The sequence below is a fragment of the Tamandua tetradactyla genome, chromosome X (genome assembly GCF_023851605.1).
Source record: "Tamandua tetradactyla isolate mTamTet1 chromosome X, mTamTet1.pri, whole genome shotgun sequence".
Classification (NCBI taxonomy): Eukaryota; Metazoa; Chordata; class Mammalia; order Pilosa; family Myrmecophagidae; genus Tamandua; species Tamandua tetradactyla.
Window position 1 is genome coordinate 102,928,983 of NC_135353.1, and position 72,089 is coordinate 103,001,071.

At 37.6% G+C, this 72,089-nt stretch overlaps 1 pseudogene; it reads left to right on the forward strand.

Annotated features, from left to right (window-relative positions):
- The first annotated feature begins 15,504 nt into the window (after positions 1–15,504).
- Positions 15,505–45,018, forward strand: LOC143671977 (5'-3' exoribonuclease 2-like; annotated as a pseudogene).
- Positions 45,019–72,089: the final 27,071 nt, after the last annotated feature.

The following is a 72,089-nucleotide window of genomic DNA, read 5'->3' on the forward strand; positions in this document are numbered from 1 at the left end:
TGGAGGCGAGAAGACAGTGGGATAATATATTTAAATTATTAAAAGAGAAAAACTCCCAACCAAGAATTCTATATCCAGCAAAACTGTCCTTCAAAAATGAGGGATAAATTAAAACATTTTCAGAGAAAAAATCACTGAGAGAATTTGTGACCAAGAGACCAGCTCTGCAAGAAATACTAAAGGGAATACTAGAGAAAGATACGAAGACAGAAGAGAGAGGTGTGGAGAAGAGTAAGGAAAACTATGAGTAAAGGTAAAAAGAAGGAAAATTAGATATGACATATAAAATCCAGAAGGCAAAATAGTAAAAGAAAGTACTACCCATGCAGTAATAACACTGAATATTAATGGATTAAACTCTCCAATCAAAAGACATAGTCTGGCAGAATAGATTAAAAAACAGGACCCATCTATATGCTGTCTCTACTCAAAGGACATGAGGCCAAGGACACAAATGGACATTTACACACCAATGTTTATAACAGCATTATTAACAATTACCAAAAGATGGAAACAGCCAAAATGTCCATCAACAGACGAGTGGCTAAACAAACTGTGGTATATACATATGATGGAATATTATGCAGCTCTAAGACAGAATAAACTTATGAAGTATGTAACAACATGGATGGACCTTGAGAACACTATGCTGAGTGAGACTAGCCAAAAGCTAAAGGACAAATACTGTATGGTCTCACTGATATGAACTGACATTAATGAATAAACTTGGAATATGTCGTTGATAACAGAGACCATCGGGAGATAGAAATAGGGTAAGATAGTGGGTAATTGGAGCTGAAGGGATACAGACTGTGCAGCAGGACTGGATACAAAAACTCAGAAATGGACAGCACAATACTACCTAACTGTAATGTAATTAAGTCAAAACACTGAATGAAGCTGCATGTGAGAATGATAGAGGGAGGAGGGCTGGGGACATAAATGAAATCAGAAAGAAAGATAGATGTTAAAGATCGAGATGGTATAATCTAGGAATGCCTAGAGTGTATAATAATAGTGAAATGTACAATGTACAAATTTTAAAAATGTTTTGGCATGAGGAAGAACAAAGGAACGTCATTATTGCAGGGTGCTGAAAATAGATGATAATTAATACTTTAAAATGTCACCTTGTGTGAGAGACTAAAGCAAAAAATGTTTATTTGTTAGAAAATTTAGATTTTAACTAGAGTATTTCCTAATATAACTCATGTAGATAGTTTGATTGAATGTCATAAGTACTTGGAGTCTCAGGTAGCACATGAGATTTTGTTGGTTTGTCCAGGGTGATTCCCCAATGAAACCCAGAATGATTTGATCAGTGACTGGAAAAGTATTTGCAAGCCCCTTTCGGTGAATGGTGAGAGTGGGGAGAAATTCAACTTCCCCAAGTTGAATTCTTGATATTCTCACAAGCAGTGTGGACAACCAAAGCTTTAGGCTGAGCCCCCAGTCTTGGGGTTTGTTCATATGAAACTTAACCCCACAAAAGATAGGTCAAGTCTACTTAAAATTTGGGCTTAAGAGTCACCCCAAGAGATCCTCTTTTGTTGCTCAGATGTGGCCTCTCTCTCCAGCCAATATGATGAGCAGTCTCACCACTCTTCCCCTTTTTGCATGGGACATGACTCCCAGGGTGTGGACCTTCCTGGCAATGTGGGACAAAGATCCTGGAATAAGCTGAGACCCAGCATCAAAGGCCTGAGAAAAACCCTAGAATGAGCTGAGAATTAACATCAAGAGACTGAGAGAAACTTCTCGACCAAAAAGGGGAAGAGTAAAATGAGGCAAAATGTCAATGGCTGAGAGATTCCAAACAGAGTCAAGAGGTTATCCTGGAGGTTATTCTTATGCATTGGGTCGATATCACCTTGTTGTTCAGGATGTAGTGGAGAAGCTGGAGGGAATTGCTTAAAAGTGTAGTGCTGTGTTCCAGTAGCCATGTTTCTTGATGATGATTGAACAATGATATAGCTTTCACAATGAGACTCTGTGAATGTGAAAACTTTATGTCTGATGCTCCTTTTAGCTACTATATCAACAGAAGAGTAGAACATATGGAATAATAATAAATAATAGGGGGAACAAATGTTAAAATAAATTCAGTTTGAAATAGTGGTAAATGAAAGCGAGGGGTAAGGAGTATGGTACGTATAGTTTTTTTCTCTATTATCATTTTATTTCTTTTTCTGTTGTCTTTTTATTTCCTTTTCTAAATCGATGCAAATGTTCTAAGAAATGATGAATATGCAACTATGTGATGATATTAAGAATTACTGATTGTATATGTATAATGGAATGATATCTTCATGTTTTGTTTGTTAATTTTTTTAATTAATAAAAAAAGTTAAAAAAAAAAAAAGAAGTGGTGGAATTCAACTTCGAACCTAGGCAATCTGACCTCAGAGTCCTTTCTCTTATCCACTACACTTGTAGTCATGACTGCTAATAGTTCTCTTTCCTATGTAAGATAATTGTCTTCATTTGGATAACTATGTTCAAGGGAGGAAGTAATAGGAGCCTAGATCCTCTGGGGACAAAGTCACTCCCAACTATTGGTTGGAAGTCTATTTCAATGGAGTGTGTGCATGTGTATGTATGTGTATATGTATGTGTATGGGTGTATGTATTAATGTGTATGTACATATTGATGCAAACTTGTTTATTTATCCCTGCATCATTCCAGAAAGTATTTCAGGTAACTATTAAAACCCCATTAAAAAATTGTGAAAGGAAATCATAATGTATTTACATTTTGTGTATGCTTACCACGTCCGATTCTGTAACAGTCCTTCTAATTCCATGTGGGTTGAACAGGACTTCTCATGCTACTGGGCCATCAGGCATAAAAGAGGGTCTTGGGTAAAGCTGGGGTAATAGAGCCTTACTCAAACCAGCTGCTCCACAATAACATCAGGAAGAGGTTTGATGGAGCCCAGGGGACTTCTTCATACCACCATATTTCCCTGACCAACATTATGGAAAACCAATGCAATCCCATATAAGCATGCCCACCAAGGATTTAGATGTCTCAGGGATGAAAATTTGACTTGTCTTACAGGCCCTGGTTGTAGCTCATGCAAAGAAGTCATGAAATGTTAATGAAATGGGAAAAAACTGTACAGTGGTTTCCTTTTGCCTGACTGGACTTTGTCTGATAATGCTGACCTTAAATGAGAGTAAACCCCAAGACTTTTTGTAATCTTGATGAAGAGAATCTAAAGAAATGTGATTGATTGATTCATATCTTCACCTAGAATGAGGTGTTGATATCCCATAGGTGGTATTATTTAAGACCTATGCTTCTGGAAATATGCCGATGTCATTCTATTGTTTGATTTTCTTCTTGGGGACTTAGGGCTAGACCATAACCGTATACCTGTGGGGACAGATGACCTTTTCCAAGAAGGTAATGTATATTCCCATTGTCACTCATTCTTGAAAGAGGTCATTTGTGGGGCAGAAAATGAAGACTTTGGAGTTGGGCCTTAAGAGTGGAGGATAACTTGCTCCCTTCTTGAATTACAGGTCAATTCATCTTTGCTTGATGGCATGGAGAATTTTCTGTGAAGGGAGAGAGCTTTCATGAATCATGTGGAAGAAAGGAGGAAGCAAGGCATTATCTGGCCCATATGGGTACTCCTAAGATTGCACTAGGCCTATTTAGTGGTTATAAGTTATTCTGATATTGTAAAGACTCCTTTCATTATCCCTGAACTTTCAGTTAAGTGTTGTTAAAGTTACAGCTTGGTTTGATAAGCATTGCTAATTGGTTTCCAAATATCCATTCACCTCTCTCATAAGAGAAAAAAAAATGTTTACCTAAGCGCATGGCTTTCCCCAACCTCTCTTCTGTTAGATATTGTCATGTGATTAAGTTATGGTCAAGCAGATATAATCAGGGTGTTGTGTGGGATTCCCAAGAATTTACATTAAATGGAGTTGGAGTTGTTCTCCTTCCATTCAATTGCTTAAAATTTGGGTAAGATAACTGGCACATCAGCAGCCAGCTTGGACCATGAGGATGAGGTCACATCCTATTATTGGCGGAGCAGAAAATGTGAGGACCCTGAAAAATGGATCAACCACACTGATTTGCCTGAGACAGGGGATACCCAGGATGTGGGACTATCAGTATTAAAACTGAGACATTAATAGGCAAGTCAGGAAGAGTTGGCCACCCTAGAGTCTGAGTCCTATATGGATATTTTTCATGAAAGAGAAATAAATTCTTATTTTTTTGTCACCCTTTTTCAAGTCTTTATTACTAACTGCCAAGACTAATCATAAATGATACACCTGGTCTCAGATATTTTGTGGGCAGTTAGAGAAAGGTCTGACTCATGCTTCAGGCAGAATGGCAAAAAAAGGAAAGCCATTTTCCTCTTCCACTGACAGAATGACAGTAGCTGCGGCAGTGACTAGCAAAGAGCTGCTGTGCCTAAAGGACCAACAGTTTTCTAAAGGTCAGTGGCAGCACCTTGGAAGGATGATGGAAAATCTAGAGCAAAATAATATGAGGGACTCTTCTTGAAGACACATGGAGCCTCAGACCTCTCAGAAACACCTTGGGGACATTTGAGATATGAAGGGAATGCTACTTTATGGCAATTGGGCCAGTGGCCTGATCTAGTGTAATTTGGGTAATAAAAGCAAATGTGATCTCACTTAGGGTCAAGGCTGATGAAGTTTGGGATATTTTTATTGCATACTAATGTGTCATCATATCAATAGTTCAAAGAGAAAAACCCATATAATTATCTGGTTAGATGTGAAAAATTCATGCAATCTATTCCTGTTCAGTTTTTCAGTTCAAGTTTTTTTTTTTTTAGTGTATTAGGGATATAAAATACTTCCTTAACATGATGGAAAATAAATGTAAGTATAATATGTCAAACCAACAATAAAATTCACACTTCATGGTGAGACATCAGAAGCATTTCCACTAAAGTCAGGAACCAGAAAAGGATAGCCACATACCCACCAATGTCACTGAACAATATTCAGTATGATTAAAGCAGATAAAAAATGATGAGTGAAATATTAAAAAAGAAAGAGGCTTAAATATAAACACTAGAAAATGATATGATTGTATACCTTGAAAACTGAAGTGAATAGACCATAAAAGCATCAAAAAGAGCAAGAGAGCTTATTAAAATGATGTTACAGAATAAATGCACAAAAATCAATAATTTCATAAATACAAACAATAAAGATTAGAAAATATAATGGTGAAAATGATGCAATTGTTAATAGCAATAGTAAGCATAGAAACCTAGGAATATAAATTTAACAAAAAAGTGCTGGTTTCATATGTAGAAAAGTATAAAATTCAGCAATACAAATGTAGGAAAATATGCAAGATTGTGTCTGATGCTCCTTTTATCTACCTTGTAAACAGATGAGTAGAACATATGGAATAAAAATAAATGATAGGGGGAACAAAAGTTAAAATAAATTTAGTTTGAAATGTTAGTGATCAATAAAAGGGAGGGGTAAGGAGTACGGTATGTAAAATTTTTTCTGTTTTTGTTTTATTTTTCTGTTGTCTTTTTATTTCTTTTTGTGAATTGATGAAAATGTTCTAAGAAATGATCATGATGATGAATATGCAACTATGTGATGATATTGTGAATTACTGATTATATATGTAGAATGGAATAATCATATGTTAAGAATGTTTGTGTTTCTTTCTTGTAATTTTTTTAAATTAAAAATTTAAAAAAGAACTAAAAAAAATATGCAAAATTCATATGAAGAAAAGAATAAAACACTTCTTAGGACCATAAAAGAAGACTGTAATAAATGGAGAGCTATACTTTCTTCTTAGAAAGGAAGACTGTTCCTTGTACAACTGCCTATTTTCCCATAGTCTATTTATAAATTCAACATACTCCCAATGAAAATTCCAGTAGTTTTGGAGGTTAGGTTTTCCCCCTGAATTCTACAAAATTACTCTGAAGTTTAGTTGGAAGAATAAATATTAAGGAATAGCAAGGAAATTCTGATAAAGAAAACTAGTAAGAGAGAATTTTCCATACCAGATATTAAAATTTATTTCAAATATACAGTAATAAAATACTGTGGCACTATCCCAGAAACAGAGGGATAGATCAATAGAATCAGAATGGAAAATCCAGAAATAGCCCTAAATACAGAATTGATTCTCTTATGAAAGAGTCATTGCAATTTATTGGAGAAAAGAAATATTCAATAAAAACTATTGGGACAACTAGCTAATCATTTAGAAAATAAATAAAGCTGAATCAATGCCTCACTCATTATACGGTACAAATTTTTGGCATAGGAATATTTAAATGAATCCATAAAACCATAAAAGGAAATATGAGTGAATATTTTTATAATCTCAGGCAAGCAGAGGCTTTTTCAAGCATGGTATGAAATGCACAAACCATAAGGGAAAGATTGACAGATTTGACTACATAAAAATGAAAATTTTCTGTACAGCAAAAAATGTCATAAACAAGATTGAAAGACTAATGACAAACAGGAAATGAGCATATATGACAAAGGTTAATTTCCTTCATCTTACCATCTATTAACAAAAAGATAAATACTTCAGTTGAAAAATTGGCAAAGGACGTGAACAGAAAAATCACGAAAGAAGAATATGCATGGACAATAAACCTATGAAAAACTGTTCAATATTACCTTTAATCAAGGAAATGCAGATAAGAACCACAATGAGATGGAATTTGTTACCTTTTGGCTTAGCAAATAATTTTAGGTACTTTATTTTTAGGAGAGTTTTAGATTTGTAGAGAGATTGAGTACATAGTACACAGATTTTTCTATACCCCACAATCAGTTGTCCTTATTATTAAGATCTTACTTTAGTGTGGTGCTTTGGTTACAATTAATGATACATAATTATTAACTAAAGTTTATACTTTATTCAGATTTCCTTAGATTTCATCTAATGTCCTTTTTCTGTTCCAGGATCCTATGTAGGATCTCACATTACTTTTAGTCATCATGTCCCATTGGCTCCTCTTGGCTGTGGCAATTTTTCAGATTTTCCTTGACATTTTGAGGAGTTCTGGTCAGATTTTTAAAAATGCATTGTGATAACATGTATATAACACAAAAATTTCCATTTTAACCATTTTAAGTGTACAATTCAGTGTCATTAATTGGTTTCTCCACTTGTAAAGCTACTCTTTTTCTCACTTGGAAGGAAGTCACTTGTGCAGCCCACATTTAAGGAGTGGGAGGTTATGATTCCACTCCTGGACGGCTGAGTATGTACATAAATTATTTGTAATTATCTTGCCAAGGAGATTTGTTTCTTCATCCTCACTTATTACTTTATTTATAGCAGGATGGATTTATGGATATTTATTTTATACTATGGGTTATAATCCAATACGTATCCTTTTTTTTTACTCAAATTTTTCTAGTTTTAGCCATTGTGAGCACTTTCAGATGGCTCCTGTGTTCCTTTGACATGCTCCCATTATCATGTGTGAGTGTTTGTGTATGTGTGTGTTTAGCTTTTCCTTACTTTCTAGCATTACAATATGCTCTAGGCTCTTGTGTATTTCCTGCCCTAGTCCTGTAATCTGCCATTTCTTCAAGAAGCCCTGATTCCTTTTATTTGAGAATGGTATTAGAAACCAAGATCTGGATATTAGATATGTTTATTCTCCTAGGGTGTTGTTTCTAGGTCCTCTCAGCTGACAGAGAAAATACAGGCATACCTCAGAGATATTGTGAGTTCAGTTCCATGCCATTGCAGTAAAGCAAATATCACAATTAAGTGAATCACAAGATTTTTTTTGGTTTCCCAGTGCATATAAAAATTATGTTTACACTATACTGTAGACTAGTAAGTGTACAGTAACATTATGTTTTAAAACAATGTACATACCTGAATTTAAAGATACTTTAGTGCTACAAGAGAATAAACTGAAGTAAGTGTCATCCCCGCAAAACACACACACAACATAAAAGATACTTTAGTGCTAAAAATGCTGACCATCATTTCAACCTTCTGTGAGTCTTAATCTTTTAGCTAGTCACGAGTCTTTCTTGATGTTGATGGATGCTGACAGCTTAGGGTAGTGGTTGCTGAAGGTTGGGATGTGTTTTAGTTCGTTAATCCTGCCAGAATACAATATACTAGAAATGGAATGGATTTTACCAAGGAAATTTATTAAGTTACAAGTTTACAGTTCTAAGGCCATAAAAATGTCCAAACTAAGGCATCCAGATAGATACCTTGACTCAAGAAGGGTTGATTTGGGGAGGCACATGGCTGGCATCTGCTGGTCCTTGTTCCCAGTTCCATTGCTTCCAACATCTGATTCCAGTGGCTTCCTCTCTAAATGTCTGTGGACCTTCACTTATCTCGTCCAAGACACAACTTGGGGTTCTGGCTTGCTTAGCATCTCGTGGGAAGGCACATGGCAGTCTCTGCTGGACTTTGCATCTCCAGATGTCCATGTCTATGTGTTTGCTTTCTATTGGTACTGCAAGCATCTCCAAATGTCTGTGTCTCTGTCAGCTCTGAAGCAGCTGTTCTTTAGGTGTCTTGATCTGAGGTTTCTCCAAAACGTTTCTCCTTTTAAAGGACTCTAGTAAACTAACTAAGATCCACCTTTAATGAGTGGAGTCACATCTCCATCTAATCAAAAGGCCACACCCACAGTTGAGTAGGTCAATCTCCATGGACACAATCTAGCCAAAGGGTTCCACCCTACAATATTGAATCTGGATTAAAGGACATTACTTTTCTGTGGTACACAATACTTTCAGACCAGCACAGGGTTGCTGTGAAAATTTCTTATAATAAGACAGCAATGAAGTTTGCTGCATCAGTGGCTCTTTTTGTGGAAGATTTCTTTGTAAGAAGCCATACTGTTTGATAGCATTTTACCCACAGTAGAACTTCTTTCAAAATTGGAATGAATCCTTTCAAACCATCTGCTGCTTTCTCAGCTATGTTTATGTAATATTCTAAATCCTTGTTGCCATTTCAACAGTGTTTACAGCATCTCACTGGGAATAGGTTCCATCTCAAGTAACCACTTTCATTGCTCATCTATAAGAAGCAGCTCCTCATCCATTAAAATTTTACCATGAGATTGCAACAATCCAGTAACATCTTCAGGCTCCACTTCCAATTCTAGTTCTCTCACTTTTCTACCACTTCTGCAGTTACTTCCTCCATTGAAGCCTTGAACCTCTCAAAATCATCCATGAGAGTTACAATTAACTTCTTCCAAACTCCTGTTAAATTTGATATTTTGACCTCTTCCCATGAATCAAGAATGTTTTTAATGAATCTGGAGTAGTGAATCTTTTACTGAAGGTTTTCAATTGACTTTGCCCAGATCCACCAGACAAATCACTATCCATGGCAGCTGTAATCTTATGAAATATATTTCCTAAATAATAAGACTTGAAAGTTGAAATGACTCCTTGATCCATGGGCCGCAGAATGGATGTTGTGTTAGCAGGCATGAAAACAACATCTCATTTTACATCACCATCAGAGCTCTTGAGTGACTAGGTGCATAGTCAATGAGCAGTTATATTTTGAAAGGAATCTTTCTTTTCTGAACAGTAGGTCTCAACAGTGGGCTTAAGCTATTCAGTAAACCATGTTGTAAACAGATGTGCTGTCAAACAGATGTGCTGTCATCTGTTGTTCTATTTATAGAGCACAGGCAGAGTAGATTTAGCATGATTCTTAAGGGCCCTAGGATTTTCTAATAGTAAATGAGCATTGGCTTCCACCTAAAGTCACCAGCTGCATTAGTTCCTAACAATAGTCAACTTCAAAGGACAATTTGAAGTTTTGAAGCCAGACATTGACTTCTTTCTGGCTTGTGAAAGTCCTAGATGGCATTTTCTTCTGATATAAGGCTCTTTTGTCTACATTGAAAATTTATTGTTTAGCATAGCCATCTTCACCGATTATCTTAGCTAGATCTTCTGGATAACTCGATGCTGTTTCTACATCAGCACTTGCTGCTTCACCTTGTACTTTTATGTTATATAGACTGCTTCTTTCCTTAGACCTCATGAATCATCCTCCACTAGCTTCAAACTTTTATTATGCAGCTTCCTCACCTCCCTCAGCCTTCCTAGAATTGAAGAGAGTCAGGGCCTTTCTCTGGATTAGGCTTTGGTTTAAAGGAATGTTGGACTGATTCTCCAAATCAGCAATAAGGATGTTTCACATTATTATCATTTGTGCATTTACTGGAGTAGCACTTTTAATTTCTTTCAGGAGATTTTCCTTTGCATTCACAACTTGGCTGACTGTCTGGCACAAGAAGTCTACTTTCAACCTGTCTTACCTTTTGACATGCCTTTCCCCATAAGCTTAACCTTTTCTAGCTTTTGATTTAAAGTGAGAAATATGTGACTCTTTCTTTTTCTTGTTAATTGGCCTAATTATCTCAGGGAATATGGAGGCTGGAGGAGAAGAAGAGTGACAGAAGAATAGCCAGACTGTGGAGCAGTCAGAACATGCATAACACTTATCAATTAAATTTGCCATCTCATATGAGTGCTGTTTGTGGCACCACAAAATGATTAAATAGTAACATCAAAGATCACTGATCACAAATCATCATAACAGATATATTAATAATTAAAAGTTTGAAATATTGCGAGAATTACCAAAATGTGACACAGAGACATGAAGTGAGCACATGTACTGTAAAAATGGTGCTGATGTCCTTGCTTGATGAAGTGTTGCCACAAACCTTCAATTTGTTAAAAAAAAAAAAAAGCAATATCTGTGAGGAGCAATAAAATGAGGTATGCTCATATATATTTTGTGGTGGTTTGAAGTCATATGTACCCCAGAAAAGCATTTTCTTAAATCTAATCCATTACTGTGGGTATGGACCCAATGTAAGTAGGATCTTTTGATGAGGCTACTTCAGTGAAGGTGTGACCCACCTCATTCAGGATGGGTTTAATGCTTTTACTGGGGTCCTTTGTAAACAGAATGAATACAGAGGGAGATGGAGAGAACCATGAAAGCAAGAAGCTAAAAGCAATGAAATCTGGAAAAGAAAGGAGAAATCAGCAGATGCTGCTATGTGCTTTGCCATGTGGCAGAGGAGCCAAGGACTGCTGGCAGCCAGTTTTGGGGAAGAAAGCATCACCTTGATGATAGCTTGATTTGGAAAATCTCACTGCCTCAAACTGTAAGCCAATAAATTCCTATTGCTTGAAACCAACCCATTTCATGGTATTTGCTTTGAGCAGCCTAGGAAACTAAAACATATATATATATTAATCTGTGAATATACACATTTCTGTAAATATTTTATATGTAGCCATCTGTATCTTTATTAAGCTAAACATGAGTTCATAGTGATGTCTCCAGCTCTAATTGTTAAAAATCATCCCTTTGATGCAAAAAAGTTTTTAAGTTTGATCAAATCCCATTTCTATACTTTTTATTTTGTTCCTTGTACTTTGGATGTAAAGGCTAAAAACCGTTGGTTGGCCAATGGTCAAAAGATCCTTCACTATGTTTTCTTCTGGAGTATTTTTTTTAACTTTTTTTATTGTGAAATATATCCTATATAAAAAAAGGTATAAACTTCCAAGCACATTTTGACAAGTAGTTATAGAACAGATTTTAAAGTTTGGTATTGTCATGGTCAGATTCATGTCAACTTGGCCAGGTGGTGGTACCTGTTTGTCTGGTTGGGCAAATGCTGGCCTGTCTGTTGTTATGAGGACATTTCATAGAATTAAATCATGATCATGCTGGCTGCATCCACAGCTGATTCCACTTGTAATCAGCCAAGGGGAGTGTCTTCTGCAATGACTGATGCTTAATCTAATCACTGGAAGCCTTTTAAGGAGGATTCAGAAGAGACAGGCTCTCTTCTCTTCCTGTTTTGGCTGGTAGCCTCTCCTGTGGAGTTCATCCAGACACTCCATCAGAGTTGTTAGATTCACAGCCTGCCCTACAGATTCTGGACTCTACATTCCCATGGTTATGTGAGACATTTTTATAAACTTTATATTTTCAGATATTTCCTGTTGGTTCTGTTTCTCTAGAGAACCCTAACTAATACAGCTTGGTACCAGGAGTGGTTCTTAAGAAAAAGAATCTTAAAAATTGATTTTTATGATTCGTTTCTACTCTGACTAGACTCAAAGGCACTAAAGACTCTGATTCCTATAATAAGAATGATACTGCCAATCCATGGGGTGAGCTGGCAAAAGAGATAGTCAAAATATCACCATCCGGTATTTCTAATGCTTCACTTGTATGAAGCCAGGCTCTGAGGGATAATGTTTTTGACACCTTTATGGAGTTTTGTGGAAAGTCATGGCCCCTAGTCAATTTCCAGACTTGAGATGGTTTACAGACCCAGAGCCCCAACCCTGTTACACTGCCACAAATTTATACGGTTAATCTTCCTCCAAGCTTTTGCCAAGGAGACCAACAGTTTTTTTACCAGGGTAACTGTGCATTACAGAAAAGGAAATTATCAGATATTTCGAGGAATATTAGACACTGGTTCAGAAGTGACATTAATTCCAGGGGACCCAAAACATCACTCTGGTCCACCAGCAAGAGTGGGGGCTTAGGGAGGTCAGGTGATTGATGAAGTTTTAGCTCAGGTCCACCTCACAGTGGGTCCAGTGGACCCCCGGACCCATTCTTTTGTTATTTCCCCAGTTCCAGACTGTATAATTGGAATAGACATACTGAACAACTGGCAGAATCCCCACATTCGCTCTCTAACTCATGGAGTGAGGGCTATTATGGTGGAAAAGGCTAAGTGGAAGCCACTAGAACTGCCCCTACCTGGCAAATAGTAAATCAGAAGCAATACCAGATTCCTGGAGGAATTGCAAAGATTGCTGCCACTCTTAAGGACTTGAAGGATGTAGGGGTGGTGATTCCTACCACATCCCCATTCAACTCTTCTATTTGACCTGTGCAGAAAACAGGTGGGTCTTGGAGGATGACAGTGGATTATCATAAACTCAACAAGGTGGTAACTCCAATTGCAGCTGCTGTTCCAGATGAGGTATCATTGCTTGAGCAAATTAATACATCCCCTGGTACCTCGTATGCAACTATTGATCTGGCAAATGCTTTATTCTCAATAGCTGTTAGTAAGGACCACCAGAAACAGTTTGCTTTCAGCTGGCAAGGTCAGCAATATACTTTCATTCTCCTACCTCAGGGGTATATAAACTCTCTAGCCCTATGTTATAATCTTGTCTGCAGGAAGCTTGATCATTTCTCCCTCCCACAAGACATCACACTGGTCCATTATATTGATGATATGTTGATTGGACCTAGTGAGCAGGAAGTAGCAACTACTCTATACTTATTGGTAAGGCATTGCGTGTCAGAGAATGGGAGATAAATCCACAAAAATACACTGGTCTTCCACTTCAGTGAAATTTCTAGGTGTCCAGTGGTATGGAGCACGTTGAGATATCCCTTCTAAGGTGAAGGATAAGTTGCTGCCTCTGGCACCTCCTATGACAAAAAAAGAGACACAATACCTAGTTGGTCTTTTTGGATTTTGGCAACAACATATTCCTCATTTGAGTGTGCTACCCCGGCCCATTTATTGAGTGACCAGATTAGCTGCTAATTTTGAGTGGGGACCTGAACAAAAGGAGGCTCTGCAACAGGTCCAGGCTGCTGCACAAGCTGCTCTGCCACTTGGACCATATGATCCAGCAGATCCAATGGTGCTGGAAGTGTCAGTGGCAAATAGAGTTGCTGTCTGGAGCCTTTGGCAGGCCCCTATAGGAGAATCACAATGCAGACCCTTAGGATTTTGGAGCAAACCCTTGCCATCTGCTGGAGATAACTACTCTCCTTTTGAGAAACAGCTTCTGGCTTGCTATTGGGCCTCAGTAGAGACTGAGCACTTAACCATGGGCCACCAAGTTACCATGAGACCTGAGTTGCTTATCATGAACTGGGTATTGTCTGACCCACCAAGCCATAAAGTTGGGTGTGTACAGCAGCACTCTATTGTAAAATGGAAATGGTATATACGAGATAGAGCCAGAGCAGGTCATGAAGGCACAAGTAAGTTACATGAGAAAGTGGCCCAATGCCCACTGTCTCCAATCCTGCCGCATTACCTTCTCTTTCCCAGATCAGAGCTATGGCCTCTTGGGGAGTTCCTTACAGTGAATTGACTGAGGAAGAGAAAACTCGGGCCTGGTTTACAGATGGTTCAGCATGATATGCAGGTACTACCCAAAAGTGAAAATCTGCAGCACTACAACCTCTTTCTGGGGTGTCCTTGAAAGACAGTGGTGAGGGGAAATCCTCCCAGAGGGCAGAACTTCGAGACGTGCACCTGGTTGCTCATTTTGATTGGAAGGAGAACTGTCCAGAGGTGCATTTGTATACTGACTCATGGGCTATTGCTAATGGTTTGGCTGGATGGTAAGGGACTTGGAAAGACCATAGTTGAAAAATTGGTAACAAAGAGGTCTGGGGAAGAGGTATGTGGATAGACCTTTCTGAATGGGCTAGAAACGTGAAGATATTTGCACCCCATGTGAATGCACACCAGAGGGTGACTTCAGCAGAGGAAGGTTTTAATAATCAAGTGGACAAGATGACCCGTTCTGTGGATACCAGCCAGCCTCTTTCCCCAGCAACTCCTGTTATTACACAATGGGCTTATGAACAAAGTGGTCATGGTGGTAGGGATGGAGGTTATGCATGGGCTCAGCAACATGGACTTCCACTTACCAAGGCTGACCTGGCTACAGCCACTGCTAAGTGCCCAATCTGCCAGCAGCAGAGACCCACACTCAATCTCCAATATGGCACCATTCCCTGTGGTGACCAGCTGGCTACATGGTGGAAGGACCATGGACCACTCCCTTCATGGAAGGGGCAGTGATTTGTTCTAACTGGAATAGACACATACTCTGGATATGGGTTTGCTTTCCCTGCACACAATACTTCTGCGAAAACTACCATCCCTGGGCTCACAGAATGCCTTATCCATCGTCATGGTATTCCACACACTATTGCTTCTGATCAAGAAGTACACTTCACAGCAAATGAAGTGCAGGAATGGGCAAATGATCATGGAATTGTCTGGTCTTACCATGTTCCCCATCATCCAGAAGCAGCTGGATTGATAGAATGTGGAATGGCCTTTTGAAAATTCAATTATGATACCAACTAAGTGGTGATACCTTGAAGGGCTGGGGTAATGTTCTCCAGGGAACTGAGTATGCTCTGAATCAGCATCTGCTGTATGGTTCTGTTTCTCTCATAGCCAGGATCCATGGGTTCAGGAACCAAGGGGTTTAAATGGGAGTGGTACCACTCACTATTACCCCTAGTTATCGACTAGGAAAATTTTTGCTTCCTATCCGTGCTTGAGCTCTGCTGGTCTGCAGGTTTTAGTTCCAAGAGGGGGAGTGTTTCCAGCAAGAGAAACTACAATGATTCCATTGAACTGGAATCTAAGACTGCCACCTGGTCACTTTGGGCTACTCATGCCCCTAGATCAACCAGCCAAGAAGGGGATTACATTACTGGCCAGGGTGATTGACCCCGACTATCGGGAGAAAGAAAACTGCAACTGCATAATAGAGGTAAAGAAGAGTTTTCCTGGAATATAGGAGATTCCTGGGTGTCTTTTAATACTACCATGCCTTGTGATTAAAAGCAATGGAAAACTGCAACAACCCAATCCAGGCAGGAATACCAATGACTCTGAAACTTCAGGAATGAAGGTTTGGGTCACCCCACCAGGCAAAGAACCAAGGCCAACTGAAGTGCTTGCTGAGGGTAAAGGAAACATGGAATGGGTAATGGAAGAAGGTAGCGATAAATATGAACTACGATCACGTGACCAGTTACAGAAATGAGGACTGTAATGCTGTTGTTCATGTTATGCTAAGTTGTAAGATATCAGGTTTAAGAATGGATATTATGCAAGTACTTGCACCCTCTTCTGGGGAGATTTAATGCTTTTCTGGTTATATGCTGGGCAGTTGAATATTGCTAGGTGAGAGGGAAAATGTGTCTTTTATTGTTTTCTATTTAGAAATCAGGTATGGTTTAAGGTGATGTGTATAGCTGCCAAGTTGACAAGGGGTAGACTGTCATGGTCAGGTTCATGTGTCAAATTGGCCAAGTTCATGTTTAGGTGGTGGTTCCTGTTTGTCTTGTTCAGCAAGTGCTGGCCTGTCTGTTACTATGAGGATATTTCCCAGAATTAATTCATGATCACATCAGCTGCATCCAAAGCTGATTCCATTTGTAATCAGCCAAGGGGAGTGTCTTCTTTAATGAGTGATGCTTAATCTAATCACTGGAAGCCTTTTTAAAGGAGGATTCAGAAGAGACAGGACCTTCCTGCTTCAGCCAATAAGCCTCTCCTGTGGAGTTCATCCAGACCCTCCATTGGAGTCATCAGCTTCACAGCCTGCCCTACAGATTTTGGACTCTACATTCCCACGGCTGTGTGAGGCACTTTTATAAATTTTATATTTATGGATATTTCCTGTTGATTCTGTTTCTCTAGAGAACCCTAACTAATACAGGTATGTTTACAGTTCCACGAATTTTTGTTTTTTCTTCTACCTGCTCCAAGACAGAAATATCAATAAAATGAAACAGTAGTCATACTCATTTGTTAAATTCTACCTTTTCTGTTATACTCCTGTTTAAATAACATATACTAAAAGCAATAAATTTCAAAGTACATTGAAACCAATTAGTTGTAGAACAGGTTTCAGAGTTTGGTATGGATTACAAATTCTACAGTTTTAGATTTTTATTTATAGCTGCTATAAGGTACTGGAGGCTTAAAATAAATATCAATATAGTGATTCAGCACACATACTCATTTGTTAAACCCAACATTCTCTGTATAATTCCACCATCACCTCTGCTTTCTCCTACTCTTTAGGGATATTTGGGCTATGCCCATTCTTATTTTTTCATGTTAATCCAATTCCTTTTTAATACTGGGAAGTAGTCCCTGGCATCAACATAATGCAGTTTGTTTGACTGTTTACCCACAGAAGGGCATTTGAGCAGATTCTCAGATTTTGGTTATTACAATAAAGCTGCTAGGAATGTTTGTGTACAAGTTCCGTCATGATAATAAGTCTTCATTTCTCTGGAATAAGTGCCCCAGAATGTAATTGCTGGGTCATATGGAAGCCTACTTCTAGTTGCTTTTTTTTTAAACTTTTTTTTGTATAGTACAACTTATATACAAAGCAAAGAAATAAAAGAGCAATAGTTTTCAAAACACTCTTCAAAAAGTGTTTACAGGACAGATCCCGAGAGTTTGTTGTGTGTTATTATATGAACCTCTCATATTTTTCCTTCTAGCTGCTCCAGAATATAGGAGGTCAGAGGGCTTAAATACTTTTTTATCATCACAATTGACTTTTTTACCCTTCTTTTTATTGTGAACATAACATATACACAAAAAAGCTATAAACTTCAAAGCACAGCACTACAATTAGTCGTAGAACATATTTCAGACTTTGACATGGGTTACAATTTCACAATTTTATATTTTTACTTCTAGTTGCTCTAAATTACTGGAGACTAAAAAAGATATCAATTTAATGATTCAGCATTCATATTCATTTGTTAAGTCCTATCTTATATGCATAATTCCACCATCACCTTTGATCTTTTCATCCCTCTCTTTGGGCTTGTTTGGGCTATAGCAATCCTAAATTTTTGATATTGGAAGGGTCTTTCATTAATATGGGGTGGGGAGACAGAACTATCTGAAGTTCTGGAGAGGCTGGGCTAGATGTCAGGACTTATCTGGACCAGGGATCCATCTGGAGGTTGTAGGTTTCTGGAAAGTTATTCTAGTGCCTGGAACCCTTGTGGAATCTTATATATTGCCCTAGGTGTTCTTTAGGATTGGCTGCAATGGTCCTGGTTGGTGGTTGGCAGGTTATGATAGGTATCAAAGTCCACCTGAAGCTTGCATAAGAGCCACCTCCAGAGTAGCCTCTTGACTCTATTTCCTTCTTTTCTTTGTGAACAATAATATATATACAAAAAAGCTATAAATTTCCAAGCACAGCACCACAATTTAGTTGTGGAACATATTTCATACTTTTACATGGGTTACAATTTCACAATTGTAGGTTTTTACTTCTAGCTGCTCTAAAATAGTGGAGACTAAAAGAGATATCAATTTAATGATTCAGCATTCACATTCATTTTTTAAGTCCTATCTTTTATGTATAATTCCACCATCACCTTTGATATTTCCATCCTCTTCTTTGAGGTTATTTGGGATATGGCAATTCTAAATTTTTGATATTGGAAGAGTCTGTCACTAAAATGGGGTAGGGAGATGGAACTATCTGATGTTCTGGAGAGTCTGGGCTAGGTAGGTGCCAGGATTTATCTGGACCAGGGACCCATCTGGAGGCTGTAGGTTTCTGGAAAGTTACTCTAGTGCCTGGAACCCTTGTGGAATCTTATAAATTGTTCTATGTGTTCTTTTGGATTGCCTGGAATGATTCTGGTTGGTGGTTGGCAGATTATGATAGGTAGCAAGGTCCACCTGAAGCTTGCATAAGAGCCACCTCCAGAGTAGGCTCTCGACTCTATTTGAACTCTCTCTGCCATTGATACTTTAATTACACTTTTCCCCCTTTTGGTCAGGATATAATTGTTGATCCCACGGTACCAGATCTGGATTCCTCCCTGGAAGTCATCTCCCACATTGCCATGGAGACTTTCACCCCTGGAAGTCATGTCCCATGTAAGGCGGGGGAGTGCAATGATTTAACTTGCAGAGTTGTGCTTAGAGGGATTGAGGCCTCATCTGAGCAACAAAAGAGGCCCTCCAAAAGTAACTCTTAGGCATGCCTATAGGTAGTCTAACCTTCTCCACTGCCTACACAAGCTTCACAAGATTAAGTCTCATGATTGATGGCATGGCCTATTGAATTGGATATCCCTAAAATTTGACACAGTATCAGGGGATTCCCTGATGGTAAGGTTTAATAGTTCCATATTCTTTCTCCTCTCCCTCAGGGGACTTTGCCCATACTTTTTGATTATCTGCTTAATATTCTTCTGGAGTTTAATAGCTTTGTTTCTTATATTAGGTATTTTATCCATTTTGAGATAATCTTTGTAGGTAGTGTGAGGTAAGAATTCACCTTCATTGTTTTGCTTATGTATGTCCAGATTTCTCAACATCATTTGTTGAAGAGCTATTCTATTTCTATGGCATGGACTTGGCACCATTGTCAAAAATCAATTGGCCATAGTTGTAATAGTTTCTTTCTTAATTCTTAATTCCTGTCCATTGGAATATATGTCTTCCCTTGTGTGTACCATGCTGCTTCATTACTATACCTTTGAAGTAAGTTTTAAAATAGGGAAGTGTGAGACCTCCAATTTGTTCTTCTTTTTTGTAATGTTTTTGGCTATTCAGGGCCTTTTACCTTTCCATATAAATTTGATGATTGGCTTTTCTATTTCTGCAAAGAAAACGGTTGGAATTTTAATTGGGAATGATTAAATTGGTTGGCATAGAATTGGCATCTTAACAATATTTCATTTTCTAATCTTTGAACAGAGAATGTCCCAACATTTATGTAGGTCTTCTTTGATTTTTTTTAGCAATGTTTCATACCCTTCTGTTTACAAGTCTTTTACATTCTTGGTTAAATTTATTCCTAGATATTTGATTATTTTAGCAAAAGGAATGTTTTCCTATATTTCCATTTCACATTGTTTGTTATTATACACTAGTAATGAACGGTACTGATTTTTGCAGGTTGATCTTGTACCTTTCCAGTTTGCTGAATTCATTTATTAGCTTTAGTAGTTTTGTTGTGATTTTTGAAGATTTTCTCTATATAAGATCATGTCATCTGAAAATAGGAAAAGTTCCATTTTTTTACACTTCTTTATTAATTACAAAATTAATAAAAATTTTATTAATTTTAGATATCATTCAATTCTACATATACAATCAGTAATTCTTAATATCATCACATAGTTGCATATTCATCATTTCTTAGTACATTTGCATCGATTTAGAAAAAGAAATAAAAAGACAACAGAAAAAGAAATAAAATGATAATGGAGAAAAAAAAAAACTATACGTACCATACTCCTTACCCCTCGCTTTCATTTACCACTATTTCAAACTGAATTTATTTTAACATTTGTTCCCCCTATTATTTATTCCATATGTTTTACTCTTCTGTTGATATAATAGCTAAAAGGAGCATCAGACATAAGGTTTTCACATTCACAGAGTCTCATTGTGAAAGCTATATCATTGTTCAATCATCATCAAGAAACATGGCTACTGGAACACTGCACTACACTTTCAAGCAATTCTCTCCAGTCTCTCCACTACCTCCTGAACAACAAGGTGATATCTACCCAATGCGTAAGAATAACCTCCAGGATAACCTCTCAACTCTGCCTGGAATCTCTCAGCCATTGACACTTTATCTCATTTTACTCTTCCCCCTTTTGGTCGAGAAGTTTCTCTCAGTCTCTTGATGTTAATTCTCAGCTCATTCTAGGGTTTTTCTCAGTCCCTTGATGCTGAGTCTCAGCTCATTTCAGGATCCCTGTTCCCCGCTGCCAGGAAGGTCCACACCCCTGGGAGTCATGTCCCACACAGAGAAGGGGAGGGCGGCGAGACTGCTCGTTGTGTTGGCTGGAAAGAGGGGCCACATCTGAGCAACAAAAGAGGCTCTCTTGGGGGTGACTCTTAGGCCCAAATTTTAAGTAGAGTTGACCTATCCTTTGTGGGTTCAAGTTTCATGTGAACAAACCCCAAGACTGGGGGCTCAGCCTAAAGCTTTGGTTGTCCACACTGCTTGTGAGAATATCAAGAATTCAACTTGGGGAAGTTGAATTTCTCCCCACTCTCACCATTCACCGAAGGGGGCTTGCAAATACTTTTCCAGTCACTGATCAAATCATTCTGGGATTCATCGGGGGATCACTCTGGACAAACCAACAAAACCTCATGTGCTACTTGAGATTCCAAGTACTTATGACATTCAATCAAACTATCTACATGAGTTATATTAGGAAATGCTCTAGTTAAAATCTAAATTTTCTAACAAATAAACATTTTTTGCTTTAGTCTCACACACAAGGTGACATTTTAAAGTATTAATTATCATCTATTTTCAGCACCCTGCAATAATGACGTTCCTTTGTTCTTCTTCATGTCAAAACATTTTTAAAATTTGTACATTGTACATTTCACTATTATTATACACTCTAGGCATTCCTAGATTATACCATCTCGATCTTTAACTTCTATCTTTCTTTCTGATTTCACTTATGTCCCCAGCCCTCCTCCCTCTATCATTCTCACATGCAGCTTCATTCAGTGTTTTAACTTAATTACATTACAGTTAGGTAGTATTGTGCTGTCCATTTCTGAGTTTTTGTATGCAGTCCTGCTGCAAGTCTGTATCCCTTCAGCTCCAATTACCCACTATCTTACCCTATTTCTATCTCCTGATGGTCTCTGTTACCAACGACATATTCCAAGTTTATTTATTAATGTCAGTTCATATCAGTGAGACCATACAGTATTTGCCCTTTAATTTTTGGCTAGTCTCACTCAGCATAATGTTCTCAAGGTCCATCCATGTTGTTACATACTTCATAAGTTTATTCTGTCTTAGAGCTGCATAATATTCCATCGTATGTATATACCACAGTTTGTTTAGCCACCCATCTGTTGATGGATATTTTGGCTGTTTCCATCTCCTTGCAATTGTAAATAATGCTGCTATAAACATTGGTGTGCAAATGTACATTTGTGTCTTTGCCTTTAAGTCCTCTGAGTAGATACCTAGCAATGGTATTGCTGGGTCATATGGCAATTCTATTTTCATCTTTTTGAGGAATCGCCAAACTGCCTTCCACAGTGGTTGCACCATTTGACATTCATACCAACAGTGGATAAGTGTGCCTCTTTCTCCACATCCTTTCCAGCACTTGTCATTTTCTGTTTTGTTGATAATGGCCATTCTGGTGGGTGTGAGATGATATCTCATTGTGGTTTTGATTTGCATTTCTCTAATGGCCAGGGACATTGAGCATCTCTTCATGTGCCTTGTGGCCATTTGTATTTCCTCTTCTGAGAAGTGTGTGTTCAAGTCTTTTTCCCATTTTGTAATTGGGTTGGCTGTCTTTTTGTTGTTGAGTTGAACAATCTCTTCATAAATTCTGGATACTAGACCTTTATCTGATATGTTGTTTCCAAATATTGTCTCCCATTGTGTAGGCTGTCTTTTTACTTTCTTGATGAAGTTCTTTGATGCACAAAAGTGTTTAATTTTGAGGAGCTCCCATTTCTTTCTTTCTTTCTTCAGTGCTCTTGCTTTAGGTGTAAGGTCCATAAAACCGCCTCCAATTATAAGATTCATAAGATATCTCCCTACATTTTCCTCTAGCTGTTTTATAGTCTTAGACCTAATGTTTAGATCTCTGATCCATTTTGAGTTAACTTTTGTATAGGGTGTGAGATACGGGTCCTCTTTCATTCTTTTGCATATGGATATCCAGTTCTCTAGGCACCATTTATTGAAGAGACTGTTCTGTCCCAAATGAGTTGGCTTGGCTGCCGTATCAAAGATCAAATGTCCATGGATGAGAGTGTCTATATCTGAGCACTCTATTTGATTCCATTGGTCAATATATCTATCTTTATGCCAGTACCATGCTGTTTTGACCACTGTGGCTTCAAAATATGCCTTAAAGTCAGGCAACGTGAGACCTCCAGCTTTGTTTTTTTTCCTCAAGATACTTTTAGCAATTCGGGGCACACTGCCCTTCCAGATAAATTTGCTTATTGGTTTTTCTATTTCTGAAAAGTAAGTTGTTGGGATTTTGATTGGTATTGCATTGAATCTGTAAATCAATTTAGGTAGAATTGACATCTTAACTATATTTAGTCTTCCAATTCATGAACACGGTATGCCCTTCCATCTATTTAGGTCATCTGTGATTTCTTTTAACAGTTTCTTGTAGTTTTCTTTGTATAGATCTTTTGTCTCTTTAGTTAAATTTATTCCTAAGTATTTTATTATTTTAGTTGCAGTTGTAAATGGAATTCATTTCTTGATTTCCCCCTCAGCTTGTTCATTATTAGTGTATAGAAACACTACAGATTTTTGAATGTTGATCTTGTAACCTGCCACTTTGCTGTACTCATTTATTAGCTCTAGTAGTTTTGTTGTGGATTTTTCAGGGTTTTCGATGTATCGTATCATATCATCTGCAAACAGTGATAGTTTTACTTCTTCCTTTCCAATTTTGATGCCTTGTATTTCTTTTTCTTGCCTAATTGCTCTGACTAGAACTTCCAACACGATGTTGAATAACAATGGTGATAGTGGACATCCTTGTCTTGTTCCTGATCTTAGGGGGAAAGTTTTCAATTTTTCCCCATTGAGGATAATATTAGCTGTGGGTTTTTCATATATTCCCTTTATTATTTTAAATAAGTTCCCTTGTATTCCTATCCTTTGAAGTGTTTTCAACAGGAAATGATGTTGAATCTTGTCAAATAGCTTCTCTGCATCAATTGAGATGATCATGTGATTTTTCTGCTTTGATTTGTTGATATGGTGTATTACATTAATTGATTTTCTTATGTTGAACCATCCTTGCATACCTGGGATGAATCCTACTTGGTCATGATGTATAATTCTTTTAATGTGTTGCTGGATTCGATTTGCTAGAATTTTGTTGAGAATTTTTGCATCTATATTCATTAGAGAGATTGGTCTGTAGTTTTCTTTTTTTGTAATATCTTTATCTGGTTTGGGTATGAGGGAGATGTTGGCTTCATAGAATGAATTAGGTAGCTTTCCCTCCATTTCAATTTTTTTGAAGATTTTGAGCAGGGTTGGTACTAATTCTTTCTGGAATGTTTGGTAGAATTCACATATGAAGCCATCTGGTCCTGGACTTTTCTTTTTGGGAAGCTTTTGAATGACTGATTCAATTTCTTTACTTGTGATTGGTTTGTTGAGGTCATCTATTTCTTCTTGAGTCAAAATTGGTTGTTCATGCCTTTCTAGGAACTTGTCCATAAGTTTTATTTCTTTATTTCCAATTTGGGTGCCTTTTATTTCTTTTTATTGCTTAATTGCTCTGGCTAGAACTTCTAGTACAATGTTGAAAAGCAATGGTGACAGTGGACATCCTTGTCTTGCTCCAGATCTTAGAAGGAAGCTGTCATTCTTTCCCTATTGAGTATGATGTTAGTGGTGAACTTTTCATATATTCCCCTTATCATTTTAAGGAAGCTTTTTCTATTCCTAGTTTTCTAAGTGTTTGCATCAAGAAGCAGTACTGGATTTTGTCAGATGCCTTTTCTGTGGCAATTGAGATGATCATGTGTTTTTTTTTCCTTCCTTCTATTAATATGATATATTACTTGATTTTATTATGTTGAGTAATTCCTGAGATAAATCACATTTGATCATGGCGTATAGTTCTTTCTTTTTTTGGGGGGTGTACATGGTCTGGGAATGGAACCTGGGTCTCCTGCATGGCAGGCAAGCATTCTACCATTGAACCACCTGTGCACCTGGTGTTTAATTCTAATAGCGTTCTATTGGATTCAGTGTGCTTGTATTTTCTTGAGGATTTTTGTATCTATATTTACAAGGGATATTAGTCTTGAAGCTTCTTATCTGGTGGGGTCTTGATCTAGCTTTAATATTAGGGTGATGCTGGCCTCATAGCATAAGTTAAAAAAATGCTCCCTCTGCCTCAATTTTTGGCAAGACTTTGAGCAGGATTGTGGTTAATTCTTGGAAAGTTCGATAAAATTTATCAGTGAAGTCATCTGGTTCTGTGCTTTCCATGTTGGGAGATTGTTGATTACTGATTCAACCCTTTACTTGTTAATGATCTGTTGAGAACTTCTATTTCTTCTTGAGTCAATGTAGATAGTTTTTTTCCTGAGAAATTGTCAATTTCATCTAGATTATCTAATTTGTTATTGTAAAATTGTACATTATATCCTCTTAACCCTTTTTATAACCCTTTTTATTTCTGTGGAGTCATTGGTAATAAAACCATTTAATTTCTGATTTTAGTTATTTGCATCCTTTCTATTTTTTCATTGTCACCTCTTGCTAAAGTTTATTGATTTTATTGACCTTTTCAAAGAATCAACTTTTGCTTTTGTTAATTCTGTTGTTTTTATTTTGTCTATTTCATTTTTATCTGTATAAACTTTGTTATTTCTTTCCTTCTGCTCACTTTGTGTTTAGTTTGCTCTTCTTTTTCTAGATCTTCCTGTTGTGAATTTAGCTCTGTGATTTGAGATCTTTTTTCTTTTTTTAATGTAAACTATTAAAGCCATAAATTTACTTCTCAGCACTACCTTTTCTTCAGCCCTGTGTTAGTTAGATTCAGTTGTCAACTTGGCCAGGTGAGCATACCTAGTCTTGTTGCTGCGGACATAAGCCAACCTCATCTGTTGCCAATTACATCTGCAGTCAGCTAGGAGGCGTGTCTGCTGCAATGAGTGATGTTTGACTTAATTGGCTGGTGCTTAAATGAGAGATCGCAAGGTAGCACAGCCTAGCAGCTTGGCATTCCTCATCTCAGCACTTGCAGCTCAGCCCAGGCCCTTGGAAGGGCAGAGACCATCCTGTGCCTTCCACATAAGAAAGAACCTCAGTGGAAAGTTAGCTGCCTTTCCTCTGAAGAACCAACAAAATAAATCCCCTTTTATTAAAAGTCAATCCGTCTCTGGTGTGTTGCATTCCGGCAGCTAGCAAACTAGAACAAGCCCCTAAATTTTGGTATGTTGTGTCTGCCTCAAGATACTTCCTTATTTCCCTTGTGATTTTTTTATTTGACCCTCTGTTGTTTTAGAGTGCATTATTTCCAACCAAAACCATTCCTGTCGATGCAAAAAAACACCTAGAGCTTTACCTGAGATTCGACAAAAGTTTCATGCATTAAGATTACTTTCCAGAAACCTACAATGTCCAGATGGGTTCCTAGGTTAGATAAGTCCTGGAACCCAGAGGGGCCAGCCTCTCCAAGAACATCAACTTGTTCCATCTCCTTATCCCATATTATCAACAGCCTTTTTCAACATGAAAAAATTAGAATGGGCACAGCCTAAGTACCCTTAAAGGTTGGGAGAAGGAGGAATTGTAATAGAGAAGACAGGATTTAACAAATGAGTATGACTGCTGAATCAGTATATTGATATTTCTTTCAGTCTCCAGTGTCTTGGAGAAGTTAGAAGGAAAAACCTAAAATTGTGGAACTGTTACACATACCAAACTCTGAAATCTGTTCTATAACTACTTGGTACAGTGTACTTTGGAATTTATTACTTTCTTATATATATATGTTATATTTCACAATAAAAAAATGTTAACTAAAGTGTGCATGGTTTAATTTCTTATATTTGTTAATTTTCCATTTCTGTCCCTGTTATTGATTTCTAGCTTCATTCCACTGTGGTCAGAGAAGACACATTGTATGATTTCAATAGTTTTTAATTAATTGAGACTTTTTGTGATCTAACATGTGGTCTGTCCTGGAAAATGACCCATGAATACAAGAATAGAATGTATATTCTGCTCCTGTAAGGAGAAGTGCTCTTTCTATATGTCTATTAGGTCTGGTTGATTTATAGTATTTCCTTATCAATCTTTGTCTGTAAGTTCCATCCATTTTTGAAAGTCAAATATTGAAATCTCCTATTAATGTAGAGGCATCTATTTCTTCCTTCAAATCTCTTAATATTTGCTTCATATATTTTGGAGCTATGCTATTAGGTGCATATATATATTTGTAATTGTTATCTCTTCTTGTTGAATTGACCACTTTATCAGTATATTGTATCCTTCTTTGTCCCTCATAATATTTTGTTTTGTTTTGTTTTTTATGTGTAAGAATAAGCTCCAGGATAATCTCTCGACCCCATTTGAAGTCTCTCAGCCACTAACACTTTATTTTGTCTCATTTCTCTCTTCCGCCTTTTAGTCAAGAAGGTTTTCTCAATCCCTTGATGCTGAGTCCCAGCTCATTCTCGGATTTCTGTCCCACATTGCCAGGCAGCTTTACACCTCCTCATAATATTTTTGACTCAAAAAAATTTTTGAGTCAATATTTTGACTTTTAAAGTCTATTTTATCTGATATTGATATAGCTATCCCAGATTTCCTTTGGTTACTATATGCATGGTATATATTTTTCCATCCTTTCAAATTCAACCTACTTGTGTCTTTGACTTTAAGGTGAGTCTCTTGTAAACAGCATTTTGTTGAGTCATGCTTTTAAATCCAATCTGCCAATCTATGTCTTTTGATGGAGAGTTTAACTAACTTTACACTTAAATAGTTCTGGATAATGAAGGTGTTTTTTTTTCTGCCATTTTGCTATTTGGTCTTTGCAGGTTTTAATCCTTTTTGTCCCTCATTCTTCCAATGATGTCTACTTTGATATTTCTATGACTTTTCTAGTGTACTGTTTTGAATCCTTTCTCATTTCCTTCTATATATATTTTTATGATATTTTGTTTGTGGTTACCATGGGGCTTAATTTTAGCATCCTAAATTTATAAGAATCATGTTTGATATGATACCAACTTAATTTCAATTGCATACACACTCTTCTTATATCCTTCCATTTCCCCATCTTTTACTTGTACTTATTACAAATTATCTCCTGATACTCTGTATATCCCAAGATATAGATTTATCATTACTTTTGTGTATTTGCATTTTAGAATCTGTAAGAAGTAAAATGTGGAGTTACATACCAAAAAAAAAAAAATACAATATTCCTGGCATTTAAAATTACCCATATGGTTACATTTACCATAGGTCTTTCTTTATGCTGCTTCAATCTGCTGCCTAGAAAGGATCTAGTATCCTTTCTTTTCAAAATTAAGAACTCTCTTAATGCTGTGCATAGGTATACTGGTGATGAACTCCCTCAGCTTTTGTTTTCTGGGAACGTCTTAATCTCCCTTTTGTATTCAAAAGTAGTCTTGCTGGATATAAAATACTTATTTGGCAATTGTTTTCTTTCATCTCTTTAACTATTTCATCCCACTGCCTTCTTGCCTCCATAGTTTCTGATGAGAAATTGTCATCTAATCTCATTGGGATTCCCTTATACATAACACATTGCTTTTCTCTTGCAACTTAAAGAACTCTTTCCTTTTCCTTGGCATTTGACAGTTTGTCTACGATGTGTGGTCCTCTTCATGTTTATCCTATTTGGGTTTCATTGTGCTTCTTGAATGTGTATATTTATGTCTTTCATTAAATTTCAGAAATTTTATGCAATTATTTCTTTGAATATTCCTTCTGCTCATTTCTCTCCTTCTTCTCCTTCTGGGACTCCAATAATGCATATGTTGGTTTGCTCAATGTTGTTGTCTTAAACTCTGTTAATCTTTTTCATTCTTTTTTCCTCTCTGCCCCTCAACTGAATCATTTCAATTGTCTTAGCTTCAAATTCACTTCTTTCTTTCTTCTGTCAACTCCAATCTGCTGTTGAAACCCTCCAAGGAATTCTTCATTTCAGTTACTGTGGTCTTCAGTTCCAGTATCTGTGTTTGATTCCTTTAAAAATTTCTAGCTCTTTATTGAGATTCTCACATTGTTCTGACATTGGTTTCCTGATATTCTCTTATCTTTACTGCTGTTTTCCTTTCTCTCCTTGATGATATTGGAGATAACTTTTTAAGAGTTTTAGTCTGGTATGTCCAAAATATGGTCTTTATTCATGCTTTCTAAATTTTTATCTTGTTCCTTTGAATAGCCCATCATTTCCTGTTTCTTTGTCCTGGAATTTTTGTTGCACACAGTACATTCTAATGTTTTAATGTGTTAATTCTGGAATTTAGTCCTTGAGCTGTCTATTCTTTAAGTTATATTCAGCTAGTGAAATGTCAGAGATTTTCTTGAGTCCCATATGCAAACAAAGGCAAAAAAAACCAAGACAAAAAAAAGTCTTAGACAGCCTTTGCAAATTAGCAATGTGTTGATTGGTACTCTCCTTCAGAGTTTAGCCTTCCAATCAAGAATATCAGTCCACGGAGAAAGTGAAGTGCAGAGTCTTCTTTTATGAACCTACATCTTGTTCTTCTTTTATGAGCCTACATCTGTTCATTCCTGGCCTTACAAATCTGCTTTTATAGAAATCCAAGATCCCTTCTATATCCTTTGAAGCAGACTCCCCCCACCCCAGGATCTCCATTTTATGTGTTAAAGCAGATAATCCATTTCCCCAGGCCACTTGGACTTAATTGTTTCTTATACTTCTTTGGTTGTCTGCAAACTGATTCTATGTACAGGCAAATTCTGGGAAGGCAAGCCAGAGATTTTCTTGGCTACCACCTGATAAATGGCTATTGGCATGCAGGCATTCTAGTATGTGCATAGGGGTTACTATGTTCTCTTTAGAACATCTCCAGGAACTCACAATGGGCATGTAGGCAAGATACACCCCTCACTAGGGAGGGAGGTGGGAAAGGGGCCAGCAAGGGTATCATGAGCCATAACAAGCACTCTAGATATAGGGGAGGTTCCAGGCTGTTTAAATCAGTGGGTCTATAATGTCATGTAGGACGCAGGTTACTTCCATCTTTTTCTCTTCCATTCAAGGCATGATTCCATCTTCAGCATGCTCTCTTATATTGGTTCCTTTCATGATTGCAATACATGCACATAAATCTTTTCTGTGCATTTTCTTCCTGGAGGCACATTGCACAAAAGTCAAAATTATAATCAGAAGCTTGCTTAGTCGGTATGAAATGAAAGCAAAAGGAGCTTGTTGAATTCTTTAAATAGATAACAGCAACTGATCAAAAAAACTTTAAATATCCCTCTGCACAGTAATTATGCTTATTATCAGGGTCAAGTCCTTAAATCAGAGCACCATATACCTTGGAAAGTGCCTAGAGGGAGTTGCTTATGTTTTTTTTGTTGTTGTTGTTATTGTTTCTTTCTGCGGTTCTATTTTGCATATGCATCCATAGTTTACCAGCTTCCCTACTCTTTGATACATTCTTTATTTAAATATGCCAATGACTTTATTCAAATTACAATAATTTCTTGCTGGCAAGGGAGAGATTCTCTCTTATTAAGGTGGCCTTGCATATCTCTGTTGATATTTGTATTATGTTAATATAACAGTTTAACTCTCCAGGGCAATCTTAGTTATTTCCTTTTGAAGTCTTATAAGTATACTTTCCTTAAGTGGGAGACAATAGAGCATAGTATGTTTCTAGAATTAGACTTTCTGTCTTCATAGCCCTGTGCCACCACTTAATATCTTTGTGCCATGGTTTTCTCATTTGTAAAATGAAGATTACAAAGTTACTTGCCTCTTAAAGTTGTTGTGAGTACTGAATGAGAACGTACTTTGAAAGTATAAAGTACAGTGACTAGCACATAGAATGCACTAAGTAATTGTCAACTATTATCATTATCATTACCCTATATTTTCTTTAATTCTTTTTTGCTTTACTATCAGGGAGATGGCAGTGTGTAAATACCCCAAAGCAAGATAGCATGGAATATTAGAGAAACTGTAAAGAATTGAGTATGGCTAGGGCACAGATGTCAAGGGGGTTGGTGAGCAGCTGTTCAAATATAAAGCTGAGGAGGTAAGCAGGGACCTGGTCATGCCAAGGAATTTTAACTTTGCCCTAAATATTTTGGAGGGAAGGAACACTGAATAATTGTAATCAGTATACCAGTATAGGATTTGCATGTTCAAAAAGTCATTCTGACAGTCATATATAGCTTGGATTATGAGAACATGTGACTTGAGGCACAGAAGTCAGTATGGAGTCTATTTAGCCTAGATCAGAGATAATGAGACTCTGAGTTAAGAGAGTAGGGAGAGGTGTTCCAGTTCCAATAATAGCAGACTAGTTTTTTTTATCTGAATAACCTTTCCACAGATAATAATTATAAATTCACAGCAAAATATGTTTTAAAACTTCTATTTGAAAAAAAACCTACAACTGTTTGAATGGATTTGAAATTGAACAAAAACAGACAGGAACTGGAATTCAGGTAGAAACCCACACTATTTTTGTTTTGAAATGTCACAGGACAGAGTTTGGACTTGCCAGAGCAGTTGGAAATTAAGGAGGTAAGTCTGGAAAAAAGAGAACCATGGATGAAGCCCCTTAAAAAGAGGCTTGGTAAATATCTAAAAGTTTCCATTGAAATGCCAGAAGTCCCTTGCCTTAGAAGTAAAGACTATGTCCAAGTATGAAGACTAAAAGGAAAATTGAAACAGATTTACCCTAACAAAGTATAGAATCAAGCTCTTATGAGTTCAGTGTTACCAGCCAGTAATTTATCTACCCATCAGAATAAAAGTCAATACTCTTCGGAGGATTATAACAGAATCTATGGTCTCTACACTATATAATCCATAAAGTCAAAGATAAAACAAAAGAAAATAGTAAACATGAAGGAAAAGGAATATATGACCCAATATGAAGAAAAACGTCAATAAAACCATCCTGAGATAATTCATATGTTTGAATTGGTAGAAAAAGACTTTACAACAGTTTTTTAAAAAACATTTTTATCATGAAATACAACATACACAAAAAAGCAATAAATTTTCCAAGTACATTTTAACAAGTAGTTACAGAACAGATTTTAAAGTTTGGTATAGGTTATGGTTCCATGATTTTTCTTCTAGCTGCTCCAAGACACTGGAGACCAACAGAAATATCAATATAATGACTCAGCAGTCATATTCATTTTCTAAATCTTATCTTCTCTGTAATATTCCTCCTTCTCTTTAAGTAACATATATACATAAAAGCAATAAATTTCAAGGTATTTCACAACAATTAGTTGTAGAACAGATTTCAGAGTTTGGTGTTAGTTATAATTCTACAATTTTTTTTTACATGGTCAAGCACCAGGAATCGAACCTGGGTCCTCTGGCATGGCAGGCGAACATTCTTGCCTGCTGAGCCACCATGGCCCGTCCTATAATTCTACAATTTTAGGTTTTTATTTCTGGCTGCTCTAAGATACTGGAGACTAAAAGAAATATTAATATAATGATTCAGCAATCATACTCATTTGTTAAACTCGACCTTCTCTGTATAACTTCACCATCACCTTTGATCTTTTTCTCACTCTTTAGGGGTATTTGGGCTATGCCCATTCTAACATTTTCATGTTGGAAGGGCTGTCAATAATATGGGATGTGGAATGGAGCTAGTTGATGTCCTGGAAGGGCTAAAGCAGTTTTTGTAAACAGGAAAAGAAAAGATGACTATAACAATCGCACAGATGGAGAATGTCAGTGACAAATAATATAAATATAAAAAGAAAACAAATGAACACATAAGGGTCTAGGTAAGATGGCATAGACTCTTTTCTCCCTTTTCTTCTCCAATAAATACAATGATAAACCCTGGAAATAATAAAAGAGGTAATCAAAGTAGAACTCTTAAGGTGGAAAGAATAAAGCAAACTGGTGAGACATCCTGGTACTAGAGGAAAAACATAGTGGCAGACCATTGTATGACTCCCAACTAAATATATGCAGGCTACCTAGGCCTTGTGTCAACTGACTCAACCAAGTAGCAGAAGGTGGCCCAGGTAGGGTCATGCCTTCTCTGGATGGAATGGGAATCTCAATGACAACTGCAGATGAAATAGACAACTTCAGCAAGGGAGATCAATTGGGAGACCCACGGAAAATGAATGGCCAGAATGCTCTCTTGCCCCACCAGATCTGACACTCACTCCCCACAAAAAAAATGAGCAGCTGGATGGTACCAGTGGGAGGGGTCTCACCATAACAAGCATCATGCCTGGAAGCCGGTTTGTCCACAAAGGCCTTAGGCTATCCTTCACCATTGAAAGATACCCAGTGGCCAGGTGGCCCTGGCAAAGAGGATCCTTCCAGCAAGTGGTGAGGTCTAGAAAGCACTGTTCATCCTGATGGGATGGCCTGGGGAAACTCCTTCTGTCCTTTTAAGTAGCACCAGCACAGACCAGTGGGAACCCCAGCTATACCAGATAAAGCAGATTTCACAAGGCTCTGAAATGAAATTGTCATTAGTACCATAGCACACAAAAGTATGCCAGGACCCATGTCCTATCAGTTTCTTAACTTAACAGTCAATATGTCCAGGATACAATTAAAAAAATCACCCATGAAAGCAAGAACCAGGAAAATCACAATGTGGATGAGAAAAGACAATCAGCTGATGCCAATACAGATATATCAGACATTTGAATTATTTGACAAGAATTTTAAAGCAACCATCATAAAAATGTTTCAACAAGCATAAATTCTTTTGAAACACATGATAATAGAAAATCACAGCAAATAAATAAAAAGTATAAAAAGAACCAAATAGAAATTAGAAAAAATTCAATAACAGAAATTGAAAATTTTCTAGATGGGCTCAATAGCAGAGTGGAGATGATGACAGAAGATAGAATCAGTGAACCCAAGGTCACAAGAATTCATCCAATCTGAACTACAGAGAAAAAATAGACTGAAAATAAATGAAAAGAGCTTTATATATCTGTAGAACAATAACAAAATTCCAACATTCATATCCTTGGTGTCCCAGAAAGGGAGAAAAGAGAGTGAGACTAAAATAATATTTGAAGAAATAATGGTTGAAGACTTTCTAAATCAGGAGAAAGACATAAACATACAGAGTCAGGCAGCTGAATGAACCCTATAAAGGATAGCCCCTATAAAATCCTGTCATCATTTCATTATTAAACTTCTGAAAACTAAAGACAAAGAACAAATCCTGAAAGCAGCCAGAGAGAAAGGATACATTATCAATAGGGGAACACCAATTTGAAAGATAGCAGATTTCTATCTGAAACATGGAAATCAGAAGCAAATGGCATATTTTTTCAGGTGCTGATAGAAAACTGTCAACTATGAATTAGAAACCTGGCATAAATATCCTTCAGGAAGGAAGGTGAAATAACGATATTTTCGCATTAAGGAATACTAAAAGAATATGTCATTGGCAGTCCTCCCCTCAATGATTTCTAAAGGATGCACTTCAAACAGAAAGGAAATAATAAAAGGACTCTTAGAGCAGCAGGAAAGAGGCAGTAGCAATAGAAAGAGCATAAATATGGTATATACAATAGGCTATCTTCATGAGTTTTACAAATAATAATTGATAAATGAAATTAAAGTATACCACCATTTGCTACTCAAGACAATAATATGCAAAAAAAAAAGGGAAGGTAAAGGGACTAAATAGAAGTAGGGTTTCCAGACTTTATTTGGTGTGGTAAATGTTGATACCAGCTGTAAGTGATAAGTTACATATGCATGCTGTATTACCAATAGAAACCAGTAAGATCATTGCACAAATCAGTACACTTTAAAACACCAAAAATGAATCAAGATGGAATCTTAAATAAATGTTCCAATGATGCACAAGAAGATAAGGAAAGAGAAACAGAGGAAACAGGAAACAAATAATAAATGGCATATTAAAACCTAATATATCATTTCCTCATGCCTGCCAAAGCAAACAAAACAAAATCCTTAATATACCAGTAATTACTTTAAATAGTAATGTTCTAAATGCACCAGTTTTTAAGCGGAGACTGACAGAGCAGATTAAAAAATGATATGACCTATTTGCTGTTTATAAGACATTCACTTGGAAGGGTGATATCAAAATAGCAGTGTAAGACATCCCCATGAACATTTCCCCTCAGAGACTGTTCTAGGACTGGGTGCCAGGGATCCTTGGTCCTTCACTCTTCCATCACATAGCAATGCATGTGGTGGCCCTTCTTGGCTTCTCCATTATTTTCTGGGTTTTGCTGACTGTCAGCTTCTGGTTGCTCCATCTAAGGCTTTCTCTCTGTGTTTCTGAATTTCATTGTGCTTACAAATGACCACAGAAGTAGGATTAAGATTCATCCTGATAGGGCAATATATAAGATTCTACAAAGGTTCCATGCACTACAGTAATTTTCCAGAAACCTACAGCTTCCAGATGGGTCCCTGGACCAGGTAAGTCCTGAAACCTAGAGGGCCCAGCCTCTCCAGAACAGCAGCTAGTTCCATCTTCTTACCCCATATTATCAACAGCCCCTCTGAACATGAAAAAATTAGAATGGCCAGAGCCCAAATACTCCTAAAGAGTGGGTTAAAAAGACAAGAAAACATCAATAGTACCACAGCAACAGCAGGGCTAAATGATGGGGGAGGGGACTAGAGTTAAGGGGAGGTTTAGATTTTCTGTTTGGTGAAGGTGTGTTTATTGGTTTTCTTTCTCTTGGGAACAATGAAATTATCTAAAATTGAGAGTGTTTATGGACTGTCAACTTTGGGCATTTTACATGATGCCTAATGAATGCAGGTGCCTAAAGGATGCACTGACTGAGAAGTAGATTGTTGAACGATGGTGTATACATATGATTGAATATTGTGCTGCTTCAAAAAGGAACAAAGTCATGAGGCAGGCATTGATGTGAATGAAACTGTGGGACATTTGGTGAGGCAAAATAAGCCACGAACAAAAAAGCCATTATTGTATGATTTTCTTTAGAACATTTTTTAAGAAAACAGGGGCCTAGATTGTAAGTTCTTATAGCAGACACATTTAGTCTGGAGTGGTCATTATTATTTCTGGATTTGAGACGCTGTTTTATATGTCTCTAACCTGGTATTGATAGATAAGAACAAAGCTGATCAGGTTGGGATTAAGGTAATTCAGAACACAGGGGTAAGGAAAACATTGTCTATATTTTAGAACTGCACCTTCTCTTTGAAATCAAAGGTAGAAAGGTTTTTCTCTCTAACCTAAATTTTCTGTAGCAGCTAATCTAGCTCAATGTGTCTGAGCAGCTTATTTGAACAATTGAGACACAGGGAGCCCAGAATAAGAGTGAGGGCCCTTAATCCTGTATAGTTTAATGTAATTCCTGGATGCATCCCAGAATATAATAAGCAGATAATCAAAAACTATTGGCAAGGTCCCTTGAAGGATGGGAGAAAAAATGTGAAACTATTAAGCTTTACCATCAGGGAATTCCCTGATGCTGTATCAAACATTAGGGACACCCAAATCAATAGGCCAAGCATATTGATTTGATTTTAGGTATGCCTAAAAGTTACTTCTGAAGGACCTCTTTTGTTGTTCAGATGTGGCCTCACCCTCTCCAAGCTCAGCTATGCAAGTGAAATTATTGCTTTCCTTCCTATGTTGGACATGACATTCAGGGGTGAAAGTCTCCCTGGTGGCATGGGAGATGACTCCCAGGGATGAGTCTTGCCCTGGCACTGGTGGGATGAACAATTCCATCCTGACCAAAAGGGGGAAAAATGTGTGTTTAAAGTATCAGTGGCTGAGAGTGTTCAAATAGAATTGAAAGAATACTCTGGAGGTCACACTTATGTAAGCTTCAGTTAGACATTGCTACCTACCATAACTTGCCAACCCCCAACCAAAATCATTCCAGCCAATCCTAAAGAGCACCTAGGGCAATATATAAGATTCTACAAGTGTTCCATACACTAGGGTAACTTTCCAGAAACATACAGCCTCCAGATGGGTCCCTGAACCAGATAAGGCCTGAAATCCAGAAGCCCCAGCTTCTCCAGAACATCAGCTAGTTTAATCTTCCTACCCCATATTATTGACAGCCCTTTCCAACATGAAAATGTTAGAATGGCCATAGCTCAAATACCCTTAAAGAGTGGGATAGAAAGATCAAAGGTGATGGTGGCATTTACAGAGAGGATAGAGTTCAGAAAATGAATATGATTACTGAATCACTACATTGATATTCCTTTTAGTCTCCAGTATCTTAGAGCAACTAGAAGTAAAAATCTAAATTTGTGGAATTGTAACCCATACCAAACTCTGAAATCTGTTCTACAACTAATTGTGCTGTGCTTTGAAATTTATTGCTTTTTTGTATGTATATTATTTTTCATAAAAAAGAAAAAATCCAATTGTGAGGATAAAAAGATAATTTATTCCTTTTAGCCTTCTCTATTCTGGAGCAGCTAGAATGAAAAATCTGAGATGATGGCATGATAACCCATTAAAAACTTCAAGATCTGTCCTGTAACTACTTGTTGAAACATACTTTGAAAACTATTGTTTTTTTCTTTCTTTGCTTTGTAAATATATTATATTATACTATTAAAAAGTTTTTTAAAATCCTGAAAAAGAAAACCCACACAAGTGTAGGTGGTTTCAGTACCACCTATGTTTTAATCAGGTCTTTATAGTGCTACTGACTTCTAATATGTAACAACAAATGGCAAGTCTACTGTCAAAAAAAAAAAGACCCATCATGATTGAGTTGGGCCACACCTTAACTAAGGTCCAACTTAAAATGAGTTCACACTCACAGGAATGGATTAAGTTTGAGAACATGCTTTTTTGGAGTACATAACTCTAAACCACCACACCATATGGAGAGGCCATCATGTGCACTACCATATGACAGAGAAGTCTAAGACCAAGGATTGCCAGGAGACATCCCCAGAACACTAGTGTTTTCTAGAAGAAAGCATTATCTTGATGACACCTTGATTTTGTACTTCTCTTAACCTCAAAAATATGAGCCAATAAATTCTCATTGTTCAACCCAACCCTTTGAAATATCCTCATGTTTGATTTCATGTCTGCTCAAGATATTTATTTGAGCAGACATGAAAGCAAACATGAGGATATTGAGGGGACATATGGGGACTTTCTATGGACAGGAGAGAATACAAGCCCATGCAAAGACTCAGGTTCAGAAAAGATGGAGTTGTCTCCACACTTCACTTTCAATTTGGAAATTCTTGATAAGAGAGCTAAATTTTGAAGGAAAACACCAGCCAACAAAAATTTTAAGACTGATAAAAACATTTTTTTCTTTGCTTTGATAGCTTTTGCTAGCTCTTGGCACTTAAGGAAATCTCTGATATATCACCTGCTGGAAATAAACTTAAGGAACGGATAGCCCAAGGATTGAAGTTGAGAGTTAACTCATTATTTCTTTTGAAATGTCCAGGAAGCAACAAAGATTACAGGAGAAACAAAGAAATAGGAAATGATGGGCCATCCAAAAACAAGATAAAAATCCAGAAACCGTGAAAAAAAAGACAAGGCTTTGGACATACCAGAGGAAGATTTTTTAAAACTGATCTTCAATATACTCAAGGAGATAAAGGAAAACTGGAGAAAGAAATAAGGATAACAGGAGAACAACCCATGGATATTATAAGAATCTCAATAAAGAAGTAGAAATTTTAAAAGGAACAAAACAGAAATACTGTTGAAGAGCATAATAACTGAAAAGAAAAATTCTCTAGAGGGTTTCAACAGCAGATGGAAACTTACAGAAGAAAGAATCAGTAATCTTGAAGATAATGACAATTTAAAGAATTTAGGCTGTAAACAGAAAAAGAAAGAATTGAGAAAAACAAAAAGTCTAAGAGACATATGAGGCACCATCACTGCATGGCAATATATTCATTATGGGATGCCCAAAAAAGAGAAGAAAGAAAAAAAGGGCACAGAGAATATTCAAAGAAATAATGGCAAAAACTTCCTAAATTCAACCAAAGACATAAATGTAAGCATTCAAGAATCCCAAGAACCTCAGCAGGATGAACTCAAAGAGAGCCACACTTTGCCTAGACATATAGTAGTTTAACTGTCTCATTCCAAGGAAAAGGAGCTAGTTCTGAAAGCTGTAAGAGGTAGACAATGTGTTATGTACAAGGAGTCCCAATAAGATTAAGTGCCATCTTTTCAATAGTTGGGCATGGAAGAACTGGACATCAATATCCAAAAGAATGAAAGAGGACCCCTACCTTACACCTTACACAAAAATTAACTCAAAGTGGATCGAACACCTAAATATAAGAACTAGCACCATAAAGCTTCTAGAAGATAATGTAACAAAACACCTTCAGGACCTAGTAATAGGAGGTAGTTTCCTAAACTTTACACCCAAAGCACAAGCAACAAAATGAAAAAAAAGATAAATGGAAATTCCTCAAAATCAAATCCTTCTGCACCTCAAAAGGCTTTGTAAAAAAGATGAAGAGGCAGCCAACACAATGGGAAAAAATATTTGGAAATCACACGTCAGACAAAGGTTTGACTTCCTGTATATAAAAACAAATCATAGGACTCAACAACAAAAGAACAAACAACCCAATTATAAAATAGGCAAAAGATATAAATAGACATTTTTCTGAAGAACAAATACAGATGGTTCAAAAGCACACGAAGATGTGCTCATTTTCACTGGCTGTAAGGGAAATCCAGATCAAGACTACATTGAGATACCACCTCACACCTATAAGAATGGGTGCTATTAAGCAAGCAGGAAACTACAAATGTTGGAGAGGATGTGGAGAAACTGGGGCACTTATGCACTGCTGGTGGGAATGTATAATAGTGCAGCAACTATGGAAGACAGTTTGGTGGTTCCTTAGGAAACTAAATATTGAGTTGCCCTATAACCCGACAGCAGCACTACTTGGTATATACCCAGAAGAGCTGAAAGCAATGACATAAACAGACATTTGCACACGGATGTTCCTAGCAGCATTATTCACAATCGCCAAAAGATGGAAGCAAACTAAATGCCCATCAACAGACAAGTGGATCAACAAAATGTTGTACGTACATATGATGGAATATCATGCAGCAGTAAGACAAAATGATGTCCTGAAGCGCATGACAAGATGAATGAGCCTTGAGGACATAATGCTGAGTGAAATTAGCCGGACACAAAATTATAGATACTATATGATTACACTTTTATGACCAGCATAAACATGTAATCAGAGGCTTATAGTACAGAATATGGGGGACTTAGAGATACATAGAAGTTAGAGATGGGTGGACCATTAGTTAATGAGGTTGAACTCCAATGTAAGGGAATAGATAGGAGTGAAGGTGATTCTCTAGTGGGCCTATGAGTAGTATCACCATGTTGAAGATGAAAGAGATTGAAAGGGGATGTATAGTCCCACGTGTCACACTGATTCACACTAGAAATATGAATTCATTCTTGCAAGAATTACTTCAAAGTTATGATTCTTGTACAAAGAGTGTTTAAGTCCAGGGTACAGCGGGAAAACTGCTATTACATGCTATGAGCTATGTTCAAAAGGAAACTGTCAGCGCTACGACACAAAAATAGAAGTAAATAATGAGGGGAGGGACAAGAGTTAAGAGGAGGTTTAGATTTCCTATTTGGTAAGGTTATGTTTACTGGTTTTCTTTCTCTTGGGAACAATGAAATTATCTAAAATTGAGAATGCTGATGGACCTATATATGACACCCGATGAATGCAGGTGGTTGAAGGATGCACTCATGGAGAACCAGATTGGTGAATGATGGTGTATACTTATGAATGAAGGTTGTGCTGCTACAAAAAGGAGCAAAGTCGTGAGGCATGCAATGATGTGAATAAACATGTTGGACATTTGGTAAGATAAAATAAGCCAGAAACAAAAGAACAAGAATGGTATGGTCACCTTTAGAAAATGCTTATAAGAAAACAGGGGCCTAGATTGGAAGCTTTTAGAGTGGACACATTAAGTCTGGAGTGGTGATGATTATTTCTGGATTTTGAAAGGCTGTTATATATATATAACCTGATTTTTAGAGATAAGAATGAAGCCAAACAGGTTGGGGTTAAAGTAATCCAGAACATAAGAGTAAGGAAGACAGTATCTATATTTTAGAACCACACATACTCTTGGAGACCAATGAAAGAAAGATTTATTTGGTCTGGAACTGAAATTTTCCATAGTGCATAATCTAACTCAACCTATCTGTATAGCTCATTTGAACAATTGAAACACAGAGAGAATAGAATAAGAAAGAGATCCTTTAATCCTGTGTAGATTATTGTAATGCCTGGGTACATCCTAGAGTGTACTAAGCAGATAATCAAAAGGTATCGGCAAAATCCCCTGGGGAATGGGAGAAAGAATATGAAACTATTAAACCTTACCATCAAGGAATCCCCTCATACTGTGTCAAACTTTAGGGACACTCAAATCGATAGGCCATGCCCTCAATCATGAGGCTTACTCTTGTGCAGCTTTTGTAGGTAGCAGAGAAGCTTAGACTACCTATAAGCATGCCTAAGATTTACTTCTGGAGGACCTCTGTTGTACCTCAGATTTGGCCTCAGTCTCTCTAAGCCCAACTCTGCAAGTGAAATCATTGCCCTCCCCGCTACATGGGACATGACATCCAGGGGTGAAAGTCTCCCTGGAAACATGGGAGCTGATTCCCAGGGAATAATCCAGACCTGGAACCATGGGATTAACAATTCCACCCTTACCAAAAGGGGGAAAAGCAGTGTAATTAATAAAGTATCAGTGGCAGAGATACTCAGATACTCCAGAGGTTACTTTTATGCAAGCTTCAGTTAGATATTACTACTTATCATAACCTGCCAACCCCCAACTGGGACCATTCCAGCCAACCCTAAAGAACACTTAGGGCAATATATAAGATTCCACAAGGGTTCCAGGCACTAGAGTAACTTTCCAGAAACCTACAACCTCCAGGTGGATCCCTGGTCCAAATAGGTCCTGAAACTTAGCCCAGCCTCTCTAGAACATCAGATAGTTCCATCTCCCTATCCCTTATTAGTGACAGACGCTTCTGATATGAAAAATTTAGAATTGCCATAGCCCAAACACCCCTAAAGAGATGGATGGAAAGATCAAAGGTGATGGTGGAGTTTTACAGAGAAGATAGGATTTAACAAATGAATATGAATGCTGAGCCATCAAATTGAAATCTCTTTTAGTCTCCAGTATTTTAGAGCAGCTAGAAGTAAAAATCTAAGGTTGTGGAATTGTTACCCATGTCAAACTCTGAAATATGTTCTACAACTAATTGTGGTGCTGTGCTTGTGAATTTATGGCTTTTTTGTACATATGTTGTTTTTCACAAAAAAAAAGAAGGAAAAAAAAACAATCGTGATGATAAAAAAGTATTTAAGCCCTCTAACCTCCTATATTCTGGAGCAGCTAGAAGGAAAAATATGAGATGATCATATGGTAGCCCATGACAAACTCTGGGATCTATCCTGTAACTACTTGTTGAAGAGTGTTTTGAAAACTATTGTTTTTCAATTTATTTGCTTTGTATGTATGTTATACTATACAATAAAAAAGTTAAAAGTAAATGCAAAAAGATTAAGTGCCAGTTTCTCATCAGAAACCATGGAGGCAAGAAGGCAGTGGGAATGGGAGTCCCAGATTTCCTCTGCTGGGTTCATTTGCAACTACCCATCCATCACTGTCAACCGTGTGGAAGAGAAGCAAAAGAATGCAGTGGAGTAAAGATTCCACATGGTTCAAGTAAACCTAATCCAAATGATGTAGAGTTTGATCATCTGTATTTGGACATGAATGGAATCATCCATCCCTGTACTCATCCTGAAGACAAACTAGCACCAAAAAAAGAAAACTGAGGATGAAATGATGGTTCCAATTTTTTCAGTATATCGACAGACTTTTCAATATTTGACAGCAGCTGTATTACACCTGGACAATTGTGGTCAGTCTTGCTTAATGCTTTTGCTATTACATAGCTGATCATTAAATAATGACCCTTGGTGGAGAAATTTCACAGTTATTTCATATGATGCGATTCCTCCTGGTGAAGGAGAGCATAAAATCATGCATTATATCAGAAGACTAAGAGCCCAGCTTAACCATGTTCCAAATTCTCATCATTGTTTATGTAGTGCAGATGCCAATCTCATTATGTCTGGCCTTGCTAAACATGAACCCAACTTTACCATTATTAGAGATGAATTAAAACCAAAGAAACCCAGGCAGGCCACGGTGGCTCAGCAGGCAGGAATGCTTGCCTGCGATGCCAGAGGACCCGGGTTCGATTCCTGGTGCCTGCTCATGTTAAAAAGATAAATAAATAAAATAAAAATAAAACCAATGAAACCCAAACCATGCGGTCTTTGTAATCAATTTGAACCTGAGGTCAAGGACTGTAAAGGTTTGCCAAGTGGATAGAAAGTAAAGCATGATGAACTTGCTGATAGTCTTCCTTGCTCTGAAGGAGAGTGTCTTCCTTCAGCTCAATGTTCTTCATGTGTATTTGAAAAGAGGATTTACCAAGGCCAACCTGTCATTCACATTTGATGTGTTAGAGCAGCATCAATGACTGGGTCTTCACGCGATTTTTCTGTGGGAAATTATTTCCTCTCTCACTTGCCATCTTTAAGGATTAAGGAAGGTGCAACTGACTGTTTGGTTAACATATACAAGTATGTGGAACACAAAATTGGGGGTTAACTTACAGAAAATGGTTATATCAATCTTCAAAGAGTACAGATGATCATGTTAGCAGTTGGTGAAGTTGAGGATAGCATTTTTGAAAAATGGAAGATGATAAGGACAGTTTTAGAATAAGACAAAAAAAAAAAGAATGAAGAGGGATCAACCAGCTTTCACTCCTGGTGGAATATTAACCCCTCAAGCTTGGGTTCAAGACATTCGCCAGGTTCTCAAGTAGCCAATAATCCAAGACAAGTGCCAATGAAATAAGAATGCAGAATAACTAGACCTTCAGTATCTCTTTAATACTGATGTTTCACTTCTCTTGACTCCCAGTCTCCAATAGAAGGAATTAAGCAAAAAGCAGAGGACAGTGACAGTGAACCTGAGCCAGAGGATAAGGACAGATTATGGGAAGCTGGTTGGAAGCAGTGATATTACAAAAACAAATTTGATGTTGATGCAGCTGATAAATTCCATAGTAAAGTTGTACAGTCTTATGTTGAAGGGCTCTTTTGGGTTCTTCATTACCAGGGTTGTGCTTCCTGGAAGTGGTATTATCCATTCCATTACACACTGTTTACTTCAGACTTTGAAGTTATTGCTGACATGCCTTCAGATTTTGAGAAAGGCACAAAACAACTTATGGGAGTTTTTCCCAACTGCAAGTGATAACTTTCTACCTTTCACATGGCAGAAGCTCATGAGTGACCCAGATTCTAGTATAATTGATTTCTAACCTGAAGATTTTGCTATGATTTGAATGGGAAGAAATATGCAATGCAAACTGTTGTTCTGTTGCCATTTCTGAATGAGTGGAGGCTGCGAGCTGCTCTGGAAGAGGTATACCTCTACCTCACTCCAGAAGAGACTTGAAGAAACAGTCTGGGAGGAGATGTGTTGTTTTGGGGAAGCCTCGTTCGCTCCATGACTTCATTTTGGGGCTGTACCAGACATATTCTACTGAGCCAGTAGACATACCACCTGAACCATGTCATGGGATTCAAGGAAAATGTTTTTGGAATGAAGAGGCTATTCCTCCAAATCAAATATTATGTTCTCGTATTCCCATGTTATGGGATCTGACACAGAACATTAAAATTTATTAATTTTAAAGACCCATAATTTGCTGAAGAACACATTAAAAAATCCATAATGCTTCCAGGAGCAAGAAAACCAGAACCGGTACTGAAACATAATGACTGGAAAAAATCCAGCAGTGGATGGCAGTGGAAGCCTCAGCTTGGCTTGGACTGTAAATTGTAGCCTGTATAACTGGACCAGGCAGTGTTCAGGACTTTGGGCCATATTATGCCATGAGGCTCAGAAACTGGCATTTATAGCAATGCTGCACCACCACCTGTGACATACCAGGGAAACTTATACAGGCCTTTGTTGAGAGGACAAGCCTAGATTCCAAAACTGCTGTTGAATATGAGGCCCCAGGAGCCTTCTTTTCCTCTTTTTTTCCAGCAGCAAAGATTTGACAGAGATGATGGGGCTGAGCCTCTGCTCCCATGGAACCATAAGCTCCAAAACCAAAACACAGCCTTCCAGCCAAACCAGTACCAGGTTCTAGCAGGGTAAGCAGGTATCCACCTAGACATGATAATCATGGAGGGAGATAAGGATATCCCAGAGAAGAAAGGAAATACTTTTGCCATAGCCCTTAGGAAGAAACAATTGGAACTAGGCTTTTTTAAGCTTTCTTAAATAATTTTCATCGTTCTACAGTTTTATGCTATTTGTGGAAAGGAGATTTCTTTCTCAAGTGATAGTTTTTAATAAAATCATAGTACTTTGTATATTTCTTTTAAATGTGTATATTTCTACTGATTTGATCTCACTGTTTATCTTTCTTCCCAAAGAACACAGTGGATCTGAATGTATTCTTGCTTGTAAAACACATTCAATGAAGTCAGAGTACTGGCTTTTTGTTATGGTTAAAAATCAAGCCAGTTATGGATTTCAAAACACAGTATATTCTAGATCATCCAAGATCCACGGTGATTTTTAATACACAAGAATTAGGTAAGAACACTTGAGCTGGATCCCCCAGCCAACTGGAGTGTATATAATTATGACAAACCTGTTCAATATTTCTTTGGAAGCATTTCATTAATGTATTTGTCTTATGAAAATTTCTGGACTTGAGCAAAAAAAAGTTAAACTTTTAACTCTCTGGTCTCTTGTGTTCTTATTTTTTAAATAGCATTTAAACTTTAAAAATCTTGGCCAAATATGTTTTTAAAATCAACTTTGGCAGAAAACAATTCATTTCTATAATTAGATGTCAAAAGCAGATAAATGAAGAGGCAGATTTTAAAAGGACATAGTAAGACAACTCAACAGAGGCTTTTATTTTTTTATATTAGTATGTCAGCAGCTGATTTGGCTAATTATATAATCTTTTTGATGGTAAATGTGTTGGTTTGAAAGGATTATGTGCCTTAGAAAAAACATGGTTTAATACTGATCCAATCTTGTGGGAGCAGCCTTTTCTTTTCTATTATTATTAATAAAACCAATCAACATACAAATATGAACATTCTTAACATAAGGACATTCCATACTTGGTGTGCAAACAATGGCTCACAGTATCATCACATAGTTGTGTATTCATCATGATGATCATTTCTCAGAACATTTACATCAGTCCAGAAAAAGAAATAAAAAGAAAAAGCTCATACATACCATACCCCTTACCCCTCCCTTCATTGACCACTAGCACTTCCCTCTACCCAAATTATTTAAATTTGTTCCCCCTATTATTTATTTATTTCTATTCCACATTTTTTGCTCATCTGCCCATAGCATAGATAAAAAGAGCATCAGATAAAGGTTTCCACAATCACACAGTCACTTTGTGAAAGCTACATCATTATACAATCATCTTAAAGAAACATGGCTACTGGAACACAGCTCTACAGTTTCAGACACTTCCATCTAGCCTCTGTAATACACCTTAAACTATAAAGGGGATATCTATATAATGTGTAAGAATAACCTCCAGGATAACCTCTCAACTCTATTTGAAATCTCTCAGCCACTGACACTTTATTTTATCTCATTTCTCTCTTCCCCTTTTCATTCTAGAAGGTTTTCTCAATCCCTTGATGCTGAATCCCAGCTCATTCTAGGATTTCTGTCCCACATTGCCAGGGAGGTTTACACCCCTGGGAGTCATGTCCCATGCAGAGAGGGGGAAGGCGGTGAGTTTGCTTGCCATGTTGGCTAAGAGATAGGCCACATATGAGTAGCAAAATAGGTTCTCTGGGAGTGACTCTTAGACCTAATTTTAAGTAGGCTTAGCCTATTCTTCGTGGGGGTAAGTTTCATATGAACAAACCCTAAGATTGAGGGTTCAGCCTATTGATTTTGTTGTGCCTATCGTTTGTGAGAATATCAGGCCTTCTCCAAATGGGAAAGTTGAATTTCCCCCTTCTCACCATTCCCCCAAGGGAAATTTGCAAAGACTTTTTTATTCACTGTTCAAATCACTCTGGGATTTATTGGGGCATCACTCTGGACAAACCTACAAAATCTCATGCCCTACTCAAAGTTCCATGTACTTATGGTGTTCAATTAAACTGTCCATATATGTTATATTATGACATGCACTATCAAAATATAAATTTTGTACCAAATAAACGTTTTTTGCTTTAGTCTCACATGTAAGTTAGTTTTAAAATATGAATTATCATCTATTTTCAACACCCTGCAATACTGACAGTCCTTTGTTCTTCCTCATGCAAAATCATTTTTTAATTTGTACATTTAGTCAGTCATTGTACACTCCTAGATTATACCATCTCAGTCTTTATCGTCTATCTTTCCTTCTGATTTCATTTGTGTCCCCAGCCCTCCTCCCTCTGTCATTCTCACATGCAGCTTCATTCAGTGTACTAACATTATTGTACTACAGTTAGGTAGTATTGTGCTGTCCATTTCTGAATTTTTACAATCAGTCCTGTGGCACAATCTGTATCCTTTCAGCTCCAATTACCCAATGTCTTACCCTATTTCTATCTCCTGATGGTCTCTGTTCTTAACTGAAACTGCTCAAGTTCGTTCATTAATGTTAGTTCATATCAGTGAGACCATACAGTATTTGTCCTTTTGTTTCTGGCTAATTTCACTCAGCATGATGTCCTCAAGGTCCATCCATGTTGTTACATACTTCATAACTTTATTCTGTCTTACAGCTGCATAATGTTCCATTGTATGTATATAGCAAATCTTGTTTAGCCACTCGTCTGTTGATGGACATTTGGGCTGTTTCCATCTCTTGGCTATTGTAAATAATGCTGCTATAAATATTGGTGTGCAAATGTCCATTTGTGTCCTTGCCCTCATGTTCTCTGAGTAGATACCTAACAATAGTATTGTTGGGTCATATGGTAATTTCTATACTTAGCATCCTGGGGAACTGCCAAACTGCCTCCCACAGCTGTTGTGTCATTTTATATCCCCACCAACACTGGATAAATGTTCCTCTTTCTTCACATCCTTTCCAGCACTTGTCGTTTTCTGTTTTACTGATAATTGCCATTCTGGTGGGTGTGAGATGATATCTCATTGGGGTTTTGATTTGCATTACTCTAATAGCCAGGGAAGTTGAGCATCTTTTCTTGTGCCTTTTAGTCATTTGTATTTCCTCTTCTGAGAAGTGTCTATTCATATTTTTTGCCCATTTTGTTATTGGGTTGTTTGTCTTTTTGTTGTTGAGTTATACAATCTCTTTATATATTCTGGATACTAGACCCTTATCTGACATATTGTTTCCAAATATTGTCTCCCATTGTGAAGGCTGTCTCTTTACTTTCTTGACAATGTTCTTTGGTATAGAAAAGTGTTTAAGTTTGAGGGGTTCCCATTTATCTATTTCTTTCTTCAATGCTCTTGCTTTGGGTGTAAGGTTTAGGAAACTGCCTCCAATTATAAGATTTATAAGATATTTCCCTATATTTTCTTCTAACAATTTTATGGTGTTAGATCTAATGTTTAGGTCTTTGATTCATTTTAAGTTACTTTTTGAATAGGGTGTGAGATATGGACCCTCTTTCATTCTTTTGTATGTGGATATCCAGTTCTCTAGGCACCATTTATTGAAGAGACTGTTCTGCCCCAGGTGAGTTGATTTGACTGCCTAATCAAAGATCAATTGTCATTAGATGAGAGGCTCTATATCTGAACACTCTATTCAATTCCATTGGTCAGTATATCTATCTTTATGCCAATACCATGCTGTTTTGACCAGTGTAGTTTCATAATACACCTTAAAGTCTGGTAGTGTGAGACCTCCAACTTAATTTTTCTTTCTCAGGATATTTTTAGCTATTTGGGTCCCCCTGCCCTTCCAGATAAATTTGGTTATTGGTTTTTCTATTCTGCAAAGTAAGTCTTTGGGATTTTAATTGGTATTGCATTGAATCTATAAATCAATTTAGGTAGAATTGACATCTTAACTATATGTAGTCTTCCAATCCATGAGCACAGTATGCCCTTCCATTTATTTAGGTCTTCTGTGATTTCTTTTAACAATTTCTTGTAGTTTTCTTGGCATAGGTCTTTGTATCCTTAGTTAAATTTATTCCTAAATATTTTATTCCTTTGTTTGAATTGTAAATGGAGTGTTTATTGATTTTTCCCTCAGATTGCTCATTACTAGTGTATAAAAACACTACAGATTTTTAAATTAATTTAAAAAAATTTTAAATACCAATAAACACCAAACAAATGCATTCTTAACTTTTGATCATTCCATTCTACATATATAATCAATAACTCACAATATCATCACATAGTTGCATATTCATCATCATGATAATTTCTTGTAACATTTGCATCTATTCAGAAAAAGAAATAAAAAGAATACAGAAAAAAATTCATATATACCAGTTCCCTTACCCCTCCCCTTCACTGATCAGTAGCATTTCAATCTAAATTTCTTTTAACATTTGTTCCCACTATTATTTATTTTTATTCCATTTCTTTTACTCATCTGTTGATAAGGTAGATAAAAGGAGCATCAGACACAAGGTTTTCACAATCACACAGTCACATTGCAAAGGCTATATCATTATACAATCATCTTCAAGAAACATGGCTACTGGAACACAGCTCTGTATTTTCAGGCAGTTCCCTCCAGCCTCTCCATTACATCTTGACTAACAAGGTGATATCTACTGAATGCATAAGAATAACCTCCAGGATATCCGCTTGACTCTGTTTGGAATCTCTCAGTCATTGACACTTTATTTTGTCTCATTTCACTCTTCCCCCTTTTGGTCGAGAAGGTTTTCTCAATCCCTTGATGCTGAGTCTCAGCTCATTCTAGAGTTTTTCTCAATCCTTTGATGTTGAGTCTCAGCTCATTGTAGGATTTCTGTCCCACGTTGCCAGGAAGGTCCACACCCCTGGGAATCATGTCCTACGCAGACGGGGGTGGTGGTGGTAAGTTTGCTTGTTGTGTTGGCTGGAGAGAGGCCACATCTGAGCAACAAAAGAGGTTATCTTGGGGGTGACTCTGAGGCCTAATTTTAAGTAAGCTTGACCTATTCTTTGTAGGGTTAAATTTCATATGAACAACCCCCAAGATTGGGGGCTCAGCCTATAGCATTGGTTGTCCACACTGCTTGTGAGAATATCAAGAATTCAGCTTGGGGAAGATGAATTTTCCCCCTTTCTCACCATTCCTCAAACGGAAACTTTGCAAATACTTTTTTACTCACTGTTCAAATCACTCTGGGATTTATCAAGGCATCACTCTGGACAAACCAACATAATCTCATGTCCTACTGAAGGTTCTATATACTTATGGGGTTCAAATAAGCTGTCTAAATAACACACTACAGATTTTTGAGTGTTGATCTTGTAACCTGCCACATTTTTGTACTCATTTATTAGCTCTAGTAGTTTTCCTGAGGATTTTTTTTGGGGGGGGTTGACGTATAGTATCATATCATCTGCAAACAGTGAGAGTTTTACATTTTCCTTTCCAATTTTGATGCCTTGTGTTTCTTTTTCTTGTCTAATTGCTTTGGCTAGAACTTCCAAAACTTCCAAAGTGTGGAATAACAATGGTAATAGTGGACATACTTGTCTTGTTCCTGATCTTAGGGGAAAAGTTTTCAGTTTTTCCCCATTGAGGATGATATTAGCTGTGGGTTTTTCATGTATTTCCTTTATCATGTTGAGGAAGTTTCCTTCTATTCCTATCCTTTGAAGTGTTTTCAACAAAAAAGGATGTTGAATTTTGTCAAATGCCTTTTCTGCATCAATTGAGATGATCATGTGGCTTTTCTGCTTTGATTTGTTAATATGGTGTATTACATTGAATGATTTTCTTATGTTGAGCCATCCTTGCATACCTGAGATGGAACCTACTTGGTCAATTCTTTCAGTGTACTGCTGGATTCAATTTGCAAGAATTTGTTGAGGATTTTTGCATCTACATTCCTTAGAGAGATTGGTCTGTAATTTCCTTTCCTTTTAGTATCTTTGTCTGGCTTTGGAATGAGGGTGGTGTTGGCTTCATAGAATGAGTTACTTAGCCTTCCCACCTCTTCCATTTTTTTGAAGAGTTTAAGCAGGATTGGTACTAATTCTTTCTTGAATGTTAGGTAGAATTCACATCTGGAGCCATCTGGTCCTGGACTTTTCTTCTTGGGGAGCTTCTTAATGACTGATTCAATTTCCTTACTTGTGATTGGTTTGTTGAGGTCGTCTGTTTCTTCTTGATTCAATGTTGGTTGTTCATAGCTTTCTAGGAAGTTGTCCATTTCATCTACATTGTCGAGTTTATTAGCATAAAGTTGTTCATAGCATCCTTTTATTACCTCCTTTATTTCTGCAGCGTCAGTGGTTATGTCTCCTTCTCCATTTCTGATTTTATTTACTTGCATCCTCTCTCTTCTTCCTTTTGTCAACCTTGCTAAGGGTCCATCAACCTTATTGATTTTTTCATAGTACCAACCTCTGGTTTTGTTGATGTTCTTGATTGTTTTCATCTTCTCAGCTTCATTTATTTCTGTTCTAATCTTCATTATTTCTTTCATTTTTCTTGCTTTGGGGTTAGTTTGCTCTTCTTTCTTTAGTTCTTCAAAGTGATCACTTACATCCTCGATTTTTTCTCTTTTATCTTTTTTGATATAGGCATTTAGGGCAATAGATTTCCTGACACTCTGCTATCATTGATTTCCAACTTCATTCCTTTAGGTTCTGAGAAAGCATTTTGTATGATTTCAATCTTTTAAAATTTATTGAGACTTACTTTGTGACTCAACATATGGTCTATCTTTGAGAATGATCCAATGGCGCTTGAGAAAAAGATGTTTTCTGCCATTGTGGGGTGTAATGGTCTATAAATGTCTGTGAAGTCTAGTTCATTTATTGTATTATTCAAATTCTCTGTTTCTTTATTGATCCTCTGTCTAGATTTTCTGTCCATTGATGAGAGTGGGAAATTGAAGTCTCCAACTGTGTTAGTTAGATTCAGTTGTCAACTTGGCCAGGTGAGAATACTTAGTTTTGTTGCTGCAGACATAAGCCAATGGTACGTGAACCTCATCTGTTGCTAATTACATCTGCAGTCAGCTAGGAGGCATGTCTGCTGCAATGAGTGACGTTTGACTTATTTGGCTGGTGCTTAAATGAGAGAACACAATTTAGCACAGCCTAGCAGCTCGGCATTCCTCATGTCAGCACTTGCAGCTCATCCCAGGCCCTTGGAGATGCAGAAAGAAGTCACCCTGGGGAAAGTTGTTGGAACCCAGGGGCCTGGAGAGAAGACCAGCAGAGACCATCTTGTGCCTTCCACGTAAGTAATAACCTCAGTGGAAAGTTAGCTGCCTTTCTTCTCAAGAACCAACGGAATAAATCCCCTTTTATTAAAAGCCAATCTGTCTCTGGTGTGTTGCATTCTGGCAGCTAGCAAACTAGAACACCAACTATTACGGTAGATGTGTTTATTTCTTTTTTCAATGTTTTCAGTGGTTATTTCATGTATTTTTGAGCACTCTGGCTCAAAGTATAAATATTTATGATTGTTATGTCTTCTTTTTGAATTGTTCTTTTTATTTAAAGATGGTGTTCTTCTTTACCTCTTTTAATGGTTTTAAATTTGAAGTCTAATTGGTTGCATATTAGTATAGCTACTCTTGGTCTTTTCTGATTGTTGTTTGCATGAAATATTTTTCCCAACCTTTCACTTTCAACCTATATTTATACTTGGGTTTAAGATGCATTTCCTGTAGACAGCATATAGAGGGGTCCTGTTTTTTAATCCATTCTACCAGTCTATGTCCTTTGATTGCGGAGTTTAATCCATTAACATTTAGTGTTATTACTGTAAGGGCAGTATTTCTTCTATCGTTTTGACTTTTGGATTTTATATGTCATATCTAATTTTTCCACTTTTTACCTTTACTGATAGTCTTCATTTCTACACTCTTCTCCACACCTCTCTCTGCTGTCTTTTCCTATCCATCTCTAGTGTTCCCTTTAGTATTTCTTGCAGAGGCAGTCTCTTGGTCACAAATTCACTTAGTGATTTTTTTGTCTGAAAATGTTTTAATTTCACCCTCATTTTTTAAGGACAATTTTGCAGGATATAGAATTCTTGGTTGGCAATTTTTCTCTTTTAGCATTGGTGCTGGTTAGAAAGGATTTATGTATCCTAGAAAAGCCATGGTTTAATCCTAGGCAACTTTGTGGGAGCAACCATTCTCTTAACCCCTATTCAGTACTATAGGTTGGAAACTTGATTGGGTTATCTCCATGGAGATGTGATTCATCAATAAGGGTATTACACTTGATTAGATAGAGACGTGTCTTCATCTATTCTATGTGGATCTTGATTAGTTTACTGGAATCCTATAGAAGAGGAAACATTATGAAGAAAGTAGGAGATACAGAAAGAGCAGAATGCTGCAGAACCATGAAGTAGAGTCCACTAGTCAGTAACTTTGGGAGATGAAGAAGGAAAAGATCTCCTGTGGAGCTGGAGAGGAAGCTAGCAGATGATGTCATCCTTACCATGTGCCTTTTCAGATGAGAAAGAAACCTGACCATGTTCACCATGTGCCTTCCCAGATGAAAAAGAAACCATGACTGTGTTTGCCACGTGCCTTTTCACTTGAGAAAGAAACCCTGAACTTCATTGACCCTATTGAATCAAGGTATCTTTACCTGGATGTCTTAGATTGGACATTTCTATAGACTTGTTTTAATTGGGACATTTTCTCAGCCTTAGAACTGTAAACCAGCAACTTAAATTCTTCTTTTTAAAAGTCCTTCTGTTTCTGGTATATTGCATTTTGGCAGCTATAAAACTAGAACAGATTTTGGTACTGAGAGAGGGATGCTGCTGCAGTTTGCAAATACCAAACATGTTGGAATGGCTTTTTAAATGGATAAGGGGAAGATTTTGGAGGAGTTGTGAGGAGCTTGATAGAGAAGGCCTGGAATGCTTTAAAGAGACTGTTGGTAGAAACGTGGACTCTAAAGACACTTCTGATAAGTCCTTAGAAAGAGATGAGGCATATGTTATTGCAAACTGGAAGGAAAACAATCTTTGTTATAAAATGGCAGATAATCTGGAAAAATTGACCAATGGATTTGACTGGAAAGCAGATTTTAAAAGCCATGAACTTGGATATTTAGCAGAAGAGATTACCAAATTAAATGTGGAATGTGCAGCCTGGTTTTTCCTCACAGCTTATAGTGAAATGTGACAAAAAAGAGATAGCTGAGACTGAACTCTTGAGTACAAAGAAACCAGAAATTGATGTTTTGGGAAATTCTGGGCTTCCAGGAGGGGAGACCCCAGAGAGTGGTGCCCCATGTGAGAATTTGGCCAAATATGGAACCAGTCAGCCATTTCAGAGAAATCCAGTATTGGACATGGAGTTATCCAGGAAATATTTGTGGAAACTCCTTATGTCTGAGAGGCATGACCCAAGGTAACTGCAGAGAAAGCCAACGAGAGTGCTGTGGGACCTGTATAAACAGAGCTGCTGCCAGTTCTGAACTGGGGGTCTCAGAGAAGGGACACATTGGAGGAAAATAACTTCAGAGGAAATGCCATGGAGGCTGAGGTCTGAAATCAAGAAGCCTGGGGCCATGAGAGTGGACACACCTAAACCTGTGTACAGGGTGAATTTGCCTCAAAGGCAGAGGATGGACTTTCTGCCTCATTGTAGTGGAAGAGTTATGCCACCTCAGGCCTTGGAGAGGGTGAAGCACATTCCTTGGGTTTAGGGGATAGCCTGGCTGCCACCACGTGGAGGGGTTGAACATGTGCCCCAGAGATGGCAGAGAGCCCAGGAAAAGCCCCGATCCTTGGAGATGATGGAGCTAAGAAAAAGGTGGTCTTCCCAATGTCCCCCAAGGTTGCATTCAGAGAGAGGCAGGACTCTGAAAAAGGCCTTTGAAAGGGTTGGACTTCTACTTTCTAAAGCCCAGAAGATAAATAATTCTCAGACTTTGAAATCTGATGGACCTTGCCTTGCAGGTTTTTGAAACTGTATAGGTCTGGTGATCCCCGTGTTCTTTCCTTCCTAAATGGGTATATTGTATTCTATGGCTGTTCCTCCTTTGTATGTTGGCAGTAAGTAACTTGTTCTAAGTTTTACAGGTCCAGAGCTGGTGAAGAAAACTGCTTTAGGACAGAACATACCTGTAACTGACTTTGTACTGGTTTTAACCTTGTATTGTATTTGATTGTTGCTGAAATGCTTTAAAGGTTTCTGATATTGTAGTGGAATGAATGTATTTGTATATAGATAAAACCTGTCTTTTTTTAGGGTCTAGAGGGTGAAATATGTTGGTTTAAAAGGGTTTATGTACCCTAGAAAAAACACAATTTAACCCTAGGGAATTTTGTGGGAGCAACCACTCTCAATTTCTATTCAGTACTATAGGTTGGAAACTTGATTGGGTTATCTCCATAGAGATGTGATTCAATCAGTGTGAGTGTTGCACTTGATTAGACAGAGATGTCTTCACCCATTCTATGTCAGTCTTGATTAGTTTACTGGAATCCTATAAAAGAGGAAACATTTTGGAGAAAGTAGGAGATTCAGAGAGAGCAGAATGCTGCAGAACCATGAAGCAGAGAGTCCGCCAGCCAACAACTTTTGGAGATGAAGAAGGAAAACACCTCCTGGGGAGCTGGAGAGGAAGCTAGCAGATGATGCTGTGTTCACTATGTGCTCTTCCAGATGAGAAACCTGACCATGTTCACCATGTGCTTTCCCAGATGCTAGAGAAACCCTGACTGTGTTTGCCACATGCCTTTCCACTTGAGAGAGAAACCCTAAACTTCATCAGCCTTCTTGAATCAAGGTATCTTTCCCTGGGTGCCTTAGATTGGACATTTCTATAGACTTGTTTTAATTGGGACATTTTCTCAGTCTTAGAACTGTAAAGTAGCAACTTATTAAATTCTGCTTTCTAAAAACTATTCTGCTTCTGGTATATTGCATTCTGGCAGCTAGCAAACTAGAACAGTATCTTAAATATATCATACCACTGTCTTCTCACCTCCATGGGTTCTGCTGAGAAATCTACACATAGTCTTATTGGGCTTCCCTTGTATGTGATGGATTGCTTTTCTCTTGCTGCTTTCAAAATTCTGTCTTTCTATTTGATATCTGGCATTCTGATTAGTAAGTGTCTTGGAGTACATCTATTTGGATCTATTCTGTTTGGAGTACGCTGCACTTCTTGGATCTGTAATTTTAAGTCTTTCATAAGAGTTGGGAAATTTTCAGTGATAATTTCCTCCATTAGTTTTTCTCCTTTTCCCTTCTCTTCTCTTTCTGTGTCACCCACAACACATATATTCGTTTGCTTCATGTTATCATTCAATTCCCTGAGTCCCTGCTCATATCTTTCCATTCTTCTCCTTATATTTTCTTTTGCTTGTTAGATTTCAGATGTTCTATCCTCCAGTTCACTAATCCTATCTTCTGCCTCTTGAAATCTTACATTGTAGTTTTTCTTTTTTTTCATCGCTTCTACTGTGCCTTTCATTCCCATAAGTTCTGTGATTTGTTTTTCAGACTTTCAATTTCTTCTTCTTTTTGCCTCTTCCCTTCTTTAAATCCTCCATTAATTCATTGATTAGATTTTTGATGAGGTTTTCCATGTCTGTTCGAACATCTTGAATTAATTGTTTCAACTCCTGTATCTCATTTGAATTGTTGGTTTGTTCCTTTGACTGGGCCATATCTTCAATTTTCCTAATGTGATTTGTTATTTTTTGGTGGTGTCTAGACATTTAATTTCTTCAATTAATTTATTCTGGAGATTGTTTTCACTTTTTTAACCTAAGACTTCTTGTTGGATAACTTTGTTGTCTATCTATTCTTTGACATTCAGTTCAGCTTATTCTAGACCTCTAGCTTAGGTTTTGTTTAACAGATCAGAATTTTTCATTTGTTGTTTTCTTCTTCCTTGCCTTGCCTATATGGTGCCTTTTTCCCCTTAGGAGGGTCTATTTAGGTATTATAGACCCCGGTCAGGTTTTTCCAGGCCAAACTGGCCTTCTCTCAAGAGGAAAGAGTCACCTGCATTAGTTTTCCCTGAGGGTGTGACCCAGCAGGTTGAAAGACTTTCATTTGAAGCCTCTAGATTGTGTTGTTCTTATCCTTCCCAATATGTGGTGTTTGTCTGCCTGGGGTTCCCACCAGCATAAAGTGATGTGGTACCTTTAACTTCAGCAGACTCTTCCTGCTGGGGGTGTGGCTGACACAGAAGACAGGTTGTAGGCTGGCTTCAATCGCTTCAGTTTTCCAGATCCTGAGGTCTGAATTCCTTGAGGGAAAGATTCTACTTGAGCTGGGCCCTACCCCTCTCCTGGAGAAGGCAGAGCATCCAGACCCCTTGCCTGGGTCAGTTGGAGCCTGAAAAACTTTGCAGTTGTATACAAAAAGCAATCAAGCCATAGAAATACAACCACAAAAAAGAAAAGACTAAATTCCTTTTCAGAGGAGGACCGCTGTTCCTCAGGTTTGCCAATCAAGAGCTTAAGTTGGTATGTTGCTGTGTGTATCTACAGTTCCTATGTGTCCCCTCCTTTCTTTCAGGGAAAGGCCCACTCCCTTTCAAGTATTTTGTGCTGTCCAATCCAAAAAAATCCCCGTTTTTTTTTTCTTTTTCCATCAGCCATGCCACCTCTGTGCCAGGGCAAAAAACAGCAACCTAAGCTTTTACTTGAGGTTCATCTGAGCTGGGGGCTTTTCCTTATTTTTATTTTTTGCTTGGAAAGGCACCAGGAATCAAACCCAGGTCTCTGGCATGGCAAGTGAGAACTCTGCCTGCTGAGCCACTATGGCCCACCCAGGGAGCCTATTTTTAGTAGCCACAATTTGGTAATTAATTCCACAACTTGGGTTTGGTTGAGCTCAGCTCTTGCTGCTTGTGAAGTCTCTTTCCTTTCCCCTCTGGGAACCAACCTGTGGGGGAAATGCACCGGCCTGTGCAGCTTGGGGACTCACAGCTCTGGGTGGGATCACAGCTGACCCAGCTTGTCCAGACTGGTGTACACTGTGTGTCTGGTCACTGATGTGGCCCCAGCAGTTCTTCTGTACTGTTCCTGCCTATTTACTAGCTGCTCTGGAGGACGAACTCAATTCCACACCTAAGTATGCCACCATCTTGGACCCATTTCTTTTAATTTCATTTAATCCTTTTTCAACAAGATTAATTCTTTTAAGCCATTTCTTTTAATCCTTATTTAACAATATAGTTGGAATCTTTTGATTGGAGTATCTCCATGGAGATTTGACTCATCCAATTGTGGGTATTAACCTTGGATTAGATGGAGTTGTGACTCCATGCGTTACAGGAAGTTCTTGATTAGTTTACTGGAATCCTTTAAAAGAGGAAACATTTTGGAGAGAGTCCCTTCAGAAACATGAGAAGCATGAGAGCCCACGCAGCCAGAGACCTTTGGAGATAAAGAAGGCAAATGTCCTTGGGGAGCTTCATGAAACAAGAAGCCTGGAGAAAAAGCTAGCAGGCCTCACCATGTTTGCCATGTGCCTTTCCAGTTGAGAGAAAAACCCTGAACGTCATCGACCGTCTTGAACCAAGGTATCTTTCCCTGATGACTTAGATTGGACATTTTTAGAGCCTTGCTTTATTTGGGAGATTTTCATAGGCCTAGAACTGTAAACTAGCAACTTGTAAAATTCCCCTTTTTAAAAGCTGCTCCATTTCTGGTATGCTGCATTCCAGCAGCTAGAAAACTAGAACAGTAAGTTATTACATTTTTACAAATTTCATGTATACTTGTGCTCCAGTTTAAGGACCTGATTTAAATCTTTAAGAAAAAGTTGAAAAAATTAACTCATATCTAAATAGTCTATGTTTCTTTACCATACTTTTTTCTTTTGTGTGTGTTCAAGTTTTTATTTTCTTGTTGGCTGAGGAGTAAATGTTACTGTTGACATTTCTGATAATATACATGATATCATAATATAAAACACATAATTATTAGAAAAGCCACCCAGAAATCTGAACTACAATTTTCTTTTAATAAAAGAGAAAATTTCAGAGTATATTCTTTTCCCTTTTTTCTCCTTCTTTGTGTGAAAAATAGTATATATACAAAAAAAACAATAAATTTCAAAGCACATCACAACAATTAGTTGTAGAATAGATTTCAAGGTTTGATATGGGTTACAATTCCACCATTTTAGGTTTTTACTTCTAGCTGCTCTAAGATACTGGAGACTAAAAGACATATCAATATAATCATTCAGAAATCATGCTCATTTGTTAAACACTATCTCCTGTGTATAGTTCCACCATCACCTTTGATTTTCTCCCCACTTTTTAGGGCTATTTGGACTATGCCCATCCTATCTTTTTCATGTTGGAAGGGACTATCTATAATGCAGAATGGGGGATGGATATTTGATATTCTGGAGAAGCTGGCCCCTCTGCATTTCAGGACTTATCTGGTCTAAGGTCCCATCTGGAGATTGTAGGTCTCTGGAAACTTACCCCAGTGCATGGAACCCTTGGAGAATCTTATATAGCACCCTAGGCATTCTTTGTGACTGGCAGGAATGATTTTGATTGGGGTTTGGCAGGCTATGACAGGTAGCAATGCCTAATTGAAGCTTGCATAAGAATGACCTCCAGACCTCTTTTTTTGCTCAGATGTGGCCTCACTCTCTCTAAGCCCAACTCTGAAAGTAAAATCATTGCCCTTCCCCCATGTGGCATGACATCCAGGAGTGAAAGTCTCCCTGGTGACATGAGTGATGACTCCCAGGGATGAATTCAAACCTGGCATCATGGGATCAACAATTACATTCCTGGCCAAAAATGGGAAAAGAAGTGTAATAAAGTATCAGAGGTGGATAAAGCTCAAATAGAGTCGAGAGGCTACTCTGGAGGTTGCTCTTATGCAAGCTTCAGGTAAACCTTGCTACTTATCATAACCTGCCAACCTCCAACCAGGACCATTCCAGCCAATCCTAAAGAACACCTAAGGCAGTATATAAGATTCCAATTCCATCATGGTTCCATGCACTAGAGTAACTTTCCAGAAGCCTACAACCTCCAGATGGTTCCCTGGTCCAGATAAGTCCTGACACCTAGCCCAGCTTCTCTGGAATATCAGATAGTTCCATATCTTTATCCCATATCAGTGACAGACCCTTCAAATATAAAAAAAATTATAATTGTCATAGCTCCAACAACCCTAAAGAGAGGTATGGAAAGATTAAAGGTGATGGTGGAGTTATCCAGTGAAGATAGGACTTAACAGATAAATATGAATGCTGAATCATTAAATTGACATCTCTTTTAGTCTCCAGTATTTTAGAGCAGCTAGAAGTAAAAACCTAAAACTGAAATTGTAACCCATGTCAAAGTCTGAAATAGGTTCTACAACTAATTGTAGTGTGGTGCTTTGAAATTTATAGCTTTTTTGTATATATGTTATTTTTCACAAAAAAAATAGAAGGGGAAAAGGTCAATTCTGATGATAAAAATATATCTAAGCCCTCTAGCCTCCTATATTCTGGAGTGGCTAGAAGGAAAAGTCTGAGAGGATCGTATGGTAGCCCATGACAAACTCTGGGATCTGTCCTGTAACTGCTTGTTAAGAGTGCTTTAAAAGCTATTGCTTTTTCATTTCTTTGCTTTGTATATATTTTACACTATACTATTAAAAAGTTTTTAAAAAGTGACCTTCAGTGTATCCTCTTGGCTCTTTTTGAATGCTCTCAGCCATGATACCTTATTTGGTACATTTTTTTTTCTCCCTTTTTAAACCATGTTTTCAAATTATTTCATAATAGATTTCAATTTTTGTTTTTTATATTCTTGTTTTAAGTTTTTTATTGTTAAATATAACATATATACAAAGAAAAGAAAAAGAGGCAGTGATTTTCAAAGTACACTTCAATAAGTAGAGACAGAACAGATTTCAGAGGTTGTTATGGGTTACCATTCCACTATTTCAGATTTTTCCTTCTAGCTGCTCCAAAACCCTGGAGGTTAGAAGAAATATATAAATTTTCCTTTTTTGTGGAAAATAAGACATATACTAAAAAGCAATAAATTTCAAAGTACATCTCAACCATTAGTTGTAGAACAGATTTCAGAGTTTGGTATGAGTTACAATTCTACCATTTTAGGTTTTTATTTCTAGCTGCTTTAATATACTGGAGACTAAAAGAAATATCAATATAATGATTCAGTAATCATGTTCATTTGTTAAACCCTGCCTTCTCTGTATAACTCCACCATCACCTTTGATCTTTCTCCCACTCTTTATGGGAATTTGGACTATGCCCATTCCAACTTTTTCATGCCAATAATATGGGATGGGGGATTGAATGAGTTGATGTTCTGGAGAGGCTGGCCCCTCTGCATTTCAGTACTTATCTGGTCCAGCAGCCCATCTGGAGGTTGTAGATTCCTGGAATGTTACCCTAGTAAATGGAACCTTTTTAGAATCTTACATATTGACATAGGTGTTCTTTAGGATTGGCTGGAATCGTTTTGGTTGGGGTCTGGCTAATTGTGGTAGGTAGCAATGTCTAAGTGAAGTTTGTGAGAGTGACTTTCAGAGAAGCCTCTTAGCTCTATTTAAGCTTTCTCAGCCACTGATACCTTATTTGTTACACTTCTTTCTTCCCCCACTTTTAACCATATTTTTGCATTATTTCATAATAGATTTCAATTTGTACATTTTCTTTTCTTTTTTACCACTAAGCATACCATGATTCCTTAAACTTATGTTTGGAGTTCACACACAGCACTTTGATAAGCATTTTTGTGTGATTGTCACAACAAATTTAAGCACCTGCTTTGTTTCTATTATTTTCCCATCCTAGCCTAAGATTGTAAGTAAAGGATAATCTTTGACCTAGTGGAGGACATCTTTCCTTTAATATTCAGCTAAGGCACAAGTGCTAATCTTAGTCAACAAGGAAAAATCTTATCATTAACATTGATTATGGAGTTATTTTGAAGCTATTGAGTTCATTGCAAGTGATGGGTGAGTAGAGCAGGGTCCTTTATTATTGAGTATCTCTGCTAGAACTTAATGCAACAGTATATATTTCCTTAACCTTACATTAAAGTGATAAATGCTATCTACTGTTAAAATTTCCCTGTAGTTTATCTTCCAAATATTAATGTGTAGCCAGATAAATAAAGTATTGTAAATTCCAAATGAAAAAAAAAGCAGTGGGATAAAATAGTTAAAGTGCTGAAAGTAAACAATCTCCAAGCAACAATTTTATATCCAGCAAGACTATCTTTCAAATATGAGGGAGAGGAAGAGATTAAGACATTCCCTGAATAGACAAAATCTGAGGGAGTTTATCACTACTAGACATGACCTATGAGCAATGCTAAAGGGAGTTGTCTAAACTGAAAGGAAAGACAACTGCACAGTGGATAAAAGTGGCATTAGCAGATAAAGGCCTCTCATAAAGGTAATCATATGGATAATTATAAATGCCAAGGCAGTTGTACTGTATTTTGTGGTATGTAACTCCACTTTTTATTTCTTACAGGTTCTAAAATGTAAATACATAAAAGGTAATGATAAATCTATGCTTTTGGACATAGAATATATAAACATATAATTTGTTTCAAGAACAAGAAAAAGGCAGAGGAATTAAGGGGTATAAGAACAGTGTTTGTATATGCTATAGAAGTTCGATTGGTATCAGATAAAGCATGGTTGTTATAGATTTAGGATGTTAAATTTAAGATCCATGGTAACCACAAAGAAAATATCTGAAAAATATGTACAGAAGGAATTGTGAAAGGATTCAAAATGGTACATTACAAAAATCAAACGGATATGAAAGTAGGCATTAATGGAAGAATTGAGGAACAAAAAGATATAAAACTTGCAAAGAACAAATAGCAAAATAGCAGAAAAACATCTGTATTATCAATAGTTAATTAAACTCTCCATCAAAGGGCAAAGATTGGCAGATTGGACAAAAGAGAATGAACCAACAATATGCAGTTTACATGACACTCACCTTAAGGTTAAAGACATAAGTAGGTTGAAAGTGAAAAGATGGTAAAATATATACCATGCATGAAGCAGTCAACAAAGAGCTAAGGTGGTTATACCAATATCAGATAAAATAGACTTTATGCCACAGACTCTTGAGGGATGAAGAAGATCATCATATACTGATAAAGTGGTCAATTCAACAAGAAGATATACCAATTATAAATACATGTGCACCTAATGGCAGACCCTCCAAAATAAATGAAGCCAACATTGACAGAATTGAAAAGAAAAATAGATGATTCTACCTTAACAGTAGGAAACTTCAATTCACTACTTTAATAATAAATAGAACATTTAGACCAAAAATCAGTAAGGAAAAAGAAGACTTGAATGATAATGTAAACCAACTAGACCTAACAGATACCTGTAGAATACTTCACCCAATATTAACAGAATACACATTCTTCTCTAGGGCACATGAATCATCCTCCAGGATATGTTAAGTCATGAAAAGCAAGTCTCAATAAGCTTAAAATATTTAAATTATATATTGCATCCTCTCTTGCCACAATAGAATGAACCTAGATATAAAATACAGAAGAATTTTGCAAATATTTGGAAATTACACACCGTAATGGTTAGGTCCTGCTTTCAACTTTGCCAAATGATTATGCCCAGTTGTCTGGTCAGGGAAGCACTGTCCTGACCATTGCTGCAAGGATATTTCGTGGCTGGTTGATTAAATCGTCAGTCAGTTGATTACATCTGTAGCTGACTACATCTGCAATCAACTAAAGCATGCCTCCTACACTGAGATAATCCAATTATTTGAAGGTTTTTAAGGAAGAAAAGAGACTCTTTCACTGCTTCTTAAAGCAGACCTCTCCTGTGGAGTTTGTCTAGACGCTTCATTGAAGCCACTAGCTTCACAGCCTGCCCTATGGATCGTGGACTTTTCCATTCCCAGAGTGCATGAGATATCTTTATAAATCTCATTTACAGATCTCTCTTGCTGGTTCTGCTTCTCTAGAGAACACTGACCAGTGCAATAAAAAAGAAATCACATGGAATATCAGGACATATCTTGAGGCAAATAAGAAGGAAACACAACATGCCAAAATTAATGGAATGCAAGAAATACAGTGCTGTGAGTGAAATTTATAGTTCTAAAGGCTTAATTAAAAAACAATGTCTTGGGCAGGCAATGGTGGCTCAGTGGCAGGGTTCTCGTCTGCTATGCTGGAGACCTAGGCTTGATTCGCAGTGCCTGCTCATGTGAAAAAAAAATACAAAAAAAAAAAAAAACAAAACAGTCTTAAATCTGAGACTTAACCTCACAATTGGAGGATCCCCCAGAAAAGAACAAACTAAATTCAAAGTGAGCAGGAGGAAGGATTTAAACAAAGATTAGAGTAGTGATAAATCAAATACAGACTAAAAATAATAGAATCAACAAAACTTAGAGTTTTTTTCTTTGAAAAGATGAATAAAATTGAAAACCTTTATCTAGACTGACAAAAAGATAGATGATGCAAATAATTAAAATCAGAAAGGGCATAAGAGACATTACCACAAACTATGCAGAAATAAAAAGGATTATAAGAGAATACTATGAACAACTACACTCCAAAAGATTAGATAACCTAAATGAAATGGACAAATTCCTAGAAACTCAGAAGCTGTGTACAATGACTCAAGAAGAAATAGAAGCACTCAACAGACTAATAGCAAGTAAAGAGATTGAGAGTGTGGAGGGCCAGGAGCAATCAATCAGGCCCAAGCAGGGAAAATCCCCACAACTTTGGGGTGGGATATCCCCAAGAGTTAAACAATAACCGATGTTAGGAAACTGAGGGAACGGGATGTGTTTTGGCAACAGCATTTGCCAAATGCTAACGGCATTTTTCTGCTTCTGTGATATGCTTGCTTGCTAGCAACTGTAAAACCACAACATGATTTTAGCGTTTATAAGCACATCTTGAAAACCTTTGGGGGCTGCTCTCTGAATCTTCCTTCCTGGAAGTTTCTGAGGCAGTTGCTGGCCGGCTAATAAATACTCCAAATTGGCTTGCAGTTTTGAATGATGTGGTCTCTCTTTTGGTGTGCCCCATAACATTTGGAGGCCCCAGCAAGATCATCCCTAATGGGACATCTGGTGACCACAGGTCCTGGGGATTGCCACTGGAACCAAGGTCCGGCTTAGGGGAAGGCCTCTGAGAGACATTCCTCCACGCCAGGCAAGGACCAGGGACCGGGTCGGCTCTACAGGACCCTCCAAAATTATACAAAATCTGGTGCGGTCATCTGTTTATGGAAACCTCACCAGTGAGTACAGGTCTGTTATTGGATCCAGTGGGGACCTCTGGAAGGCTGGACGCAGCATTACTTCCAGGGTCAGGTCCTGGAGCAAGACGTTGCCCGGGATTCTGGTTAGGAATCTGTCAGGGATAATGCTTTGCTTGTCTTGGTTCATTTTGTCCCTCCTCTCAATTGTTGGTCTCATCACATTCTGTGTTGTTCTTGTCATAACTGCCATGGGTCTGTCAAGTTCATCTGTCTGTACTCCCCGTCAACGTTTTTTGAAAAATTTCCAGGAATTTCAGTGGAAAGCTGGAGACTATGGAGCCCCTGTCAATGCCTTCAACTTGGAAAAATTCTGCTCATAGGAGTGGCCAACTTTTGGTTTTTGGTGGCCTCCTGAGGGAACCACAGACCTATCTATACCTTATAAAGTCCAAAGGATGACTTTTGGTAATCCAGGCCACCCTGACCAAATCCCCTATATATTAATTTGGAGTGAAATTTTAACAGAAAAACCCAAGTGGTTACAGTCTTTCCTGGAGTCCCAAAGAGAAAGACCCCGAGAGCCAAAACAGCCCTCTTAATAAAAAGCTCTCAAAAAGAAAAGATTAATGGGGTCCCAGTATTGCCAGGACCACTGAAGGATTCACTCTTGATGGACCCTCCCCCATACCCAATAGCCCCTCCACCTCCTCTAAGACCAGAGGTGAGAAACAGCCAAGAGGTGGCAACCAGCCCCTCTGATAGCCAGGAGGTGATCTTCAGTCCCCCACCCCCATACCAGAAGTGGCTCTGCTTACCACCCTTCTTCTGGTTCACAATCACCGGTTTCTTCCGGAGCTCCAATTTTACCTTGAGGCAGGTTGGCCCTGCCTTGGGGGACAATTGCCCACCTTTCATGGTATATGTCCCCTTTTCCTCTAGCAATAAGTATAACTGGAAAAATCAGAATCCTTCTTTCTCTGAAAAGCCCCAAGTGCTCATCTCTCTCTTGGAGATTGTCTTTTTGACACACCAGCCCACCTGGGATGACTGCCAACAGTTCTTTCAGGCCCTCTTCACCTCCAAAGAATGAGACCAAGTCAGGAGAGAGGTGAGGAAGTTAATTCTTAGACCTGATGGACAACCTACTACTGAATCAACCCAATTAAAGGTCGTGTTTCCCTCCACATGTCCCGGATGGGACCCCAACACTGATAGAGGTAAGGAGGCTCTCGATGGGTATCACCAGACTCTGCTCCAGGGTAGAAACAGTGGCCAAAAAGCCGACCAACTTGTCTCAGGTAAGCAAAACCATACAAAAGCCGGATGAATCTTTGGCTGCTTTCCTTGAGCACCTCCTTGAGGCATACCACTTGTACACCCATATAAATCCAGAGGTGCCTGAAAATAAGCGAGCCATAAATATAGCATTTGTCACCCAGTCGGCCCCAGATATGAGAAAAAAAATTACAGAAATTAAAAGGATTTGAGGGTAAAGTGCTGTCTGAACTGATAGAGATTGCCTAAAAGACTTTTAATAACGGAAATGATCCCTGGACCACGCAGTCCAAAAAAAATAGCTAAAATTTTAATATCCACAATGGCTGAACAGGGAAAACAAAAAAATAAAGAGGAAACCATTAAAAAAAGAAAGGGAAACCAAGGAAAAAGGTTGGGCCTAGGTGCAAACCAATGTGCCTACTGCAAAGAGAATGGACATTGGAAAAATGAATGCCCTAAAAGAGGACTTAAAGGACTGAAACCAGCCCCCATTTTAGTTGAAGAGGTGAACTGACAGGACTGGGGTTCCTTTCTGTTGAGCCCCCGGGAGCCCAAGGTCAACTTAGAAATTGGGGGCAAGCCCATAAAATTTCTTGTGGATACTGGGGTGACCTTCTCTGTCCTCCAGCAAGCAAAAGGGCCCATATCTAAGGAAAAAATCCCCATAGGGGAGCAACAGGAAGGACAAAGTCTTACCCATGGACTAAAACTAGGATCACTAACCTTGGGGAAGGAACTGTCACCCACTCATTTCTTGCAATGCCAGAGTGTCCATACCCTCCTTTAAGGAGGGACCTTCTCCAGAAATTACAAGCCACCATCTCTTTCAAAAATAATTCAGCCAAGGTCTCCTTCAATACAAACTTTTCAGCAATACTCCTCACTTGCCCCTTATCGGAAAAGTATTTACTTACTGCAGAGGTGACGCTGCCGGCCCCAGGCCCATATTTGTAGGAATTTAAAGAAAAACTACCAGGCATATGGATAGAAACTAACCTACCAGGGTTAGCTGCCCACCGGCCCCCCATTGTTGTCCAGCTGACTAGCACCACCCCCCCAATCAGAGTCCGACAATACCCAATAATTCTGCTCAAATTCTTCTAAAAAACAGAAGAGGAGGGAACACTTCCCAACTCATTCTATGAAGCAGACATCACCCTAATACCAAGCCAGATAAAGACACCATATAAGAAAATTAAATTTCAATATTTGTTCTTAGTATAGATACAAAAATCCTCAAAAAAAAAAAAAAAAAAAGAATACTAGCGAACCCAATCCAAAAGCCCATTAAGTGAATTATACAGGCATGTCCCTTCCTTGGGCATGTCTGCATTAACTTCTCTAATGCGTACTCTCTCTTTTTGATAAACTTTTCTTCTATTAATCATTACTACTTATTCCCACTGGCCATCTCATCTCTAAATTCTTAGTTTCAAGACTGTCAAAACTGGAGTGAGGCTTATCCAGCACCACTGCTTACAGGACACCAGATAGATATTCTAGTGAGCCCACCAGGAGTGATTTCAAAAGATCCCAGGAGAGCAACATCTTCCACATAAGACATCAGCCACTGAGACCTGCATTTCTGTTTGCAGTAAACTACAAATCAGAAATACATCCTCAACAAAAAGAAACTTTTAAAAGAAGAAAGTATATAAACAGGACCTGCCCATTTGTGACATGTTTGGAAGAACTCAACTTGGATAATTAGTAAAGGTGGCATTCTGGGCACCAAAATTCCTGATTCAACTGCACACCTGTGCATAAGGTGACTGCCCACATTCAAGTGGGACTGAGACATCATTATATGAAATATTAAAAATATATAAATATAAAACATAAATGAACATGGGGGACAAAGGAACTCTAAGTGAGCCAGGGTATGCTTGCCTCCTCCCACATGCTATTGTTTTCTCATTTCTCAACATTACATGGGTGAATATGTAACCTCCCATTCCCATGCTTAGGGACTTACATGGAAAAAGTGGCAGGAAGATTGTAAGTGTGGTGGGATGGGGTGGATTGTAACATAATAATGTTTTTACATTTTCCAATATCCCACAACCCTTCCAACATTATCAGCAATTATGCATAGTCCTACAGGTACTCTCTCAAACTGTAAAAATAACAAAAATTTATCCCTCAACCTCTCTCAGGGGGATTGAAGCAAAATAAAATAGGGCAACTATAAGTCCCTGGTTTCCTATTCAGCTCTGAAAGGGTTAACAGACAATGCCAAGTCCCTTGTTTCTTATCTAGCAATAAAGGAACTAGTAGAGAACTGCAAACTTCCTGGGCAAAAATTTGGGTAAAACCCGAAAATCTCCCCAAACAATTGAAAACTCCCCATACCATAAAAACTTGTAAATTTCTGGGACCAAACAAATTCTTAGTTAATAATAGGAAACATAAGGTCATAAAGTTTGTTAACCATTTGCCCAAAGACAAATTTTAACTATGTGACAACAAACTGTGAGTTCTGCTAGCATCTCCTCCTAAAACAAAAAAGACACCTAATATTCAAAGGTTACTATAGAAACATGCTACCTACAAAACTTTTCTATAAAACAAGCTGGCCTACTACACTCAGTGTGTGTCCTTCCCTTGGGAATGTCCATGCTAACCTCTCTAATGTGTACTCTCTCTTTTTGATAAAATTCTCTTTTAATAAAGTTTATTACTTATTCCTAAGAAAAAAACAAAAATGAATTGTATAGCATGATCAAATGTGATTTATCCCAGGTATGAAAGGTTGGTTCAACATAAGAAAATCAATGAATTAAATCATCACATTAACAGAAGGAAGGAAAAGAACCACATGATCATCTTGATTGTCACAGAAAAGGCACTTAAAAAATCCAGCACCCCTTCTTGATGAAAACAATTAGGAAACTAGGAATAAAAGGAAACTTCCTTAACACTATATAAGGCATCTATGAAAACCCCACAGCCAATGTCATAGTCGATGGGGAAAGATTGCAGCTTTACCTCTAATATCAGGAACCAGACATGGATGCCCACAGTCACCGCTTGCATTCAACATTGTTCTGGAAGTTCTTGATGGAACAATTAGGCAAGAAAAAGAAATAAAAGGCATCCAAATTAGAAAGGAAGAGTAAAACTGTTCCTATTTGCAGTTAACATGATCCTATATAGAAAAAATCCTGAAAAATCTACTGAAACTAATATATGAACTCAACAAAGTGGTGGGGTACAAGATAAACACCCCCAAATCAGTAGCATTTCTATATACTAAAAATGAACAGTCTTAAGAAGAATTTGAGAAAAATCTATTTACAATTGCAACTAAAGAATGAAATATCTAGGAATAAATCTAACCAAGGATACAAAGGACTTGTACCAAAAACAAAACAAAACAAAACAAAAACTACAAGACATTGCTAAAAGAAATAAAAGAAGATCTAAATAAATGGAAAGACATTCTGTGTTCACACAGTAGAAGACTAATTATTGTCAAGATGTCAATTCTACCCAAAGTGATTTACAGATTCAATGCGATCCCAACCATAATTTCAACAACATTCTTTGCAGAAATGGAAAAGCCAATCATCAAATTTATACAAAAAGGTAAAAGGCCCTGAATAGCCGAAGCCATCTTGAAAAAGAAGAAAAAAATTGGAGGATTCACACTTTCCAATCTTAATCCTTATTAGAGAGAGAGGCAGGGCAATATATTAGTGCAGGGAGGTGTGGATTTAGTTCGTTCTCTAGGGCAGCTTGTAAATAGCTAAAAACTGTCGGGAACAAATGTTTGGGGAACTTCCATGACTGACACATATTGTACACCAGCCTGGAATGAGTGGAAGGGCCAAGATTGATAAATCACAGCACAGAACTCTAAGTAAACTTTTCCATGCTGTGGAGGCTGATAGCTCACCCCTACAGGCATGGCAGGCTGACTTGAATCTCTTCCCCATGGGATAAAGAAGCCCTCTCTACTAGGGACAAGTGTCAAAGAGCTCAATTAAGCTTCAATTGTGGATTTGATTAACAGATTTGGACCGCTGAATATCAGCTCCAAACACAGATAAATCTACAGCCCAAACAAGACAGAAACCCAGAGATCTATATTAGCCCTGCCCCCAGTGAGAAGGTAGAAGGACCAATTCTCACCTGCCATGCTGGAAACCTGGGTTCAATTCCCGGTGCCTGTACATTAAAAAAAGAGAAAGAAAGAAAGAAAGAGGACACCTATCTTACACCTTATACAAAAATTAACTCAAAATGCATCAAACTCCTAAATGTAAGAATTAGCACCATAAAGCTTCTAGAAGAAAATGTAGGGAAGCATCTTCAAAACCTAGTAATAGAAGGTAGCTTCCTAAAGTTTACACCCAAAGCAAAGCAACAATAGAAAAAAATAGATAAATGGGAACTCCTCAAAATCAAGTGCTTCTGCACCTCAAAAGACTTTTTTGAAAAGGTGAAGAGGCAGCCAATTCAATGAGAGAAAGTATTTGGAAATCACATGTCAGACAAAGGTTTGATATCCTGTATACACAAAGAAATCAGACAATTCAACAACAAAAGAACAAACAACCCAATTATGAAATTTGCTACAAATGTGGATAGGTATTTTCTGAACAGCAAATAAGGATAGCTCAAAATGAGCATGAAGAGATGCTCATTTTCACTAGGTGTAAGGGAAATGCAGATGAAAACTACACCTAATGCCTATAAGAATGGCTGCTATTTAAGAAACAAGACACTACAAATGTTAGAGAGGATATGGAGAAACTGGGACACTTATGCACTGCTGGTGGGAATGTATAATATTGCAGCCACTATGGAAGATTGTTTGGAAGTTCCTTAGGAAACTAAATATGAAGTTGCCCTATGACCCAGCAATAAAACCACTTGGTATATACCCAGAAGAGCTGAAAGTAATGACACAGATATTTGCATACTAATGTTCATGGCAGCATTATTCACAATCACCAAAAGATGGAAAAAAACCAAATGCCCATCAACAGATGAGTAGATTAACAAAATGTGGTATATACATATGATAAAATGTTAAACAGCAGAAAGATGAAATGATGTCCTGAAGCACATGACAAGATGGATGAGTCTTGAGGACAAAATACTGAGTGAAATGAACCAGACACAAGAGGATAGATACTGTATGATTCCAGTTTTATGACCCTGGTAGAGGTAAAATCAGAGTCTCATAATACAGAATATAGAGGTCTTAGAGATACATAGAAGCTAGAGATGGGTGAACAGTTAGCTAATGAGGTTGAACTCCAAGGTAAGGGAATAGATAGAAGTGAAAGTGGTTCTCTAGTGGATCTATAAGTGAAAGCAGTTCTCTAGTGGGTCTATAAGTAACATTACCATATTGGAGATGAACAAGATAGAAAGGGGTTGTACAGATGAATGTGTCCCACTGATTAACACTAGAAATATAAATTAGTTCTTGAAAGAACTACTTCAAAGGTATGATTCATGTACAAAGAGTGTTTAAGTCCAGGGTACTGGGGGGAAACTGTATTGCTTGCTATGGGCTATGGTCAAAAGAAAAACATCAGCACTACCAGAGGAAGAGCAGATAATGGGGGAGGGACTAGAGTTAAGAGGAGGTTTAGATTTCCTATTTGGTGAAGTGTGTTTATTAGTTATCTTTCTTTTGGAAAGTATGAAATTATCTAAAATTGAGAGTGTTGATG